Source organism: Magnolia sinica, chromosome 13 (genome assembly GCF_029962835.1).
Source record: "Magnolia sinica isolate HGM2019 chromosome 13, MsV1, whole genome shotgun sequence".
In the NCBI taxonomy this organism is placed as follows: Eukaryota; Viridiplantae; Streptophyta; class Magnoliopsida; order Magnoliales; family Magnoliaceae; genus Magnolia; species Magnolia sinica.
This window is the reverse complement of record NC_080585.1, coordinates 22,307,657-22,379,745: the sequence shown is the minus strand read 5'-3', so window position 1 is coordinate 22,379,745 and position 72,089 is coordinate 22,307,657. Positions and strand designations below refer to the sequence as shown.

Here is a 72,089-nt window from a genome sequence, read left to right as displayed (position 1 = left end):
TTAATCAGTCAACTAATGTTTGAATAGTTCAAATCATTATATCAGTGTGCTTTTAGTGATGCAATCAATAATTAAATTGTTTGGATATCATGGATGTGCCAAGTGTATAACAGATTAATAGCTTAGCAATACCATTGTGAACAGTGTGACTCTCCTACCTTTAAAAAGAAGGTATAAAAGTCCTTTCCACACCAATTACATACAACAAAACAAGATGACAGTATTCCAAAATATCTCAGAAAGTATGTTTTTATTTTGGTGGATATACCTCCACTTACCTCCTCTAACCCAATTCCAGAGTACCAAACGGGGTGTTAGCGTTTCTGTATCAAGCTGATATCATTTTCATTGGTGTGACTCATGTGACCTTTTAATCATCTTCTATATGTACGCTCCAAATAAATGCTTCTCACCTGATGCACGGAGTAAATTTTACATATATAATAAGATAGACTTAATAGAGCTTGGGACCATAATTTGGACAGTTTAATTAACATGCTTATATCACGTGGTAATTTCTAAGAAATTCATAAGTGCCAGTGTATCATACTTCACACTCGGCCAGAGTATCAAAGTTCTTCTCTTGATTTGAAATAGAAAACCCACAAACCTCACATATCCTGACGGTACAGTAATTATTAAATTACCATATATATGTCCGGGCAGTGTGGCCCACCCCTGATGACTCTCCTATCTCTAATTCCAACCTCAAAGATGCCACCATATGACTCTTCTCTCTCCCTTTCCTATATTTAAATCGAAAATGTCTCAGCAGAAGCATTTAGACTTTGAATTTCTCGTTCATTAAACAGAGAGAGAGAGAGAGAGAGAGAGAGGGAGAGAGAGAGAGCCCAATGGCTGGATTGCAAAGATCTGCAATATCATTCAGGAGGCAAGGTTCATCTGGATTGGTATGGGAAGATCGGGTCCTTGCAGAAGACCCGAATCAAACAAAGAAGAAAGAAGAAGAAGAAGGTGGGGGTGTAGAATTCAGAGAATTGAGGCCTTCTCAGAGCGTTGGATCATCTGGGATCAGAGAACGTAGCTTGCCTGCAGCGACGACGATGCAGAGAAGTCGATCGGGTGGTGCTGGCCGCACGTGGCGGAGTTTGAAGGTGTCGCCTGCGATCGATCCTCCATCTCCTAAGATGTCTGGTTGTGGGTTCTGCGTGTTTGGGAAGTCAGCTGGAGGCGCAAAGCGGTCGAAGAAGACTTCACGGAAGCGCTAGCTTCGGTGTAATATTCGGATGTGTGGTGGAATGATCGTCGGTGTAGAGTTTGTGTTTGGGGCGATCATTGGTGAATTCGGTGAGAGTTTGATGTTTGTTGCTTTAGTTTAAGATCTTTTTGTTTTAATTTATACATATATGTATTGAAATATAAAAGTAGTATGGATGCTAGCTACATCCGTTTTGGATGAGTTGGGAGATGGGAGTTCATACAACAAAAGACAACATGGATTTCCTTTTGTTGTTGGGCTTGTATTTCCAGAGAAGATTTTTGTATTTTCTTTGGGTGTATGGATTTTCATTTCGGATTGTATGTGGTGATGTTTTGATTGGGTCTCTAGCTAGGATTTTGATGAACAAGGAGACTCAGTTCGTCTCTCTCTCTCTTCTTTTGTGAATCGAAATCATTGCATTGATGATGTTTTTATCGAGTTTTATCAAGTTTCTTTCTTTCTTTCTTTCATTTTTTCTTCTTTTTTGTTAAAATCAAAGCCAGGATTAGTTTTTTTTTTTCCCTTCTTGTTCTGATGTTATGGTCTACATTCATCCACCAGACTTAGTTGCAAAAATTTCTCTCTCTCTCTCTCTCTCTCTCTCTCTCTCTCTCTCTCTCTCTCTCTCTCTCATTTGGGTGTATCGAAATTATTGAATTTTTTATTTTATTTTATATTCTATGAAGTTATAGCAAGGATTTCAATACACAAGCAAAACTCCATTAAAGCTCTCTCTCTCTCTCTCTCTCTCTCTCTCTCTCTCTCTCTCTCTCTCTCTCATGTTTTATTGAGTTCTAGCCTTCTAACCTCTCTCTCCCCCCTCTTTGGGTGTATAGAAAATCGAAATTTGTTGAATTTTTGTATGTTTCATGGAATTCTATCAAAACCCAGTTAAAGTTTTATGATGAATTTTGATCCACAAGCAAAATTCAATTGGATCTCTCTCTCTCTCTCTCTCTCTCTCTCTCTCTCTCGGTTGACGGAGTACCATTGCACCGAGTTTCTGACTTTTCTAAACATCTGGGTCCAAATCACGAGGCACATGAAACAGGGGCCCACAAATGAATCATGAAAAGGTTGGTATGATCCAACGGTTCTGATCATCTTGGTATGTAGCCAATGGCTGCAAATGAACATTTTAATAATAATCATGCCATTAGGAAACCAATTAATTTACGTAACAAGCTGTTATCATGTGTCACAATGACGTATACGGATGTCACCGACCTTTTCTTGTCTCTATTCTTCATTTCTTATCTTCTCAATCATACACCACATGACATAACTCTGCCGTCCAACTTACATATGGCCCACCACACATGCACCTCAATCTCCACCTTCCAATTACTGGCCCCACCACCCACTACCATATTCATTGAAGAGAAGGTCTCTAGTTCAACACGTTAAGGTCCACCCGGTGGATAACTTCCAACCTTTTATGTGTGTGTACCATATCCAATCCGTCCAATAGGTTGGCCCAAGCATGAGGATTTACTCATGAAAAATTCAGCCACATCTACTCATTGAATGGATCACATTTGTAATTTTCTATTTATCAATGGCCACAATATTTTTCTATTATGTGGCTCACCTGGTGGGTAAATAGGGTTGATTTTTGGTGATCCTCATTGTGGGGTCAACATATTGGAAGGGTTGGATTTCTTGTTTACTTAATAGGTTGGAGGTTATTTGCTAGATGGACCATAACTTATGGTAGCACTGGTTGGACCTGAGACTCTCTTGGTTAAATTGTTCGTTAAATTGTGATACTTCGTTGTGGCATACAGGCATGAATCCCATATGAAAAGTGGGCCCTACCACTCACTATTATGTGTTGGGCTTCAATTTAGATGTGTAGTGAATAGCTTGTTTAATTTTGATCATGGGTGAATGAATGTATGTGTGATTGGATTAGGATTAGAATTGTGAAGATTAGCTTGACAGCTATCACTTAATAAAGAATTAAACAATTTATGAAGGGGAGAGTTCTTTTGTTACAACAGCGATAGTTTTATTGTGTTCACTAACAAAATACACATTTACGCAAAAAAATAAAATTCTAAGGTCAAGTGTCCATTTTATTAAAATGAATTAAAATGCAATACAACCAATATAAAAGTATATAAAAGCGAGAGAAATTATTAATAGTAGTTTGAGTAGGTGAAGTAACCATGGTCGGTCAATAGTTCTCTACACCCTGGATGGTTAGGGAATGATCATCTTAGTTTTACTAACAGGTTGCACGTAGTATGAGAAATCACAAAGTAATGACTTAAGGATTTCGGACTTAAATATTTAGGGTCAAATGAAAAAGTCATGAATGAAAACTAAACTAATTTTAATTTATTGCATTAATGCATTGGATAAAAGTATAGAGACTAAACTAAGCTATACTAATCAATCCAACTTACTATATAGTATAGCATTGAATAGAAGTGAAGAGCTTAAACTAAATTAAGTTAAGATAGCTACCCATGTTGAATAAAAAAAATTTGATAAGTAGTGTTGAGCTGAATGAGATATTTGTTTGATTGTATTAAGAGGGCCCAATGTTATTCATTCTCTCTTACTTTTATAAACTTTGATTGGATGGTAGCCTTGCATATTATCTATTGGCTTTGGAGACCGATAGTCCGGTCAGTTTGTAGCTTTGGCTTGATACACTTTTAGTTTGAGATAAAGCTAGCCAACAATTGCGTTCACATGTATTATTGTGCTTTCATTTTTAGATGACTTTCTCTTCTTATTAGTGCATTGTTTAGTGGTTTATGGTTCCGTGTGGCCAATTAAATCTACCCATCTATCTTGGATATCATTGATTTTACGTTACATTGGGTCATGCATTTTTTTTTTCTTTTACACATGCACACGTACACACTCCATGTACCCACACTGTAGTGGAATTTCACCACCCATGGGTACACGAACCCTTGACCAGGTGTTGAAACTCCTTCGAGTCTACCATCAAAGCAAGAGTAAGGAGCTAGTCATGCATGCTCTCTAGGCCCTTTGTGTATGTGCAACTCGTATCTTTTACACGTGCCATCGAGAAAATGACTATTTTTAGAGTTTTGGTCATGTACACGTCTTTGGTTGCCATATATGGTATTCTTGGCGTGACATGAATGTGTTTCCGGCTCTCATAATCTATCTCTACGATTCATGAGCACCTTTCTTAGCTTAAACGTGAGATTTACTGTCCATTGGGTAGTCTGACTCATTTTAATCATTTAACCCAAAAACAACTATGGATCATCCAAAACTCAGGTAGGCCACACCTGAGGGATTAGTTGTGATAGAAGGCTCACCATTAGTTTTTTCAAAGTACTATTATTGTGTTTATATGCCATCTAATCCATTCATCTGATATTACTCATCAGGATGAAAGAATTATAAAAATAAAAATAAAAATTACAGTCCTCTAAAACTCAAGTGAGGTTGTGCCACTTGAATTTAAAGGTTTTAGGTAGAAATTGTTTGGCATGGCCCACCTCAGCGTTGAATCATCCTGATTTTGGGATCAATCACGACAGTGTGAATTTAGAGGTTTTAGGTAGAAATTGTTTCGAATGACCCACCTCAGTGTTGAATTATCCTGATTTTTGGGATCAATCACAACCACGTGAATTTACAGGTTTTAGGTAGAAATTGTTTGGCGTGGCCCACCTCAGTGTTGAATCATCCTGATTTTGGGATCAATCACAACAAAGGGTGATATACATGATGGACGGTGTGGATTTTATACACATTAAGTAGTCTCGCAACGCTAATGAAAGTAACCCCACAAAGATTGGCATATACATGCACACAATCTTCACCGTCCATAAAGTGGGCCCTGACATCCAATACTATTAAATTATGATAACTCATTGTGGCATACATGCATGCCAATCTTCACCGTCCCAAATCGTGGTCCCACCATGGGTTGAGCACTGGGGATGAAAGTCACACTGGTTGGATGATATTAACCCTTGGATTGTGGTAATCAAGTGGATGGTCAGGAAAAAGCCGAGCGGTCCAAATTCACATCTTAACCATTCGTTGATTGATCTGATTGGTCATCCTAGGAGATTTACTATTGCTAGTGGGGCTGGAGAACTATGTTAGTTTCACAAAAATTAAAGAACGGTGGAGATTCTTTAACGGTACACATGATGTCGTTATCTGGAAATCCAGACCATTGGAATTGCTAACCCAACCATGGATGGAACATAACCAAGATATTGCACTGATCTGATTATTCATCCTTTCTGAATTTGAACCACTCACTATTTCACTCATATTCATCCATTTGATATTAATTAAATGGTTAGGATTGCTTAACTAGCATAATCCTAGAGATATACTTTTTATTTATTATTTTTATTATTATTTTAAGAAGTTTCTATCCTTGTCTTTATTTTAGAGATGCACTCCATGTCTCCATCCATCGATGGAATCCATAATTTAAATTCTGGACGGCTGTGCATCAGCCCCATGAGAGGGCCTAGTCACCACTATCTTCCAACGAAACGAGTTGGCCGTCACTGCTATTAATGACATTTTTATATGTTATGGTTATTTTATATATTTATATAAAATATTAAAAAATATTTTTTTAACCCACTTAATCGACTGATCGAGTCCTGAGCAACTTGACCCAGTCACCGGCGCCCAAGTCAAGATCTGTCTTTTGATTACGATCTATGGGTTATATTTTAAAATAAATAAATGAACAGATGCTAGTTTGATTCAGAACATGTGTGGCCCACTTGATAAGTGGGTCAGCTTGATTTTAGCCAAGATGATCATCATGGTGGAGCCAACCTTTAAGATGGCTTGGAAGTTGTACACATTTTAGCATTTGCAGCTTCCTGTAATTTATCATCCAACTAGTTGTATTTTTTTTCCACCCCCCACCCCCCAACACTCATGCCCTAGTGGAATTTCACCACCTATGGGTACTCGAACCCTTGCCGGGGTGTTGAAACTCCCGAGAGTCTACCACCCGAGCGAGAGTAAGGACCCTCCAACTAGTTGTATTTGAATAATCCTTTCCATGTTCTAAAGTAAACGATCCTCCTTCCACTTGCTTATTATTTAAAACTCTAATAACCAGGTAATTGGGGTGAACATGGTCTTGGCTTTGAATTGAGGTTGAAGGCTCATGGGTTGGACTTGGGCACAGATCATTGAGGCCCGGTAACTAGTCAGGCTCCACCTCGGTCTGGACATGAAGGACTAACACATTGTTCGGCGGCTCAAGCCTAAGGGTGCAACTTGGGCGTGTCAACTTAGGTTGAGGATTGTTAAAAGCCTGTAACACATTAAGCTAGACTTTTTAAATCATTAGGATCGTAACAAGGGTCAACCTAAGCTCAATCTGATATCAAATTGGCTCAAGTTGTGGCCTGACACGACCTGAGACTAACCCAATTTACCAAATCCTCAACCATAACTCATCTTGGGCGTCGTCCACTTGAGTTGGGTTGGTTGGGTCAGGTCAAGTTCGTTCGAGTTGTAATTAGGGTTAGATTCTTACTTTGCACCAAAATGGGGGTGGCTCTTCAACATGATTGTATGAGAATGTGGATGATGCGGATATAATATAAGGTATGACCAAAAAAAAAAAACAAAAGTCTTTTAATATAGGGTCTGATTTGGGGTGGGCTGGCTTGCCTGAGGTCATGACCTGACCGATAATTTCCTGCCTGAGCCCAACCAGGTTTGAGCAAGACCCGAGTTACATCCCCACTTGAGTCATTTAACACTGTTGGAATTAGATGTTGAAATGGGTTGGGTTTGGGTCCAGTTAGGGGTTGGGTCAGGGTCATTCCAAGCCTGACCCACTTATTAAATGGACCAAGAAGAATTTGGGCAAGGACCCTACCTGTAATCCATTACTTTGCGCCTGACCAGACCAAGTTAAATTCACAAGCCCAACCCCAACCCCAACCCAACCCAACCCATCATGGTTGGGTCCTTCATATGAACGGTTTTGAACACTGAACCATGGGTCTCACCTGTAAAAACTGAAAACCCCAACATCACTGCTTAAACATTCAGTCCACCAGAGAATCGTATGCTTCTCTAATTAATAGAGGCATTCCAACTCCCTTAAAAATATATATATAAATTTCACAAAAAATAAAACATGCTTGGGCCCACTCTCTCACACACCCCAGACTCGTGCAGAGCACATGGCTGCTCTTGCATAAACCAAAAACAGGCTTGCAATGCCCACATCTGTACGGATTTTGATTAATCTAATGCCTTTTCAACCTTGGTTTTGAATAACAAAATTATGATTTTCTCCATAGAAAAATACAAAAAACAGCCCGTCGAGTGCGTCACAAACGACCCGAAACTTGTCCCCACAATGCAATGCCAGGCAGGCCCATACACCCTGTCGAATTCCTGAAACAGCAGGCTCAAATTAGTTGTCCACATAGAATAATTCAAATTTTAATGAGGCACAACGAATATCATCAATGGTGGAGGAATTTTTGCACTAATTAGTGATAATATCTCTAATCAAATCATCCTAACCACTCAATATGGGACCCATCATATGAACAGTTTGGATCATAAAAAAGCAGACCCAAGAACTTGTTGGGCCGAATAAGATCCAATCCGTTATCGTTGATTTCCCCACTTTCTAATGATTGTTAACGCAATTTTTAATGGTTTTTTAACTATTAATCTAAATTAACACACCCATTTCTATTGTTTTAACTTTCGCCTAACCACCAATTGGATTCCTAGGATCTCTAATCAAAACATACATTTTGCACCATGGCCCACCAATTGTATGATCCTTTGGATGGATGGCCTGCATTATCCGATCATCAGGCCACATGTGGGGATCGATGGCCTGAGACTCAAGATTTCCTTAGCAGGACAATGCCGCCCGTTGCACATGCTGGTCACATTAACTATTATTAAGTGGAATCTGTCTCTATCTTTTTTATAATTAAACAAAAATTGGATTTTTTATTTTTTATTTTATCTTTATTTTATTGTTTTTCACCTAGCTTGGATCACATGGCCCATATCATCAACCCACAAATTCAACTATATATATATATATATATATATATATATATATATAGTTGAATTTGTGGGTTGATGATATGGGCCATGTGATCCAAGCTAGGTGAAAAACAATAATATATATACACACACACGCACACACCCATACGGCCGTGTAACAAACATCACCAGGTAATGGGCCATATATCTTTATTTTAGAATAGGGTAACCTATCTACTGTTTTTCCCTACCTTTTGGTTGGGCAAACACAAGACAATGTCAAACAAGCCCACATCTTCATTTATTCATGTGTCCATTGAGAACATAAAATGTGTAAAGCATACCTCCATGTAATACATTTTTCCAATTAAGGCCACGTTTGGATGTACAACTAATTGAATTGGGAATCGCAAACGTATGGTTTAATTAGTCCTTAAAATTGTAATTACATTCCTTTCAAGTCCAACTTGAAATTGAGATATGGAGCTCAGTTTCTCAATGCTAATGCTGAGGAATGAAATTACAAGTTAATTATTCCAGTTAGTTATTCCACTTGGTAGACTAACTATTGAAATTTGATTGGATGTAGTGCATTCAAACACACCCAAAAGAAGATACTTTAAATTCTTGGATTTTATACATTTTCTAAAGCCATGATATAATTATCATAAGAGTAGTCAAATTCAATCTATAGTTTCATGAAAATGAAATGGTTAATTAAAAAAGAAGTGCAACCCATACCTTCTTCATGTTATAGGCCATGTGCTTGGAGCTAAACTTCTCTAAGCTATCGTAGGTTCGCCGAGCACATCGGAATGCATGCGCTTGCATGAAATCCGGCATATCCGACGAAACCACCTTCACATGAAGGAATGCAGCCACTGACTCCACATTTGATTCAACATGTGAAACGGACTTCCTTCCTCCTACTATGACGTGGCCCTCCATCTCCCTCTGCATGGTGCGACCTGCCATATTTCGAACTTTCGACTTCCTCGACCCTCCACCTCCATTTTGTGACATGGGTTTCGCCGGCTTCACTTCTACTGCATCGCGGGATCCCGGCATGCGCTTTCCAACACCGAAGCCATAGAAACTGATGGATCCCTTCCTTTGCTTCATTTCCATTTCTAGCCACACATGAGATGTTGGTTACATTAGGTGTGCACATGATACAGGTATATATAGAGGCCATGAAATGTTCAATTCATGAAATCATTAATAGTGGACCATTAATGTAATGCTGATTTGAATAATTAAAGGAACAAACCATGTGTTGCTGCCTTCGATTAAGGGAAATGAAATTGTGGTGATGTTTGGGAGAGATTTGATATGTTTGTTTTGTTCTCATTTGTATGAGGCTGGTATAGTCTTGTGGTGGAGACTCACCGGACTATTGCATCTTTGTCCTATGTGGTATTTGTTTCTGAAGAGCCAGCACATGTGGGACCCACTCATCCAACGGCTTTATGATTGGGTACCCCTAATGGGTTTGTGTACACGTGTCACCAGTGATCGCCGTTGGGGAGTTGGTCATGAGATGTATGGGGAAAAAATAATTTTATTTTACTTAATTTTCTTTGATTAGGCAAAAATCAAGTAAAAATCAGACCAGACCAACGGTTCTCCATCAATTTCGGTGTACTGCTCCTGATGTGTGGGCCATCACCGTTTTCTATTTGGGTGATCTTTATGGCGGGATCCATCTTTTGCTCGGCTCAGATGTTCTGAACAACTGACATTTTGGTGGGAAATGAAGGGTTGTACGTGGAAGATGGCATACGACGTTGCCTGTTGACATTTCTGTTAGGATGCATGGATCTCAGCGCCTCCACATACAACCAGATGTGCAGAGGTGGGTAGGAGCATCCAAGCAGTTAATCAGGTGGGGCCCATCGTGTAGATGATCTGGCCCAAAAAAAAGGTCGGTCCACTCATCAGGTGTGCACGAGTAAATGGACCAGCGGTTTCTCATGTCTGGGTACATACGTTGTAGGGCCATCTGATGGACGGCTTCGATCTCGCACGGAAATGTTAGATGGAGGGAGATCTAATAATACCGTGGGTCTCGATGCCCGACAGTGGTTCCATCCTTCTCTCGATCTACCATCTCGCATACTGAAACTAGAAGCGATGTTTGTGGCTGATAATAGCTCGGTGGCAGGTCAGGAGGTTGATCCGGTCCGTCCATCTAGTGGGGACCTTCCCGGATATTGCCCTTGGTTAAGATTCATATCTATTCGAGCCATCAGTCTCTATCGTATAATCCATTTTCATCTCAGCCATCCATTTGAAATTCGAAGTCCGCCATCGATGTGGCAGTGTAGAAAGCAATGGAAAACAACGTACACCCACCCAATGCCCCTAAATTATATGTGGGGGCCACCAGATGATTGGATCGCCCTCATTTTTGGGGCGTTCCTTGTTCATACTGGTGCGGCCCTGCTGGATAGGATAATACCACACGCGCGTGCGATAGTAGATCCGACATTGATATTCCAAGGATTTTGGGCGGTTATCCATTGTTCTCTATGATGTGGCCCAGATGATGGTTGATTGGGCCTGATTTTTGTAATATTCGTGTCTGATGATTGGCCAGGCCTTTTGGACGGATCGGATGGTCACAAACACACCACGGATTCGTCTCCATGGATCATTCCCCCAAATAGTTTGCCACATTTGAGGGTGGTTTCTATGTAACTATAAACATGTTGTACAATTTTGTATGCTGACCCCACCGTGGTGTGTGTGCATGACATCCAATCCGTCCATCATGTGCACGCCCCATAGGATCTTCTTATATCCCAGAAATCAGACTAATACATAATTCATGCGGGACACACCATTTAAAATCATGCATAAAGCTTCTAAAATCACATCCTGTGCCTGTGCCCTCCTGATTTTTGAAATGGCCTGGTTGTTCGGATGTCCATTCATCCTGGTGGGGCGCATTTTATGACTGGACTCGATGAAATATAAAAAAACACGGTGGGCCCCACATGCAATCTGGAAAGCTATAATGGTGGGTATACCCATATGAACTGTTCCTTGTAGTGTGGCCCACTTGTATTTTGGATCAGCCTCAGTTTTGGGATGCGAGATGAAATTTATGGGGTACACGTTATGGGCGGAATGGATTTAGCCCAAACGGACCATGAGGCCCAAAAACATGATTGAATAATGAGCTTATTCTAGGATTAGGCATGATATTGCGAATTTCCTACAAGACAAGGAGCCCGTGCAACATAAACTCTGAGGGGCCCACCGCGATGTGTGGGTGACATCCACCCTGTCTATCAGTTTCACCAGCTCATTTTATGAATGGAGCCCAAAATTTAGTTTAGTCCAAAACTCAAGTGGGCCCCACCACAGGAAACAGTAGGGATGGGGACTCTCACCATCGAAATCTTCTAGGGCACACCGTGATATTTGTACGCCATCCAACCGTTGATAAGGTGAGTCCCACCGAGACGAAGGGAATTTACAAATACTAGCCTGATTGAAAACTTTATTGGGCCATGATAAGGTCCAATGATGGACATGCCCATCACCACTATTTCCTATAGTGTGGCCCACTTGAGTCTTGAATATACATGATTTTTTGTCTCACACCCATCCATGAGCTTGCACAATGAATGGACGGAGATGATGTCACATATACGTCTCGTTGGGCCCCACAGTTTTTTGTTGCACAACTCCCTGGAACCGGTGTGTTATAGAGTTGTAGGAAATTCTTGGCCAACCGGGGATATTGAGATAAGCTAGAAATGTGGAAGGTTGGTGATTGGGCAATTAAAGAGAGAGAGAGAATCAGATGAGAAGAATGTCGCTAGCCATGGCCCATGGGGTGGGTCCCACAGTGCTCATAATCATAGATACAACATTTCACATCAGAATAGCTACCAAATAAAGTAGGGAAAATGATATCTGACCGCACCCCTGATTGTTTGTTTGCATATAAACCATTTTTCTCATCTTGGGAATTCAACTAGTAAGTATTGGGAACTGTTTTAATACATTTATGTACTGTTTCAGTTCCCAAAATAAGTACGTGTTGTATGCGAGTGTAAAGGGGTGGGTGCCAAATGCCAATAGAAGCTCTTATGGGGACGCCGATTGTGTAGTGAGGACACTCTGTGGGGCCCACTGTAATGTATGTGATTTATCCACGCCATCCATCTGTTTTCCAGGTCATTTTAGTATGGGAACCTAAAATTGAAGTGTATTCAAACTTAAGTGGACCACACCACTGAAAATAGTGTGTGGATAATGATGTCCACCATTGAAACCTTTCCAGGGCCCACAGTGATGTTTATTTGTCATCTAACCTGTTGATAAGTTCACACAGACATGGATGAAGGGAAAACACAAATATCAGCTTGATCCAAAACTTCTGTAGCCCCTAAGAAGTTTTCAAACGTTCAATTACCACTATTTACTGTGGTGTAGTCCACTTGATCGTTGGATACACTTCAATTTTTGGCTCATGCCTTAAAATGTGCTGGAAAAACAGATGAACGGCATGGATAAAAAACATACATCGCGGTGGGCACCACAGATTATCCACACCACTCTAGTTAGTTGAGTTGAGTTGGTTAAAACACATACATCATCTACCCTTCTACTACTGCCTAGTGCTTGTTAGTTGAGTTCGTTATCGTCGGTCCGGCCCACTCATTGCTCATGGGCTCATTAGGTTTAGCCTGTCATAGGTTAGGCTTGGGCCAAGCTCATAGGCTCATCATTAAGCATACACTCAAAGAAAAATTGGAAAAAATAAAATAAAAATACAGGGACACATGGATCGTAATCAGAACAGTTCATCATTAAGTCTAATCACCAAGAGGGTTGGTTCCATAGCTCAATGGTAGATAGACTCTGTTTTAACACCCAATTGTATAATCAAGTGCCCATGTGGTGTGGGTGCATGTATAACCATCTGGAGAAGTGTTGTGCCGTGCATCATTGGATTGCCCTAGCTGAAGGTATATGGCAAACCCACTTCTATATATATATATGTGTGTGTGTGTGTGTGTGTGTGTGTGTGCGACGTGTGTGCGTGCACGCGCGCTCATGTGAACTTTTTTGAGAATATATCATACGTGATGTAACTCCAAAATCTGAACGGTCCACGTGGAGGAGCACATCAAGAAACCTTTCAGGCCCAATTTTTACTCCCATCCAAAACTTTAGTGGGCCAAGAAAAATGAAAACAGTTTCATCCCTTGATTTTCATTTCTCTTTGCTATAGCCCACCAGAATTTTAGATCATGGTGAAATTTTTTTCCTTAGATTTTCATCAGATTTCGCATCACATGGAGTATCATTCAGATTAGACGGCCATGACACTGGTGCAAAGGTGAGCGTGACTCTCTCTCTCTCTCTCTCTCTCTCTCTCTCTCTCTATATATATATATATATATATATATATATATATATATATATATATATATATATATATATATATATATATATATATATATATGTTTCATTGATCATCATGAAATCATAGATTTCATAAAAAGTTAACATAATCATAGACCCAACTACATCTTCTCAAGCCCATTTATAAATTAGGTCAAATTTAAGTTTAGCATGCTTTACAAGGTTAAAGAAATAAGAATAGTGAGGTGTGGTCAGGTCGCTATCTCAGATATGCAATTGGCTTCTTTCCAATTCCCTAGAATCCACCGTACATCAAATCATGGAGCTAAGAGGCCGCACACATACGCCTAAAATATCAATTCATGCTACAATTATTGTACCTTCGGAGCTCCAAACTTCTCTCTTTCATCTTTTGCATTACTTTCCCTTTCTTTGCATGCCAATGGAATACTTTCACCAACCTTGAAAGAGTTTGGTACCAGGACTCCTTTTATAAACCGTCGTCTTTGGGTTTTATATCTAATAATAGAAACTCCTCTCTCTGGACATCTCCACGCTTAGAAACTTTCCCTGCCATGTGTATGGTCACACTTTAATGAGGCCCATTGATGCCTGTGTGTGATTTAATCCATTCATTTAGGTGGGCCTGAGCTTGTAAATACCCTTATTTGATGTGGGCTTCAACAATAGCCAACCCAAAAATGACTCAACACTAAGGTCCAAACATCCAATGGGCATAGTACTTAAACCTGGTTAGATCTGGTCCGAGTCCTTAAAAATGAGACCCAAACCTAGCAACACCCGAACTCATTCAACTCCAGTCCTAGAACTCTAAGACTCAACCTGAACCAACCCATCGACTGGTTTGAGCTTGAAGCAGGAAGGATGTGATGAGATCCATCATAGTATTCCTCAGGGATAACTACTTTGAATTCATGGAGCTCTTTGGATTCCTCACAAAGTTTCTTCAAATCCACAAGGGATAAAATAGAAATAAATTCTAATAAATTCGAAAATAAATTGATTAATGATAAAAATGTAATTACAAGCCTTTAAATAGTGAACTCAAACCTTAGACGGAGTTTTTTATTCAAAACTCCTAAAAAAACGTGACTCACTATAAATGGTAAACTTACTATTTATAGATGGTCATGATTCCTACTAGACTTCATGGCAAAAATAGTAAGTGTCCAATTTGGCCTAACCATGTTAATCTCTTAATTTTTTAAAGCCATTTTCATGGTGGGTATGACTTCTACAACTCAAAGGATCAAAAGTTATAATCAAATTAAAACTTACTATTTATAGTAAAAACTAGAGGTGTACACGAGTCAAACTTGGTACAGCTCGACTCGGCCTTGGCCACTCGCTAGCCCCAACTCGAACTTGGCTTGGCTCGGTCCTCGAGCTTGATTGGTCAGCTCGGCTCAGTTTGGTCAGCAGCTCGGGTCAGTTTGAGCCGAGTTCGAACCAAGATCGAGCCTCTACGGCATTTTCTCAAACGCATAGAGTGCATGTTCAATTTCTCACGAAATGTAAAACAACAGCATTGGTTTACAGGTATTTCCTCAAACACTCGGTAAGAAACATAAAAATCAAAAGATAAGGGTATTTGTTTCATATCCAGACCTTCCTTGCCACTAGCCGACACTTTGTTAAGTCATTTCATCAAACACTTACCGAGCAACATCAATATCAAAGTAATCGAGTCATCAAACTGGTTTGATCCGAGTTCGATTCAAGTTGGAGTTCGTTCCGAGTCGAGTTGAACTCGGGCAAGCTTGAACTCGGCTCGAAATTTTTTCAAGCTCAAAAAATCAGCTCGACTCGGCTCAAACTCAGTTTTGAACCGAGTTTAATCCAGCGGGTCGGGCGAGCTAACCAAGCTAACTCGTTTCATGTACAACTCTAGTAAAAACGGAAATAAAATGAACTTTTGGCTGTTGATACAATGGAATCTCACAAATCTGGCATGGGCAACCCGACATGGCAGGGTTGGTTGGCTAAAGTAGATTCTCCTACCCCAAATATAATCATATATATGATATGTCAAAAACGTCATTTCTGTTTGCAAGATATGACTGCTTTAAGGTTCTAACGGTCTTGATCACCTCTGCCTCTAATCAGGCCTTCTCTGGTTCATCTTGGCCATGTAAGTGTCCGCGACCCTCTCTACATCAGGGTTTGCCCATAATAATGCTATTCGTGTTACTAGTGTGTGTATTAATACCTTTTATAAATGCAGGAATTGCTCAAGAGGGCAGGCTTGGATAATCCAATCGGTCGATCTGGTCAGTCTATTAGCTAGCTTCGACATACATCTCATGGGATACAATGTGAAAATCGCAGTAGAGTGATCTGTTCTGTCCATAAGTTGGCCTTCTTTTTCTCAGACTAATCGTTTTGCAAGCGGAGGATTATGGGTAGGATTGTAAGTAAAAGCTGATTTATTTTTTATTTTTTATTTTTTATAACAAATCTCTAATAGACACCACTAAGTAGATGAATCAAATGGTTTATTAGACCTATCTTTTTCAAATTATCTTGACTGTTTATTTTAAAGGCAATTAATTGATGGTTAGAAACATCCAATTGGTAGAATGGTAGCTTGCGAAATGTGTGGTGTACCAACTTGGCAAACAAGACTAGTTTCAAGTCTCTTAATGCAACTAAGAACACCATAACTTAATACTACTCTAAAAAATAATTGGATCATTTCTATTTAAAATTTATGTTTATACAATTTGAAAAGAGAAAATGCTCACACACAACTAGCTGTATGTTTAATTAATTGAAGTGTGGGGCCCACTGTAGTTTTTACTGCACTTTCATTATCTATTAATTGAAGTATGTGTATGAATACTTGAACAATTGAACATGCATATCTACGCATGCATGTATTCAGACATATAGCATGGAAAGATCTTAGCCATCATAAGGCCATGTCCCATATCCATATGCAATCAGACCAAAGACAATCTTGGCATGGTCCCAACAGCATACATTGAAATTCTAGATAAAAATAACAAGTAGGTAATGTCACCGTTTAAACCATGAATCCCAATGAGAATAGGAATCAGATTCACCAAAGCAACAATCACACGAAAGATTGAGTTTTTGATAGAGAGAGGTGAATCACATCATGGATGAGAACTGTAGAAAAGCAATGCCATGTGCATTCCTTTCTATACATGGGAAACCAAGGAATTTCTCATGTGCCAAAGTGGTATGTGGGTAATTAGAGAAAAGAGACCAAACAGAACTTGGAGTCCAAAAATAAACGGTTGGTGATGCTTTTGGGGACCACTAAGGACCACTAAAGAAGTGGGGCATAACCATAGGTACAACTAATTCTTTTATTTCCATAATTAGACTATTGTGTATTTTGGGGAAAGAGTAGATGAGTAATTGAATTCGGGCATGAAATGTTACCCAAGTTAATGAATCCATGTTAGGAATGGGCCTGAGGTCAATCCATAGGAATACTTTCAATTGGATGGTTAGGATCATTTGAAAAGTTCTGTAGCGGAGGGCATGCCCTTGGCATGCATGACTCATTGGATAAGCAATTTTGGACGTGTAGACATGACTTAGGTCAAATTTAAGGAAAACCATGAATGGACAAGATTGAAGGAAATTAGGCCAAAAATAAGTTGGATTAAGGACACCCAAATATGTTGTTGGTAAACTATCAACAAGGTCTACGTACTGGGTGATGCCAAAAGTCATTGATTCTTGAATTATTTTTTAAAATAAGGACATTTTAGAAATTAATTTTAAATTTGAAGTTAAAATTTACTATTTTTAGTAAGTTATAAATTTTGATATCTTTAAGTGTGCTTTTAGGATTAAAAAATATTTAATTGTACTTAAAGTACTTATTTGAATAATTGGAAAGGGTTGAGTAACTTTAGAAGTTTACCATTTTTAATAAATTCACTTTAAAAATTTTAATATTTCAAAAAAGTTATAAATTTATGATTTAGGGCTTATATAAATGATCTCAATTTATTTATAGAGAGACGTTATTCAATTTTTTTGAATAATATTTTTCTTTCAAAGATTTTTTATTTTATTTTTTTGTATTTTTGTATTTTGCGAATTTTAATTTCTTCATGGATCTTATGTTTGTCTTAGAGGAAGAAGATGGGTGATCTCCTCTGTCTTTTCCACTACACATCTGCTACATGATTTACTATCAGAGTCATTGTGTCAGCTGGTAGGAGAGCTTAATTTTTTATTTTTTTAATTTTATTTTTCAAGTCGTTATGTTAAGACATGTGCCACATGTACATATTTGTGAATTTTACTAAAAAAAAATTCTCAAAAATTCTAATTTTTCTAAAGAATGCCAAGACTTTCCAAAAATGTTGAAAAAGTGTTTTTTGGTTGAAATGAAAATCAATGAATTTTGCAATAAAAATCCCTAGGTCATGACACGTTGGGTGATGACTCATTCAAGTTGAGTAGGACTTAGTTGAGTCTGATCCAGTCCAGCTCCATAAGTCATCATTGAAAATAAGCATGACTTATTTTGACTCATCTGAGTCATGGGTCGCAACTCAACTTGAGCCCAGATGAGTCAGTCCAAGTGATGAGTCTTGGATCCATGTTATGACCCAACCCATGCATCCATGGACCATCTATGCTAAGCCTACATTCCATAAATGTACAAAACATCCATTCATACTCTACAAGGGCATAACCATAGAAGATAGAATGTGAATGAGAGGAGCCTCTTTTGACTCTTGCACTAGTTTTTGTTCATTTCAAAATTTCCTCAAACCTCCTTTGACTCTTCCACTAGTTTTTGTTCATTTGAAAATTTCCTCCCTCTCTCCCTCTCTCTCTCTCTCTCTCGTGATGTGAGAAAATTGCAGAAATGGGGGTTCCTTTCAGCCCAAAACAATTCATGGGTTTCTAATCTTCTGCTTTGGACTGAAGGGAGCTCCTAATTCTGCTCTTTTCCTTGTGTTCTTCCATCAAAATCTGATGTCTGCGATAATGGTTTTCCGTACACTTGTTGGTCCACGGCCTTGATGGATTTTTTTACTAAATGGGTAAGTTTGTATGGTCTACTAAATCATATGCTTTGTGATTTTTGAAACTTTAGGTTGTTTGGGTCGTTAGATTTAGATATGTTTTGAAAGCTTTGTTAAATTCTAGTAGAGTTTTAAGATTGAAGAGGTGAATCATGGCTATCGCACCAACGTTGCGCATGTGTGCATGATCCAGGCCGTGCATCAGGTGGGTGATCAACACGAATATGCCCTATCTCGGAAGCATGCCTGGTCCACTCATCCAATGGGCCACATGTGTGTATTGAGGGCGAGCTGTGGGTGATTTTCTTTCAGACTTTCATCATGAAAATGTGGCCCACCTGATTGGTGGATTGGCCTGATTTATGGGCTAGATCATGTTCAGATCTGGTCCCACCAAATAGTTGGCCTAGATATTGCACATATGCTCGGAGATTCACGCCTTTGGAGGGGAATTGCAGTAGCATTTCTCACTAGAATTAGTCATGGCCCATGGGCTAGTCTTGGGCTTTTTAAGCCCGGATTTAAATTCTGGGCTCAAGGCCTACTTAGACTGCAATCCTCTGCAACAAGTTTGTTGGGCCCACCACATTGCACATGTAAAATCCATTACGTCCATCGGCTTCGAACCTTGATACTAGACCTCAGGGACAAAAAATCAGCCAAATCCATAACTCTGTGGAGCCACACCACAGGGAACAATAGTGGGTGTGATGATGATGATAGGTTTTCTCTTACATGGATCACCATAGTGTGTATCTTTATTCAGTAAGTGTATATGGCCAGACTAAGTAATAAAGAGTTCTTTCAGGTCATGACGTTGTAATTTCATTGGCTTATTATACATTTGTTAGACAGAACTTTCAAAAGGTTATCTGTGGTACCTGATCATGTACAACGGCAATACGATGTGGTGTCATTTCATTGGCTCGTGAGACATTTGTCAAAGAAGAGCTCACCACCTTTCAAAAGCTTGTTGGTCATGGGTGCGGATTAGGTACTAGTACGAGTGTACTACCCTCGCCTTTTCCAAGCTCGGGACAGACGGAGGCTCTGAGGGCTACTGAGGGGCCACCGTGATGTATGAATCTTATCTACACCGTCCATCTCTCTTTTCATATCATTATAATATACCGAACCAAAAATAAGGAAGATCCAAGTCTCAAGTGCACCACACCATAGGAAGCAGCAGTGCTAAGGACAGTCTATTAACTTAAAGAGTTTTAGTCGCAATTTGAGATGTTCCCATTGGTGTGGGCCATCTGATTTTTACTGGGCCAATCTTTTGTATGTACGACGGTAAACATCAGAGATATCGCCTGATGGAGGGAGTAGATTTCACATATACAGTCCCAAAGAAATCTAAAATTGGTGTTGTACACGATGATGGTTCATACGCAGACACTCAGCGAGTGTACATGAAGCAGCCACGTAGCTCAAATTCAACCGTTCTGGTCCTGGGCCAAGCCTTAGATGGGTCATAAACTAAAAAGACATACCAAACTGATCTGCAAACTGGCCTATTGATGGGCATCTTATCAACGGTTTAAATGAAAAATAGTAAAAATGTACATTTATGAGAGGAGGGAGTCGTTCAATGGATCTGATTTTGGGGTTATGATATGCATGCGAGGCATACAACAATTTTGTACGGTTAGATTTGACTTCGGGGTAGGCTGGGAGGAATTATATGTTAATGTCCTGATGCATAGCAACGTGGACGGTATCCTGTTGCTGCAAGTTGCACATGTTGGAGGATCCTGACCATTGATCCGAAGAAACTCACAATGGGTGGGAATGGGAATAAAATAGTAGTTTAGATGGATCCTAACTGTTGAATCACTATTATAAAATAAGCAGTAATTAAAGAAAAGACATTGACCGTCCAAACTGACTGTTCATAGATTGAATGGATGGGATCTGCGAAAGATTTTGTCATCCTCCATACTCACTGAGGAGAATCATATCAACGACGTCGATCACCGAACCATGGACCCCACTTCTGGATAAGGTATAAGAGACGATTCTGGACATTATAATCGATCGCCTAAGCATTGTAGGTTAAGCCCAACTACAAGAGCCGTTAGTGGGGCCTACCCTGATGTTTACATGACATTCAATCCGTCCATCATGTGAGACTGTTCATGTTATCCATGGTCCCAAAAATCAGGCCGATGCAAAGCTCAGTTGGGCCCACACTACAGGGAAGAGAAGGGATAGGATGCTGACCGTTAAAAAGATTTAAGATTGTGTGTGGGGCCCAAGTTTTCTTTTATATGACATCCCATCCATTCAGAAGATGAGACCCACAATTATAAACGGATGTCCAAAAAATAAGGCCAATCCAAAATTAAAGTGGGTCACACCATGACTCATCTCTTTATAACATTCAATTCCATGCATTGCAAAATGGATGGTTAGATGCAGCCTTAGATGCTGAGCATTTTCCAGGTCCATGTACCAGACTTGTAGGACATCTGAGCGGTGGAAAAAGGTGGGAAGCATCATAAATAGAATGCTTGGTAATTGTCAATGGTTTATATTATTTGAACCATCATCTTGTGTGCCCTACTTCTAGTATATACTTCTATAAACAATTATATTTGATCTGATGATCTTAACCTTTCAATTAATGGCTAACAAAATGAGAAGAATTCTCAAAATCATTAATGACAAAAACCATCTCATCATGTATCTAAATCATTAATCTTGTGAACCCCACCTCTTATTCCTCATTCCTCTCAAGAATTACTTTGATGTGATTATCTTTGGGCATTCTATCCATGACTGACCATATATTCTAATTTATTTATGAGAAAAATCATTAATTCATGGATGTTGGTGATCGTATGTCTTGTTCGACCATATTATTTCCTGTTTATATCAAGGATCATTTTGATCTAATGATCCTAGCTACTGGATCCATGGCTGAGTGAACGGCCCAAATTATTAATAAAAAGTATTTGATCATGTATATTAACCATTCATCATGTGGTCACTGCCTCTAATTCCAATTAGTAGCGGAAAAAAAAAATTAGTAAAAAAGTTATGAGAAAGTTTTATGGATTAGAATGTCCATCGTGTGGGCCCACCTGTAATTAAGGATTAAAGTCAGATCAAATGGACTTTGACCATCCATTATTGCTGGTAATTTATTTATCATTTCCTGCTGGAAAGAGTCATAAATAGCTAATAATTACGGAGAGTAGGTGATTGCAGTACCATTCTCCATGTGACATTGACTGATATACCTTTTGAACTCAAATGAGATAAAAATAATAATAATAATAATAATGGAGCCAATGGGACAACTTATGATATTTATATCGATCTATCAAGTGCGTTTGCATCTTGCGTGTAATAGACCTCATGTAATAATTGTCATAGTCTTATAGTATCGATTGTTAAATTTCTTTTAAACGAATCACAAAAGAAATTTGTGTATGTCTCATATCTTCTAGAACAGTCACTATTTTTTTTTTTTTTTAAGTGTAGGACTAGGGGTGTACATCGAGTCGAGCTGGCCTCAGCTGGACTCAGCTTGAACACTGGCAGACCTTAGCTTGAACTTGGCTCAGCTTGGTCCTTGAGCCTGACTGGCTAGCTCGGCTCGGTTCAGTCAACAGCTCGGGCCGAGTTCAAGCCAAGATCGAGCCGAGTTCGTCATTAAGACAATTCCACAAACACTTGAACTGTAACTTCACAATTCCACTTTTTGTAAAACAGAGGCAATGGTTTTACCAGTGTTTTATGAAACACCTTCTAAGTAACATAAAAATCAAAAAAAAAAAGAAAAAAAGAAAAAGAAAAAAGATATTTGTTTAATGTACATACATTGCTTGCCACTGCTAAACCTTTCTTGCCACTAGTCAAACCTTCCTTGCCACCGACTACATTTGGTTGAGTCATTTTATCAAATAATTGGTGAGCAACATCAATGGCAAAGTAACCAAGTTACCAAACTGATTCGATCTGAGTTCGATTCGAGTTGGATTTGATCCGAGTCAAGCTAACTGAGCTAGCTCGGTCCGTGTACACCCCAGTGCAGGACTCCTTCATGAGCTAGAACAAATATGACGAAGTATCGATAACTAGTACTAATGAATGGGATAGAATGAGTCTTACCCATGACATCCATTCCTCCAGCCCCTTCAATTTAGGGGGTGAGGCAAAAAAATTTTAAAAATGAAAGAGATGCAAAGCTCAAGTCGCCCACACCAATGGAAACATGAGAATTGTTGAAAATTTGTTGTGTTCTCTAAAAGCTTTGGAACAAGCTGATATTTGCCTTGTCCCTTTATCTATGTCTATGTGACCTTATGAATAATTTAGATGACGCACAAACATCAATGTGAGCTGTGTGGATATAAACAAATTTCAATGGAAGACATCTTTGGGACATTGTTTTTTGTGGTATGGTCCACTTAGACTTTAGATCTCCCTCATTTATTAGCCCATGTTCTAAAATATGTTGGTGAAAAGAGATGGACAGACAGATAAGTCACACACATCCCAATGGGGCCGCAAATTTAAGCAAACCTTCTTTAGATCGATTTTGGAGGAGGAAATACTCACCTCTTGCCAAATCGATATTAAAAACTATAATTGTTTACTTACTCGTATTTACAAGGTAATTTGAAAAATCAATCACCTTCTAAAAGCCATTTGGCAGCATAAAAATAGTGATAATAAAGGGTAATAATAATAATAATAATAATAATAAAGGCTTTTAGAATTAGATACGGCTGTGGTAAAACCATTTCTTAAGAGAGATAATTTTTACTGTCTTGAGGGGAAGAGATTGAGTCCTTCCCCACTGTACCAAAATGGTCTAAGCTGAGTTTCATTGTAATGTATGGGTTTTATCTATGCTATTCATTCATTTTTTCAGATAATTTTAAAGTATGAGATGAAAAATGAGATAGATCCAAGGCCCAAGTCAACTACATACTTGGAATTGAACACGCATCATTAAAACTTTCATAAGGCACACAAATTTTAAATCAAGTTGAAATTTGTATTTTCCCTTCATGCAGATCTATGTAACCTTATAAATAGGTTGGATCGCAATAAACATTACGATAGGTCAAATAAAAGTTCCAACAATGGGTGTCATTATCACCACGGCTTCTTGTGATGTGGTCCACTTGAGCATTGGATCTGCTTCTTAAGAGGAGAAATATTGAGCGCTGTATAGAAACCTTTCTGTGCACATGGTTGTATTTAGGCTCGTTGAGTTTACATCACTACTTGGATCATCCCTTGCATCCCATGTTTGTGAGAAATTCACCTTGTTCATCTGTTTTGAGAGATCATTCCAAGACATGTGACAAAAAATGAGGTGGATCCAAAACTAAAATAGGTCACACGAGGTAAAATTGGGGGGGAAAATTCTTCATGTTGAAACCTTAATAGGAATACCAAAAAGAAAAAAAATAAAAAATAAAAATTTACCTGACACAAATTTTATGGCCACAAGAATGTTTCAACGATTCACACTGAACCCCCACTGTTTCCTCTCGTGTGACCCACTTAAGTATTGGATACACACCATTTTTGGTAGCATGTCCTAAAATGAGCTCTCGAAACAGATGGTTTTCATTGAGCCGATCGGAAGAACCAGTCCAAAGCCCACTAAGCTCCTCTGGAATAGTCAGATTAAATTGGCATCATCCTCGGCAAACGTCAATGCAGTATAAATATAATGACTGTAAATAGGCCTTAGGATTTTCGGTCCCATCATAGCGATAAAGAGAGGAGTATATCCAGCGGGAGCCAGATCGTAGGAAATAGGCGGAAAGAATGAAATGATGTTGCTTCTCGCTCACGGAGGAAGATGAGGAAATGAATATATATTGAGTGGATAAAATAAATTGTTTATTGAGTAGGCTTAACCATCAGGAGGAGAAAGACCAGTGAGGAGCACCTTTAGAACCCTTATATGACCTGCAAGTCCCAAGAAAGCCTCAGTTGGGTGGGTCAAAACTTCCCGTATGGAATAAGCAAAGCGATCGACCAGTGAGACTGTCGATTTCTCACAAACATCTCAGTGGGCCCCACCCAACATCCTTGCACAAGAACTTCCTGCCAAAGGCTTTCAAGAAAGCTTATAAAGAGTGGACTGAACATGATGGACAGTCCAGATATGTTGGGACCTTCTCTCATGTACTTAGCCCCTTAGGTCATTACTCTATCAAGGGAGCCCGAAACGTACCAAAATAGCTAAAAACTTGAAAGTTCGCTGCTCTTGATGTTGACCTGAGCCGGTTCTACTCAAAGACTGACCGAATCATGGTTTTGAAAGTATCGCTTTTAGACAATCACGACGTGGTGTGGAGAAAGTATGATTATAGAAAATAAGGCCACATCAAGGATTATTTCATTTTTGTGGGTTTTGCATGATAGTTAGTGAAATGTTTCCTACATATATTGTATGCGGCCCACGTGATATATGTATAACATCCAATCCATCCAAGATATGCGCCCCATCATTATGATTGCATAAACAAAAGCTTAGCCTGATCAAATCATCATATAGGCTACACTTGAATTTGGATGTTTTGAGTGGTGTATATTATTTTTATAGACCAGCTCATTTTATAATTGGATCAACTTTATTTTTGGTTCACCTAATAATTATGTTGGTGTGCATCTTTTAGATGAGTGAGATGTACCCTCCTCACATGTGAGATCTCTCTCTCTCTCTCTCTCTCTCTCTCTCTCTCTCTCTCTCTCTGTGTGTGTCTTGGAGCCCAAGAAACGCTGACTTGGACTCGAGTTGGATTGGGCCCAAGATTAGCCCAACGAAGACACGTAGGCCCAGGGAAGTACAATGTATGAAAACCTTTCCATGCAGGTAGTTGCAGTTGGATTCGCCTGGGACCACATCACCCATCTAGACTATCCATTAGGTCCAACCCACTCGTCGCAGGCTTCCTTTAAAAAATCATACTGATCCAACCATCCAATCACTGGACAAAATCATTTGTAGAAGATAGTCCAAGCACATGTTCAGGACCCTCCAATTGCTGTTAATTTTGCAAAATAGCGAAAGAAGAGTTGTATGGACCTGATGGACAGTCTTGATAGACAATCTAGCTACCAAGAAACCCAAATTTACACTGATTAGATGATCCTATCCATCCTTGATTTGACCTTAGTTTCTATAGCCGTCCCTTTTCCAAGCAATGGATGAGATGGTTACGATTCCCTAACAAAAATAACTCTTTAGAATCATCATCAATCCATGATGGCCCCTAACAAATAAATGGATCAAATTATCTATTGGAATTATTTTGTGTAAATAAGCATGACCGTCTATATTAAAGCCCATTGATCAATTTTTGTCAGATTGGTGAGATGTTTTCACGGTTGGCCATAAAATATCCGTTGACCTAATAAACGGTCTGGATCTATGGATTGGACTAAGTGTCCCAATACATACAATGGTACCATAAAAGACATAACTTAGGCCCATATTTAATGGGCCTTTGAGGCCCTGTAGCCATTCAACTACTTGCACTCCTACTTTCTACCACTTGCATGCAGGTGTGGCCCACCTTATGAGCGAACATGGACTTTTGAAGCAGTTTGCTTTTAGGGTCAGTAGATTCTCTCCTTCACATTCAAAATCAAAGGTACTACTCCAAGAGAAGGAAATCAGAACTTGCAGCAATGGATGTCTTGTATGGAGCAAGGAATGGTATGTCCATGTTCTTATTACAACCATATGTACCCATGCATACAAGCAGTTCTTTTCTTCTACAACCCAATTTCCTACATGGGTTTTCATTCTCTTCCCATCTTGTTTTCGTGCTTGTATTGTCCATTACATGGGCCATCAAAAGAAGTAAGATGGATGGCCATCAACATTCAAAAGAGAGGCTGAAAAACAGTAACTTTTTGTATTACAAGCCAACCCTTTTCTCTTCTTTATGCCTCTCTTTGTTTTATCTCATTCTATGCATTTTCAACTGCTCTGTTTGGAATGGACATTGTTGGTCTCATGAGAAGCTTCCCACACAATTGGATTTAGTCCTTAGAACTTTTGTTTGGTTCGTGATCTCCATGTATTTGCATGTCGAGTTCTATCGCTCAAAAGAGAAGAAATTCCCTATGTTTCTAAGGGTTTGGTGGAATTTATACTTCTTCATGTGCTGTTCTTTCATTATTATAGACCTTGTTTTCTGTAGAAAACTTAGAATTCTACCGACCCATTTGTGGGTTTTGGATTTCGGGTCAGTTCTTATCGGTTCATTCCTTTGTTACGCCGGATTCTTTGGAAAGAGGGATGAAGAAGAGACCCCTCTTCTCGAAGAGCCTCTTTTGAATGGGGGAGCTTGCAAGAAGAGTGCCGAGGACGATGCAAGTCCTTATTCAAATGCCAGCTTTCTTAGCATCCTTACATTCTCTTGGGCGGGCCATATAATTTCTGCCGGTAACAAGAAAACATTGGATCTTGGTGATGTCCCCCTGCTTGCAGATGACGATCGTGTTAATGGGGTCTTCTCTGTTTTTAGAGATAAGCTTGAATGGGATAGTAGAAATTGTCATTCTGATGGAATTGGAACACTTAAATTGTCGAAAGCTTTGTTCTTATCTGTATGGAAAGAAGTACTGTGGTCGTGTTTCTTCTCTCTTCTATACACATTCACTTCTTATGTTGGTCCCTACCTGATTGACGCCTTCGTTCAACACCTAGACGGCTATCAAGAGTTCCAGCACGAAGGGTATGTGTTGGTTTCGGCATTTATTGCTGCGAAACTTGTTGAGTGCCTTGCACAAAGGCATTGGTTTTTCAGAATACAACGGGCCGGGATGCGGGGCCGAGCAGCACTGGTCGCGATGATATTCCACAAAGGTCTGTTACTGTCGAGCCAGTCAAGGCAAGGCAATAGCTGTGGGGAGATCATCAATTTAATAAGTGTCGATGCAGAAATGGTCGGGGAATTCAGTTGGTATATGATCGATCTCTGGCTGGTCCCAACACAAGTTGGGCTGGCCTTGTTGATCTTGTACAAGAATCTGGGCCCCACTTCACTTGTTGCTTTGGTGGCATCCATAGCAGTTATGCTGGCGAACATTCCTTTTGGTAAGTTGGAGGAGCGGTTCCAAACCAAGATGATGGAGGCAAAGGACATGCGGATGAAATCAATGTCTGAGATCATGCGGAACATGAGAACACTCAAGCTTCAAGGTTGGGAAATGAGATTCTTGTCCAGAATACTAGAGCTCAGGAAGGTCGAAACTGCTTGGTTGAAGAAAAAAGCATTCGCTTCAGCTGTAGCAACATTTCTTTACTATGGTGCACCTACATTCATGTCAGTGGCTGCATTCGGCGCCTGTCTGTCTTTGGGTGTCCCACTAACACCCGGAAGGATTCTGTCTGCGGTCGCAGCATTTCGGATCTTACAAGAGCCTATCTATAATCTTCCTGACACAATTTCGGTGCTTGCTCAAACCAAGGTTTCCCTTGACAGAATTGCATCCTTCCTTCGCCTCAACGAGCTTCCACCTGTTGCAGTTGAGAAGCTTCCAGAAGCTTCAGAGGTCGCAATCAAAATAAACAATGGGTGTTTTTCTTGGGATCTGTCTACAGAGAATCCTACACTGAAAGATTTGAATTTTCAAGTGTTGCATGGCATGCGGGTGGCTGTTTGTGGAGCAGTTGGTTCAGGGAAGTCAAGCTTGCTCTCTTGCATCTTGGGTGAAGTCCCAAAGATATCCGGGACTATTGAGATGATGGAGAAAAGGGCCTATGTTGCTCAGTCTCCTTGGATACAGAGCGGCACGGTACAGGACAATGTCCTGTTTGGTAAGGAAATGGATAGAGAGAGGTACGAGCGTGTCCTTGGAGCATGTTTGCTGAAGAAAGACTTGGAGATTCTACCGTTCCGGGATCAGACGATTATAGGTGAGAGAGGGATCAACTTGAGCGGTGGACAGAAACAAAGAATACAGATCGCACGTGCTTTGTACCAGGATGCTGACATTTATCTGTTCGACGATCCTTTTAGCGCTGTGGATGCTCACACAGGAACCCACCTTTTCAAGGTAACTCTTCTTTTAGCTCCTAATTTTGATGAAGTGGAAGAACTGAATTACAACTACCTTCATATTCATATTCAGAGACTAGAATCCAATTGGCATTGGTTTCACTTCCAAACTGGACTTAATAAGAATCCAACTTTGGTTGGAGGGCTACTTCATTATGAATACAAGCAAATACCATTACAGTCAGTCATTTCCTCTTGATTGAAATGAATGTTTGCAATTCAATTCAGTTGTTCATCCAAACACAACCAAATAGAATTTGCGTGCGTGTGGGTGCGTGTGTAGATAGATAGATAAGAAATGCAAATTGTTTTTGCATTTTCTCTTTCACCTAAAAAGTTTGTGGGACTATCCATGAAGCCGTAAAAGGCTTTCCCTTGTGATGCAAGAAAGAAAAACACTCCATCCTTTTCTTTCCATGCACAAAGGTTGATGAGTGATAGATCAAAGAGGGGGGAGTGCAACATTCCTCAAAAGAAAAAACACCTCAAATTACAACCTTGAAATTGATAACTGTACTAGTAGTACACAATCAAGACCAAATCTAATTACTTAGAATTTAAACTAATACAATTCGAGGTCACTGTGTTGGACTCTAGCTTCATGTGAAAGAGTGAGTTATACTCCTCAAGTCTCAAATTCTGTGAGGAGAGAGAGAGAGAGAGTTCTGTTTTACTCATTTTCTATGGAAATTTATTGGGTGTGGGTGTAGTATAGCACAAGAGAACTCATTTTCTATGGAAATTTATTGGGTGTGGGTGTAGTATACAACAAGAGAAGCATCCAAAGACAATACACTCTCACCCTATAGTATCCCATAGATAGAAACATGAGTCTCTCTCTCTCTCTCTCTAAACATGAGTCTCTCTCTCTCTCTCTCTCTCTCTCTCTCTCTCTCTCTCTCTCTCTCTCTCTCTCCAGATTCAAACCACCTAAGAGACTGTCATACTGTTATGTTGTTTTGATTATTTTCAATTATTTAAGTATTTTCATCACCAAGACCCTTAAAATTGCTAACAAAATATGTATGGCAGGAGTGTCTACTGGGCCTTTTGCGTTCAAAAACGGTGATTTTTGTAACCCATCAAGTAGAGTTTCTACCATATGCGGATCTTATCCTGGTGAGCAGTTTTCTGTTTGTTTCTTTTCAATGGTTTGATTTCCATGACCCTCGTTATGCGGATCTACAATGTATAAGAAAGACTATTTTCTATGATTTTACAGGTTATGAGAGATGGAATGATCACACAAGCAGGCAAGTACAACGACAATCTTAATTCAGGAACGGATTTTATGGAACTGGTTGGTGCACATAAGAAAGCTTTGTCAACCCTTGATTCTATGGAGACGTCCTGCAACACCCAGCAACTTACTGCTGAAAGTTCGAGTTCTCACATGAAAGATGGTTTATGTAATATAGAAAGTAGAATACAGGAATTGAGCAAAGAAGAGGAGAGAGATCAACTGAATGGAAAGACCGATGAAATAACTGGACAGAACGGACAGCTCATCCAAGAGGAAGAAAGGGAGAAAGGAAATGTTGGTCTGTCTGTCTACTGGAAATACGTTACAGAGTTACATGGGGGAGCTCTTGTACCACTGATATTGCTGGCCCAAATTCTCTTTCTGCTTCTTCAGATAGCCAGCAATTATTGGATGGCTTGGGCAGCTCCAGTGTCAGAAGATGCAGAACCGCGAGTTAGAGGTTCACTTCTCATCGTTGTCTATGTCGTTTTGGCCCTTGGGAGCTCCATTTGTGTCCTTGTAAGAGCTTTGATTCAAGCAATAGCTGGTTATAAGACAGCAACATTGCTATTTAACAAAATGCATACATGCCTCTTTAGGGCTCCAATGTCTTTCTTTGATGCCACTCCAAGTGGGCGTATACTTAACAGAGTAAGCGAACATCTCTCCTGTTTCGAAATGCAAGCCATGTCACTATTTTCAGGCATGTTTAGACATTCAATTGAGATAAACTGAAAAAATTCAATCCAATAACTGGTAAACGGGCCAGCTCTACTCCATTCATAATGAGAGATTGATCCCCCAAATTACCATTACAATCATTTCAAGTCACACTTGCAATGCTTGAAATTACAATTTGCAGTTTGGTCATGTCTTCACTTTGAATTGTTTATTCCAATTAAATAGAATTGAACATCCAAACCCACCCTTGATGATTCTAAGAGCCAATGCTGTCTGTTAATTGGGTGTCTTTTTGTTCTTGCAGGCGTCAACCGATCAAAGTGCAGTTGATGTATCGATTCCTTTTCAGATAGGATCAGTTGCCTTTTCAATAATACAACTACTGGGAATCATAGCAGTAATGTCACAGGTTGCGTGGCAGGTTTTCGTCGTTTTTATCCCCACAGTTGCTGCTTGCATTTGGTATCAGGTAATGCATATGCCTATGTTGAACATAGGAACGGTAGTTCAAAAACCAAAAAATATTTTTGGGGTTATCTTGTCAGCTACTTGATAATTAACACCATGGTTCACTCTTTGAATTTTTCAAATTGGCTATGACTAGAGCAATTGGATGGGTAATGAGATATCATATGACTTATGAAGTTGAACTACCGATTTCATTACTGCTATCCCTTTTCCCAACGATATTGTGTTTTCATGTACATTTTGGCCGTGTTTGGATTCTCAATTCAATCAAATTTGCAATAACTCAATTCAATAAAGTGGGAATCACAGAACTCTGGGCTTTGGTTATAATTGTGAGTTGCCATCCCCATTTGATCATTTTGTTTATATCATATCATAGACTGTTTAGTAGTAAGGTTACAGTTCCAAAACTACAAATTGTCAAACTAAGGATTTCAATCCACATGAATCTGCATACAACCAATCTCATTGCGCCACAGAGGTACTACATCACTGCAGCACGAGAACTCTCCCGTTTTGTTGGAGTACGCAATGCTCCTATCATACAACATTTTGCCGAATCAATATCAGGATTGACGACAATCAGGAGTTTCAACCAGGAATCAAGATTCATGAGAGAAACTCTCCATCTGATTGATGGGCATTCCCAACCTAAGTTTCATAATGCCAGTGCAATGGAATGGTTATGCTTCCGCTTGGATATGTTGTCATCTATTACATTTGCGTTCTCTTTGGTTATCATGATCTCAATGCCAATGGGAGTAATTAATCCAAGTAAGAATTTCTGAAACTTTTAAATTAAAAAAAAAAAAAAAAAAATCCAATTGTGACCGTTGATTGTAGACATGTGGCATTGGAATTTCACTTACATTGCTTTCCTACTTTCAGGCATTGCAGGCTTAGCAGTGACATATGGGCTTAATTTGAATGCACTCCAGGCATTGGTCATTTGGAATCTTAGCAATCTTGATAATAAAATCATATCCGTTGAGAGAATACTTCAGTACACATGCATCCCTAGAGAATCTCCGCTTGTGGTAGAAGCAAACAGACCAGATCGTAATTGGCCATCAGATGGACAAATTGACGTCAATGATTTGCAGGTGAGCTCAAGTTTCATTTTTATGGAAGCTTCTTGGGTATTCATATTTTCATCACTGATTATTTGATTATCAGCTGTTTTATGCCATGGTCAACCCTTTATACCGAGTGAAACAACCCATGTTGTATGATGTTATTGAAATGCATCTTAGTGTATTATCATATTAGTTCCTATCATGGTTTTTAGACTTGGTGGCTCGGATTGACTTGTTCGGTCTGTAGTAGTGTCACGACTTGCCTGAGTCAGCAGGTATATCAGCCCAATTTACCTGAGTCAGGGATGATTTTGGGGGCCAACTAATGGTGTATGTACAGACATTTTAGTGTAACAGGTTTGAATGCATCTTGCTTGCCTTTCAAAGAATAGCTCATTGCTCAGTATGTTTGTCTCTATGCTAATGGGTGCAGGTCCGCTACGCCCCACATATGCCTCTTGTTCTAAAAGGTCTCACATGCAGTTTTGCCAAAGGAATGAAGATTGGGATTGTTGGGAGAACCGGTAGTGGAAAGTCTACTCTCATACAAACACTCTTCCGTATCATAGAACCTGCAAGTGGTCAGATTCTGATTGATGGCGTTGACATCTCAACAATAGGATTGCATGATCTAAGGTCCAGATTAAGCATCATACCACAGGATCCAACTATGTTTGAGGGGACTGTGCGGAGCAACCTTGACCCACTTGAAGAGTATACAGATGAACAGATTTGGGAGGTTCATTGGTTTTACTATGCACACATCTCTAATAATATTCTCATACTTGTCGTTTGATGCTTGCGCATGATGATTTGCTAATGCAATATCTCTTTTGTTTCAGGCTCTAGTTAAGTGCCACTTGAGAGAAGTTAGTAAGAAAGAGGAAAAGCTTTATTCCGCAGGTTCTGTTCATACTTAGATTCATCACATAATTGTTAACTGGCATAGGTGGGATGGACCTCTTGGTAAGCGATGATCAGGTGGGACCCATCAAAGGGTCGTGCCTTGATTTCCCACTATCAGATTATCCTAGCTTCCATTGAAATTGGACAGTTCCAACAAATTGTCCACAGTTAACAAGAATCCAATCAGACATTTAGATCACCAGATGGAGGAGAATTTTGGGGTATTTCCATTCACAAGCCTAGTATGAACAATTTGGAATCTTGGACAACTTAAATGTGGGACCCATTTGTATAGTTTGTGAAAGCGTTTGCACGTGGCAGAAGCGGAATAAATCAAATCAAATCAAATCTATTTTAGGCATTCATGAATTAACATGAATTTAAAACCAACCGTATTGTTTATGGATTTTTGGAGAATGGAAGACGATCAGTGCCTCGCTCTCTCTCTCCTTCTTCTCTCAAACCAAACCACCTTAGCATTTTCGCTTTATGTATAGCTTTCCTGGAGCACGGAACTCTATGGGGCTTCCTTGGCTGCTCTCATGTATTTAAAAGACTTGTGAGCATTTGCCACCAAGCTCAACTTGTCATAGAGAGAGCACTCTATGGAAATTCTTATTGGTTACTTAAAGAGCAAGCAACACCCACAACATGCTTGTCTAACCACACAAGAACTTTGACCGAGTCAAACAAGTTTGGACATTTCCACATGTACACCGCATGGATGTATGTGATCACCCTATCTTATGCTTTCATACACATCCTTCTACGTGCCGCCTTAAGGCCCACTATCCCAGACCCATCGTATCCCACGGCCATAATTGATCATCCAATAACAAATTTGAACCATTGGTTTTGTAAAAAAAAAATGCATATGATGATTTTAAAATCAATTGTTTCATCAAAACAATTTAAAAAACTAATTTGGCAGGCCATGTTGATCAATCATTCCGATTCTTGATATAAGACTAAACCTATAAGAGCTGTAGATCCTATGTTGAAAATCCTAATGACCATGAGAACATGATTGATTACCCAACTCACCACTATCCACCTACAAGGCTCACATATTGGGGAATCAAAGTAATCAATTAAATCCTCACTAGGACCCTAAGTCCTCTTAACATTGAAAATGCAACTACTAGACAATTAAACTCGACTTCTTAGATCCAGTCAATGTGTATACATGCACACACCTGCACGTGGGACAATATCTCACGGTAGAAACTCATCATATGCACAACAGTTACATCACATAGAGTGGCCCATGGATTAAGTTATTTCGAGTTATCTGTTGGCCATGATAATATTCTAGGTCTGTGAAGAACAAGACAACTTAGATTTCAATGTATTTCGTATCGAACGTATCCTACTTCATTCTATTGGGATACAGAGACCTCGATGAAGTCTCCCAACAAATGCATCCCATTCATATCCATTCCATGCATACACAATAACAATAAGGAATAAACAAAGCATTAATAAAGAAAATAAACATAATTCATTGGACTAGAAGGGCATACATTCCAATAGTTCATTCTTCCAAGAAAATGACCAATTGAATTTCCTCTTCTTCTTCTTCTTCTTCTTTTCTTCTTCTTCTCCTTTTTTTTATTTTTTTATGCAGTTTGTATTATTTGATTTAATTTTGTTCTTTTAATGTGTGTTGCAGTAGCTGAAAACGGAGAGAATTGGAGTATGGGTCAGCGGCAACTGGTCTGTTTAGGTCGGGTGCTACTGAAGAAAAGCAAGGTTTTAGTGCTCGATGAAGCAACAGCATCTGTGGATACTGTGGCCGACAACCTAATTCAGAGAACATTGAAGCAGCACTTCTCTAATTCTACAGTTATTACAATAGCACATCGAATATCATCTGTTCTTGATAGCGACAAGGTCTTGCTTCTTGATAATGGTTAGTATGAATAAATGGATTTGTTCTTTCATCCAAAAATCCTTTCTAGATGCTTGATTTTGAGTTGTGTTTTGTGTTCTATCAGGGATTATTGTTGAATATGACTCTCCTACTAGATTGTTAGAGAACAAGTTGTCCGCATTTGCAAAACTGGTCACAGCATACATCATGAGATAAATTTTTAGTTCCAAAAAGTTGACGGGTGTCTGAAAGAAGAATTCTTCGACCTCTCGATTTTCACTTCGACGAAAAAGATCCAATGGTGTCAATTGCATGAGAGATCGTGTTTTAAATGTACTGTACAAGTACGTAGTCCCACTATACATGTATGCATGCATGCATGTTCATATGTATGTATCATCATCTTCACATCATCATAACCTTTTCTTCTTCCTTTGAACTTGCAGGTCTCTTATTTGATGACGAGGAAGAGACTTTCTATCCAGCACTGAGGTGAAAACTTCCCTCATTAGTCTATGAATTGTGTAAAAGCTTGATTTGGAGAGGAGAAAAAACAGAAAAAATGTGATGATGGGGGCCGAATGTGACATCATGCATGAGTTTAAGTACAGAGCTGTTGTTAGCTCATCTGTTGTTTGGAGAAGAAATATCTATGAAATGATCAGTTCACCTACTTTTACATGGTCAAATGGTCCCACTCCAGCTATTCATGGGTGAGATGATTTGGGAATTGACCAAATTCATGGATAGACGTCCCACCAATGCTTTCAAGGACCTGCTGCTGATGAAATAAGACAAATTCAGATCCCAGAAATCAGATATCCAAGTTCTTTAATCAGATGGCTAAAATGGATGTGCCCAAGGAAGAGATTAGAATAGCTTCAAGGGCTTAATCCCTTCAATTTAATCACATAGGAGTGAGAACTTCATCCGAGACTGAGCTTAGGGTCTGATGTTCCAACCCCGTCACCACAAGCAGCAGCTCCTTCAATCGCCTTTGCTACACTATCCTATGGGCCTAAGTTTCACTTAAGAATTGGTGGGCTCCACCACAATATTGAAGTGAAATCCACCTTGATTGCTTGCTAAGGTGTGTCACCCCATTTTAGACGTAGGGCTCAAAAATTAGCCTGATATGTGATTTAGGTGGGCCATATGAAGGGAAACAATTGGGAGAGGGACAGCTTGTATTGTGTTTCCAATCATATGGTCCGCCTGAATGATGGACCATGCTGATTTTTGGGCTCTCCAGCTAAAATGGAATTACACACCTGGTAATCAGGGTAGATTTTACATAAACATCACGGTGGGCCACATGTGAGAATTTTTTGACTTTTGCATGAAAATGATCTAAATTGGACTTCAAGAATTAGTGCCAATCCACCTTGATCACCAGGTGAGTCATTCCATTTTAGCCTTAGAGCCTAAAAAATCAATCCGATCCATGATTCAAGTGGGCTATACTATTTCCAATTGTATGGTCCACTTGAATCACATAACTGGCTGATTTTTGGGCCCTAAAGCTAAAATGAGTGGCACACCAGATAATTGGGGGTGGATTTCACATCATCATTATAATGGATTATATGTGAGAATTCGTAGAATCCATGCCATATGCATGGAGGAATGTGTCGAACATAAATTTTGGATTCACATGAAATACCTCTTCATAGTGCCAAACACAAATGAGGATTGCAATTCACATGAATTATATGTTAATCGTGATTTGAATTCTAATTCACATTGAATCCATATGACCAAACAATTCCTAAATAGAATGTAAGTTGTGTAACTTGATGAAAACACAATTAAATAAAATTAAGAAATGTGAGAAAATTTTATAAAAGAAAACTCCTATAATAGAAAGGGCCAGATTTTCCAACTTGTTGATCCCCCATTATAAGTTCTCCTTGACCAAGGCCTACAGGAACCGGGTTATCTACAGCTTTTAACCTTGTTTGCATAGGTTCATGCACAGATTTATATTCAATAATCCCTAGGGCCTTCAAAGGCTTTTAACCTTGTTTGCATAGGTTCATGCACAGATTTATATTCAATAATCCCTAGGGCTTTCAAAGGCTTGGATAAGCTTTTCCTAAGGAGACGGTAATTTGGTCAAAATGAAAAAAGATAAGCAGAGAAGTACCTTTCCCTTGCATGCATGATGCATCCAAGAACATGCAGTTATAGGGTGTTCTAGCTTTTTGGGCCCACCATTATTGTTTGTGTATAACTCAAAAAAATGCATACTGTCAACCACCTCATGTTCACCATACGTCTCAAGAATCTTGTTGATCCAAATTTCTGTTGGGGCAAACTACACCTGAGATTTTCTACTGTAGGCGTTAACCTTCCACCATGTCTTTCATTGTTCCCTTTGGTATGGCCCACTCAAGCTATGGATGAGGCTAGATTTTGGATTGAAGGCCTAAAATGGTTGGTTGGATCCAACGTATACATCATTTAGCGGGCCCCATGTAGCTCAAACACACCTTAGCAACATGTTTGAAGGAGTGAGTTCTCTTCCTGAATTTCCAAAGAAGAGCTCGATGAGTATGTTGAAATTCTAGAACTCAACAAAGGCCCAATCTTTAACTAAGACCATGAAATCGATGGAGGTTGGATCTTTGACAAGGATGACAAGATTTAGAAAGGCCCGACTTGTAATTGTTTCAATTATCAACATCAATATTCAAGAGAACATCGACCAAGATGCGACTGAGTTATTGTGGAATATTCACTTCTTTGTGACTCCATCTATACTAGCATGTAAGATTGAAATTTTGACAAGATTGCAATAATGTCTTCCGAATGTTCGTGTGTTGTTTATTTCATTTTGATAGTAGAGGACCGTAATCATGAGCCATCCATCTCGCATGCCGTAATTTCACATTTGATACTATGCCATGCTTATAGGATAATTAGCAAAATGGTGCTATCCCACACCTCTTTATCTCCAATGCGGGGTGTTGCATTACCTCGATAGCTGGATTTGGAGATAAAAAAGTAGAATTCATCCATTTCAGTAAGGTCCGTTTTAGCACTGTCTTGTGTAGCCACACAAAGGGAGGTAACTTGCATGAGATCCACACCATACACCAGGTGCGTTGGTTCATGTTAGCCCTGGAGACCAAATAAGGTTGAACTCAAGTGGGTCACAACATAAGGAACAATTAGGAGGTCACGCCTGCCATTAATTGCGCGTGGTATGCCATTCAATCTATTCATTTGGGATAATTGAAAAATAAAGATATTCCAAAACTGTGGTATTGGGACTTTTAAAATGTAGTGGAAAATAAAAAGTTCTTAAAATAAGATTTTAAATTTTTATAGCTTTAAAGATCACCACCCAGATGTTCTCAAGTTTCTAAAAAAAGAAAAACACAAATCCGATATGTAGGATTACCTTTATCAATACAGCTAAAAAAACGGTTGTTTTACTATGTAATTCCTTGAACTAGAGACTCTCCCTCACCTATCCCAAATGTAGAAAAGGATGAGAGCCACATGTCACTCCTTGAAATAGGGCCAAGGGTGACAAAAAGAAGCATCCACACGGGTAGAATCCCCACATTCGGCATGTGTGATGAAGAAAAAGTGAGGAAGTATTCTCTCTCTCTCTCTCTCTCTCTCTCTCTAGAGTGAGGGACATCAAAGGCTCTCTCTTGTGTGCTCCTCTCCCTTTTAGATAGGATTCAAATATAAGAGATTAGGGATGCAGGGAAACCAATTATGGTACTCTACAATGTTTCATATGCCCCATTACATATGAATCTTGTAATCATGCCTTAACCCATGTATCCAAATTGATTTAATTATTCCACTATCACGGTCATCCACTATTGATCTAATACCCATGCAAATTAAGGGGTGGAACACACCAAATCTAAACTATTATATCATCATCAAGTGCAATTAAATTTTTTTTAACGATTAAAATAAAGTTTAGCAGTTGAAAACATGTAAAACATTTTAAATGCTAGGCCTAGTGGAAAAATCATTTGGTGAACATCTGAATTTCTAAGATTTAAGCCATAAGTTTGTAGGAAACCAATGAATCCCTTGTTGGATCATGCAGCTTCAATCGGACCTTGATACATGCACCAGCTGCACCTACTTCTGTTGGCCACATGATAACCATTAAAAGCAAGCCAAAGCACATGTACTCAAGACCTCGAACTCCTCACATATCATCAGGTTATGGATTAATCAAAGCTAATATATTCTCAAGCTCATCATAGTCCAAATGTAATGAGCATCTCAATTTAAAGACTTAAACTCGACCCATTAATATAAATGCTCAACAATTCCAAAATTAACAGCATATATCCATGGCACAGTCACACTCTTACATGGGATAGGGCTAAGTCACACTGACTAATTATCATGACCAATGATGGAGACCTTTCATCTTGACTCATTATCAGTCCGTTTCACATGAGATGACCATATAATAATACTAGCAATCACAAGTTTGTCCTATAACATGCCAGGTGGCCATGGCATAACAAGGTATCCATGGCTCATAACTCTCCCTAGTCAATGACCATTGTATCCACTCTCAACCTTCAAAGGATAAGCAGATGAATCTCTGCTTTAACCCATGTCCTACACATTCCAGGCACTCCACATATTAATCATGGCATTGTAACTCGTCTGTTGACCTACAATCGCCATGATCCATAGTCAAGATCATCAATATCACATCTAGATTGATTTTCAAGGCACAACTCCAATAGGTTAGATTGTGGTGAGATTAGAAGATAATTTAGTTAGTTTTATGTTTAATTAAAATATGGCTAGAATTAAAAATGAAACAAGGTTAGGATTATATTAGGATTTATTTACATTAAGAAATATTGCATTTTTTATATGAATAATTGATTGATTTTGATATCTTAAACCTCTGTTTGGTGCCGCTTAAAAATGAGTTCATCTCGTTTTAGTTAACAGCAATTATATACTGGAAGTTAAAATAAGGATAAAAGACAATCTTGATAACCAATAATTTATATAAACCATAAGCTCTAATATACAATTACTGCTAACTAAAAAAAATGAGTTCAATGAACTATGATCTCTAATACATAATTAATATTAACTAAAAATTGAGATGAACTCATCTTTTAATTGGCACCCAAATGGGCTCTAAAAGGTTTGGTCCCTAAATTTCCAAAAATAATGTGCCCAATTTCCTGGAGGTTTGTGCCTGATCCTGCAAAGCCACTCACAGATCTCTTGTAATTGGGTTTTCGTCAATTTCTCACTAAGATGCTGGCGGGATTGCAAAGCATGCTTATCCCCACATTGCCATATAAATGGCTTTAAATCAAACTTGAGATATCCCAATGGGAAATTGAAAAGAGCAAATCCTATCTGCCCTAAAAAATGTAAACACCCAAACAGGTCATAAGTTCATTAGCAAAGCCAAGAAATGATGTGCCCTTCACTCATAACTCAAAAAATTTATTGCTTTATTTAAGCACACCTAGTTCCTAGACATCCAAAACTCGGGTTACAGTATTATCGGAATCACAAAAAAACAGAACTCTGTGAGATTTTCTACAGAATTTGTGAATCACTCCTGCCATGTATTCTCAACCCATTGTTGAGATTAATCATGAGATCTGCAGAAAAAAATAAATAATAAAGCATAAGAAAAACATCAGATATGAGGACAGGCCCAGTGTGCATCCAATATCATTTACTAAACATTATCAACCTCCTAGCGAATAGAATAAGATAGACGAATCTGCAGCTCAATCAGAACCAAATGATGGCCCACCTTGTTGATGATACAATGGTAAAAAATTGCGCCAAGTGGCTGTTCTCTGACCATTCAATCTGTGGACATTCTTTTGGGTACCACGGGTTTGTCGGATTGATACCATTTAGTAAATGTTATTGTAGATACACAAAACAGGATTTTAAACCTTCAGTTAAATAGCAAAAGATGTTGCTGATGTACTTACAGCGCAAAAGAGAAGATGTCACGGACTCACACCCATTATCATCATGATCAATCAGGTTGTATATCAACTAATGGCAGCCCAAGTATTGCCAGCCATTCATAGATTCACTAAGTTTTCAAAACTAGAGTTTGACCTTACGGTATACTCGGCAACAAGTCTTGAGAATGAAGATGATTTGTTTTCCAACAGTTTTTTGGGAGAGTCGTATTCCACAATAAGGCCTGTTCAGTAAAAGGAAAAATAAAAAATAAAAAATCAAATGCTTTGAAAAGGATAAAAAAGATGGAAGAAGAAAGCTGGGTTGTAAGTTGCCAACCATTATCAAGAAGCAAGACCATGTCGCTATCTAGAACGGATGTTATCCGATGTGCAATCGTGATGACTGTACAGCCAAAGAACTGTTGCCTTAGTGTTTGCTGAATTAGGTTGTCGGTCGCAGTATCGACTGAAGCGGTTGCTTCGTCGAGTACCAAGACCTTGCTCTTCTTCAATATCACCCGTCCCAGACACACCAGCTGCCTCTGACCCATGCTCCAGTTCTCTCCATTTTCAACCACTGCCATTCACATCAGGCATTAGACTCTGTAACACATTGTAAATAGCAGATATAATCACTGCTATAGGTTTCAAAAGGCAACCCCCCCACCCCCACATAAAAAATAAAAAATAAAAAAACCTAGTGCGTATATATCATATTCTGAAAATTAGTGGGCCAGATGAAGTAAATATCAGCCAAACAAAAAGAAACTAAACCTGTAGAGTCAAGCTTTCCTTCCTTTCTCCTTACTTCGTCCCCTAGCTGGCACCGATCTAGAGCCTAAAATAGGAAAGAATTGCACGTCAACAAATCGCTGTGCTTTGGAATCCATGGAAAAGATATTGTAAATGTGTTAGCAATGCAGATAGTAAAACAAACACACCTCCCAAATCTGTTCATCCGTATACTCTTCAAGAGGGTCAAGGTTACTTCGCACAGTCCCTTCAAACATAGTCGGGTCTTGCGGGATGATGCTCAATCTGGATCGCAGATCATGCAGTCCTATAGTAGAAATGTCAAGGCCATCTATCAGAATCTTACCGGCAACTGGATCAACAATGCGGAAGAGTGTCTGTATGAGAGTGGATTTTCCACTGCCTGTCCTCCCAACGATACCAGTCTTCATCCCGGCTGGGAAAGTGCATGTAAGACCTCTCAAAACAAGAGGCATATGTGGGGCATAACGGACCTGTATCCAATATTTTCAAATAGATGTTATGAATTATTAAAAGAGAAGGAAGAAAATTGTGTGATTATATAAGAAGATACATAAAAGCAACTATGTAGAAAAAGAGGAACCGGCCACCCACAACCCATCCATTGTCATCATCATCATCATCTAAGCCTTATCCCAACTAATTAGGGGATTACCCATAATCCCTTGCATGCTAACAATGGTTGTAGGTTAAGTTAGCCTACAATCAATTGTAGGTGATCCATCATCTTTGGGAAAAAAAAAATTATTATTAAGAAAAAAAATATTCAAAACTAAATGAATATCCTTTAGCAGTTTCCATGCATCCAACAGAATGAATTTCTTAAAAGATAAGTGTTTGTGGTATCATCGATTACAAAGAACCTTTGACAGTAAGAGACTTGAGATTACCTGCAAATCATGAATATCAACTTCTCCTTCCGCTGGCCAGTTAGGGTCCGGCCTATTGGTTTCTATGACAAGAGGGGGTTCACTAGAAATGCTCATGTATTGAAATATTCTCTCAACAGATATGATTTTGTTCTCAAGATTGCACAGATTCCATACAACCCAAGCAGCGACCATGTTTAAATTAAGTCCGTACGTTACTGCTAAGCCCGCAATGCCTGAAAAAGAAGACAGAAAGAGTAAGATTCCATTTCCACATGCCTGTCATCAATGAGAAGTCAGAGGTCATTCCACAAATATATGGATAGAGGATCCTCAATCTGAGGGTGTGTATAGTACCCTCGGGTTCCAAGTTTATACAAGTGGGGCCCACGTTTCCACGATCCAGACCATTTGCATGATGAGCACACAGTGAATGAAACAGTCCAAATCTCTTCAATGGGACAATCCTAACCTTTCCATGGGTGGCCTAAAATAGACTGTTAGGAATAGAAACCATAATGCTCCATATCCAAATGAAAATAGGCTAAAGATTGAACAACTAGGATCTTCCAATCTGGCGGTTTTAGGCAAGGCCCACCTGATCAACAGGCTAGATCACTGTATCCTGGATGCTACATATATGAACTGAAAACATGAGGATGCTACCCTCAGGTTGAGGATCATGTCATATCATGTCATTCTTCTTGAATGAAGTTATACCTGGATCTATTATACCCTTTGGCATGGTTATCAAGAAAACCAAACAAAAGGCGAATGTGATGGATGATAACATATCCAAGCGGAAGCACAGCCACTCCATTGCACCAGCAGTATGAAACTTGGGTCTTGAATACCCATCGATCAGACACAGGTTCGTATCCATGAATCTTGATTCCTGATCGAAACTCCTGATTGTCATCGATCCTGACAAAGATTCAGCAAAGTGCTGTATGTTGGGAGCCTTGCAAACTCCAACAAGACGTGCTAACTCTCGTGCTGTCGGTATGTAATATTGCTGTGGAATGACAAACATAAGCAACATCAGAGGAAGTTACCTGAAGATTTATCATGTTACAGCATCATTCTACAATGGATTGAAGTGATCCATGATCAGCTTGTGTGTGTGTGTGTGTATCTTAGAAGATTAGCAAACATTAAAAATATTTTTAAAAACTAAAAATTAGGGAACAAAAAGAAATGTCTGAAGCTGTCTGTATTTTGTATCTAGTCCTTTATTTCTTTTTAAATTCAAGAAGAAGAAGAACCAGCTACAGGCATTACCTGATACCAAATGCAGGTTGCAATAACAGGGATGAAAACGATGAGAACCTGCCACGCAACCTGAGACATTACAGCAATGATTCCCAGCAGCTGAATGAATGAAAAGGCGGTTGACCCAATTTGAAAGGGAATGCTTGTATCTACTGCACTTTGATCAGTAGATGCCTGTAAAAGAAAAAGGCAGCTTACATAAAGAGATGCATAGCCATAGTGGCCTCAAAATACCAAATAAGTCCGGTCTCATGGCTTGAATCCTGAAAAGAAGTATATAGGTCTCTTACTCTATTGAGAATTCGTCCGCTTGGAGTGGAATCAAAGAATGACATGGGAGCTCGGAATATACACATATGCATCTTATTGAACAATTGAGTCGCCGTCTTATATCCAGCTGTAACGAGAAGCAACGATCTTACAAAGACACAAATGGAGCTTCCAATGGCCAAAGCAACATAGACAAGAATGAGAACCGAGCCTTCAACTGGAGCTCTCGTATCTTTTGAGACAGGAGCCGCCCAAGCCATCCAGTAATTGCTTCCAATCTGAAGACCCTGAAAGAGAATCTGGGCCAGCAATACGAATGGTACAAGAGCTCCTCCATAAGCCGTTGTAATGTATTTCCAATAGACTGATAGGCTAACCTTGCCCTTCTCCCTTTCTTCTTCTTGAACTAGCTGCCCCTTCTGCCCGATTATTTCATCCATTTTACCATTCTGATCCTCTCTCTTCTCTGTGTCTTTGTGTGGGGATTGTTTTCTGCTTCCAGCATCGCACGAACCATCTTCCACACTATTACTTGCTTGTGAGTCAGGCTCCGTCTCCACAGCATCAAGGGCTGACAAGGCTTGCTTATGCGCACCGACAAGTTCCATAAAATCTGTTCCCGAATTGAGAATGTCATTGTATTTTCCGGCTTGTGTAATCCTCCCATCTCTCATTACCTGCCACGCCAGAGAAAGGTTTTTTTTTCTTATGCATTGGTGATGCACTTATCCGGGGTTGTGGAACCAATGCAAAGTAAAGAAACAGAGAAGTGCTCACCAGGATAAGGTCAGCGGAAGGCAAAAATTCTACTTGATGGGTAACATAGATCACTGTCTTCGATCCTAAAATCCCGAGCAGACACTCCTGCCATTCAGAGGTTGGTTACATGTATTAAAGCTCTTCAAAAATGAAAATTACCCAAATGCTCAAAGAAGCAAAACAATAAGTAGGAGTCCTTTCGGTGGGATTTAAATTTGCAACTGTAGTTCCAAAAATCGACGATTTAACTAAAAACTCAGTCTGGTCGACTCAGCACAACTGAATTTTGAGGCGTGGCCACTTTTCCAACTCAGTTTTTAAATGGGGAAAACAGGGTTTATCCTGAAAACCTTTCATAGGTATAGAGGAATGCATGTTTATTTAAATACCCGGCCGAATCTTTGAGCCAACCCAACCAATATTTAAGCCATCCCGATTCATGTGCACAATAAACCAAATTGTGGTCTCCATATTCAGTTTTTTTTTAAATAATGTTCGCAACTACTGGCTAGTTGAATAGCTTACCATGTCGTTTGTGAGCTATGATCAAACAAAATCACCTGATATTACTACAAATGAGAAGAGTTTGTTCTAAAATATATTGGACTAGTTGTTAATTTCAGGTATGTAACATGTGAAAATATAACAAAACCCAGAGGAAAAAAATAAGACATACCTTAAATAGATGGGTTCCTGTATGAGCATCAACAGCACTAAAAGGATCGTCAAATAGATAAATGTCTGCATCCTGGTATAGAGCACGTGCGATCTGTATTCTTTGCTTCTGGCCACCACTCAAGTTGATTCCTCGCTCGCCAATGACAGTCTGATCGCCAAATGATAGAATCTCCAAGTCTTTCTTCAGAGAACACGCTTCAAGAACATGCTCATACTTCTCCCTATCCATTTCCTTACCAAACAATATATTCTCTTCGATTTTCCCGCTCTGTATCCAAGGTGATTGAGCAACATAGGCCTTGGTCCCACACAATTTAATGGTCCCAGATATCTTCGGCACTTCTCCTAAGATGCAAGAAAGCAAGCTTGACTTTCCCGACCCAACTGTTCCACAAACAGCCACCCTCATCCCATGCAAAACTCGGAAATTCAAATCTTTCAAAGTAGGATTCGCAGAAGAGAGATCCCAAGAGAAATTCCCATGGCTTATTTCAACTGCAACATCAGAAGTACCTTCCGGAAGCCTCTCTACAACATCAGGCTGAAGGTCTTCAAGGCGAAGGAACGATGAAATTCTATCAAGAGAAACCTTTGTCTGCGCAACCATGGAAATCGTATCGGGGAGATTATAAATGGGCTCCTGCAATATCCTGAATGTCGCCAGAGCAGATAGAATCTTTCCCGATTCTAGCGGTATCCCCATAAGCATACAAGCTCCAAACGTAATCACAGACACGAATGTGGGTGCACCATAGAAGACAAATGTCGTCATGGCCGAGGTGTAGACATATTTCTTCAACCAGCTTGTTTCATCTTTCCTTAGCTCAACTATCTTGGACAAGAACTTCATCTCCCACCCTTGGAGCTTGAGGATCCTCATGTTCCGAAGGATCTCAGACGTCGCCTTCATCCGTACATCTTTTGATTTCATCAACTTGCCCTGGTAATTCTCTTGCAACTTCCCCAACGGAACATTCATCAACATAACAACCACAGTTGCAACAAAAGCCGCAATTGAAGCCAGCCCAAGATTCTTGTACAAGATCAGCAAAGCCAGTATAACTTGCACAGGAACCATCCATAGATCATGCATATACCAACAGAAATCCCCCACCCTCTCCGCATCGACGCTCATGAAATTTATGATCTCTCCACTGGTATGGCCCTGCCTTGACTGGCTTGACAGTGACAGGCCCTTCTTATAAATCATTGCGACCAAAGCTGCTCGGCCCTGGATTCCAGCCTGCTGCAGCTTAAAGAACCAACGCCGCTGCGAAAGGCATTCAATAATCTTCGCAATGAAGAATGTGGAAACCAAAACATACCCTTCATTCGCGAATTCACTATGGCCATTGAGGTATTGAACAAAGGCATCGATAAGGTAGGGACCCACATAAGAAGACACTGTGTATATAAGCGCGAACAAAGCTGTCCACAGCACTTCTTTCCAAACAGTGAAGAACAACGCTTTCACCAATTTTAGCGTTCCTACTCCATTACTACTATCTTCTTCTAGCTTATTTTTGAAAACAGGGAAGACCCTATTAACGCTATCGTCATCAGCAAGCTGAGGAACATCATCAATGTCTAATGTCTTCTTATAACCGACTTTCAGCAACGGACTCATCCAAGAGAAAGTAAGAAGACTAAACAGACTAGCATTTGCATATGGAGTTACATTATCCTTCTTACTCTTCTTGCGAGACCCACCAACGCTATTCCCATTCAAAAGAGGCTCTTCAAGAAGGCGCGCCTCTTCTTCTCTGTTCTTCTTTCCATATAATCCAGAGTAACAAAGGAACAAACCGACCAGAACCGACCCAAAATCCAAAACCCACATATGTGTGGGCAGAATTCCGGGTTTCTGATAGTAAACCAGGTCCAGAACGACGAAAGAACAACACATGAAGAAGTATAAGAACCACCAAATCCTCAGAACGATTGGGAATTTCTCCTCTTCCGAACTGCGGAACTTGAAATGCAAGTAGGCTGAGATCATGAACCAAGCAAGAGTTCTAAGAGCCAAATCCAATTGGGTGGAGAGATTTTCATCAGACCAACCATATTGATACCAAACAAAGTAGTTGAGAATGCAAAGAACGAGATGAAACAGAGACAGACCCAAAGAAGAGAAAAGGGCGGGTTTGTAATATAAAAAGCTACCGTCTTTCAACCTCTCTTTTGAATGTCCATGGCCACCCATGTTACATCCCTTAATGACCCATGTCATAGATAGAAGAAGAATGAAAGCAAGATGGGTGGAGGCTGAAAAGCCATGTAGAAAGATGGGATTTTGGAGAAAAGTAATGGCTTTATGCATGTAGGGAGATGGGTGTGAGAAGAGCATGAATATGCCATCGTTTCGAGCAATGAAAGTAGCCATTGATGTGGGTTTTCTCTGAGATGGGTGGCCTTGGATTTGAATATAGGAGTGAAGATGGAAACTATGTATATAAGAGGAGAGAGAGTCAAAGGCAAAGGAGGCGGCTTTCTTGGAGGGTGCAGGATAACGTGGTGCGCAAGGGAGAGAAGGGAAGGAGAAGACAAAGGGTGCTGTGAAATACAAAGGAATAGAGAGAGAGAGAGAGAGAGAGAGAGAGAGAGAGAAAGAGAGAGGTGGCGCCTTTACGAGAAGGGTGGGATACGCATGAATGAGAGCGATATGGAGATTGAGAGTTTGTCGTTTTCGGCCCTGATTACTTGCGAAGAAAGAAAGGCCCTTTTTTGACCGCATAGAGGTGGGCCCCACGGAGAAAGAATGACCGCATATTTTTATCTGCTTTATTTTTGGGACCATCCTCTACAATAAGCTGACAAAATGTATAGACGGCGAGGATATACAATGCATACATCGTGGTGGGGCCCACGGTCAGGTACCCATTCGCAGCCAAGTCACGTCCACTTCCGAATTTCATATCCGCCCATTTCTTCGGACTCCAGGTTCTTGTAACCCCTTGTTGGATGGCTGTGTGGGGCCCACCCAGATGTCCATGGTTGCATCTATTCCGTTCATAAGTTACTATATAAGTTAGTATACAATCCCAAAAAATGAGGTAGATCCAAAAGTCAAGTGGGACACACCACGATAAATCCTCTACAGCACCTATTTTAGACAGCGATTGCAACACCTAAGTTTGTGAGGCCCACCATGAATGTAAAATCCACTCCGTCCATCAGTTTGTATTCTCGATTCTTGGACGTAGGGAAAAAAATCAGCTCTATACACAATTCATAAGGGTCACACCACAGGGAACAATGGGAATAGGATGTGTGGGGGCCAGCATGAAGTTTATCTTTAATCAAACCCGTTAATCAAGGTGTAACTCACCAGGTTGAAGTCGAGATACAAGTCAGGCTGATGCAGATATAGGAGGGCAACACCATGCGAACTTGGGAGCCGATTAGGTGCGCCCACCCTCACCAAAGATTTTGGGACCATTACCATGGGCCCACCTTGATGTATTTATTCTATATCCACTCCGTCCATCCGCTTTTCCATATCACTTTAGGGTAGGAGCCTAAAAGTGAAGGAGATCCAAGTCTCAAGTAGACGGGAGACACGGATTGCCTACTGGACAGTGCTCATTGTGCCCGCAATAATATCTTTGTTATATAAACCGTCCAGTTAGTTTGTTTTAGCTCATTGTAAGCCATGAGACCAAAAATGAGAGAGATCAAAATCTAAGGTGAACCGCACCACCTGAAACAGTGGTGATTAAACACCCACCATTAAAAACTTCATAGGACCACGAAAGTTTTGGATCAAGATGATATTTTTACTTTCCTTCATCCAGTTCTCTTTCACACAATCAGCGGGTTTAGATGATAAATAAACATTGCAATGAACCTAGAAAACCTAGAAAGTTTTTTGACGGTCGAAGTTCAATTACTACTATTTTCCTATGATTGCGCCCTGAAATACTGATCTAAAATGAATGAACGGCATAGATAAAATACATAATCATTGTGGAGCCCATAGAGTACTATCTAGTAGCGACACTATCAACCTTCGTATTGTTGATGTCAAGTTCGGTTAGCCCACCCTGATGTATATATACTTTACGGTAATTTTTTACTATAGACCCGACCTTTCATCCACTTTCCTTTTTTTGACTGGAGCAAAACCTACGTATCAATCTAGACCTACCCATATGGAGAACCCAATAAAGACGAAAATATTCCTTCTTTTTTCGCTGCTTTTACATGAAAATCAGTGGTATTTTTATTGAAAAATCTACTTTCGTAACATAAGTTTTCGGCCATTCAAAAAAAAAAAAAAAAAAAAAAACCATAAAAAGGAAGCGTTTACGGGGCTAATTTTTTCTATATTTTATGAAATCGGATTGCATACTAAGTTACTCTTATTGTACTGAGTAAACTCTTTTGGGCCTATTGTGATTTTATATAGTTTATCCACACCGTCCATCCATTTTTCTGGATCATTTCAGGGGTTGATTCTAAAATTAAATCTTATCCAAAGATCAAGTGGACCATACCGTAGGAAACAGTGGAAATAATGATTTCCACTGTTGAAACATTGTTAGGCCCCACAGTGATGTTTATTTGTCATCCAAACTTCTCATAAGATCACGCAAACATGGATGAATGAAAAAAAAAATATATAAGATTGATCCAAAACGTCTATGGCCCTCAAGAAATTTTCAACGGTAGACATTCAATTCACAATGTTTTCCGTGGTTTGGTACATTTTAGCTTTCTGTATGTTTCCATTTAGCGATAAGCCTAAAATCATTTGGTAAAATGTATGGACGGATTGGATAAAATACATAAATCATAGTGGACCCGACGGAGTTTACTCAGTACGCTTTTAGGGTGTGTTTGGTCGGACCGTTCCCATGGGATTAGGAGGGATGAAATGGTTTTTAAGGTAATGATGGTGGTGTCGATGTTTGTCCGTTGATCTTATGGGTTTGCAATAGCCCATGGGATATACAACGACGTGTTTGGACCGTCACAAATGGATAGGTTTGCATACTGCTTCTTGTGGTGTGCCCCACTCACTGTTTTAAATCTGCCTCAAAACAGGTTCATGGCTGAATGTAGGCTAGTGAAAATGATATAGGGAGTGCATATTTCATTGATATCTCGGTGGGCCCCATATAGCGGTGAAAACTTGCTTTCTGGGATTGGCAGAATCCGTCTCAGATACGGGTGGTGTTTACGAGGGCGCGGTGGATGAAATACATCCTGCCATCCCAAACAGCAGACGGGATGGGATGGCGGGATGGGATGGCGCACAATAACCCTCCTAATCCCACCTAATCTCATCCCTCTTTACTGTCCAAACGGGCCAGTAGCATACTGAGTTACTACTCAGTACACAATCCCGCACCAGATTTGATCCCCTCAGTCTATACATTTGACTATATCAAGCTGAATTGGACCGCAGCCTGGGAAGTCGTCGGAATAGGAAAGCGGTTACGTCCGACATCCACTCGGACAATAAGCCATCCGACCAGCACTCATATGGGGTCCACCATGATGTATCTGGTCATCCACGCTGTCCATTTATTTTCTCATATAATATTAAGATATGAGACTAAAAATGAGGTAGATCCAACTCTTAAGTAGACCACACCAAATAACAAGCTTAAGTTGCAAATGCAAGAATCATATTTGGTGTGCTCCAATTGAATTTTGGATACGCCTCAAATTTTAGCTCATTCTTTAAACTGATCTAAGAAAATGAATAAACGGAGTGGATAAATAAATACATCATAGTGGGCCCCACAAGAGTGCTAGTTGGACAGCTAATTGTATGAGCAAGGTCAGATGCAATCGGCATCGTGGGCATAATGATTCCCATGGTTGAAACCTCTGTGTGACCTATTACTTATATTTATTTACCATCCAATTTATAGATAAAATTAAAAAACTTAAATGACAGCAAAAAAATATAAAATAATAATTTAAAAAAAAAAAAAAACGATATCAAGTTAATCCCGCAGGCAACAATTTATATGTATTGTATCCATACTGTCCATTCATTTGGGGAGATTATTTTAAAGTATAGGATGGAAAACGAGATAAATTTAAAATTAGAGTGAATTCTAAATTTATTTATTTATTTAAAAAAAAAACAACAGTAGGAAGAGTGACTTCTACTATTGAAATTTTTTAAGGTCAACCAAAATGCTTATTTAAGATTTAACCTGTACATAAGTTAACAGGGATGTTAAAGAAATAAAACACTAATATCAACTTGATCAAAAATTTCCGTGACCTTTATAAGTTTTTAATAGTAGGCATTCAAACTCTTGCTTTTTATGGCTGAGTCCAGTCCAGCTTTAGATCTAACTCATTCTTTAAATCATGTTTTAAATTCGTCTCTCCAAATGCATAAACAGTGTCGATAGAACCCATATATTATAGCGTGAGTATGCACACATAAGATTTGGATCTGCCTGAATTTAACACAGGCACACACACTCCAACACATTCACACGATAGTGGGATTTCACCGCCTATGACTAAGAGGCTACCTCCGGAGCAAGAGTAAAGATCCTATTGCTTCCCAACCTACTCAGTTACCGAGAAACTGAAGACGTGGCATATAAGAACCTCAAACTTAACTGTCCAATTTATGTGTCCTATCTCAGATGTATCATAAATAAAAATTACATTCATCCAATCGTAAAACGATGATGTTGGTGAACATTTTAATTGAACGGTTGATATGAAACTAATTCCTCGTTCCCATTTAAGAAAAAAGGGGTCCATCAATCAGAGGTTAGTATCATCTAATCTGACTTTCGGATCGTAATCTGGCTACAGTTGTTTACACAATTTAAGAGGTTTCATTTGATTTATATATGCCACGTGTACAATTTCCGTCTACTCGCCTGCGTATTAAGTATCATGCGCTAAGTTGCCATAGGATCGCATAAATGCGTGGTGGAAAATGGGAGCGGATTAGGTGTGGCCCCGAACTCACTCAAGACGGTGCGGCCTTTACCGTGGGCCCACCTTAATATATGTAATCTATATCCACACCGTCCATCCGTTTTTTCATATCAGAAAATGATCTCTAAAACCAAGCAGATTCAAATCTCAGGTGGACCTATGTGATTGAATGCCTCACCAATAAAAACTTCTTTGGGCTCCCAGTAATGTTTTGTTAATGTTTATTTTTTCAAAAAAAAAAAAAAAAAACAAATATCAGCTTGATGCAAAACTGTTTCTGGTATGGTCCATCTGGTTTCATTTTTGAGCTTATACCTTAGCGTGATCTGGAAAAACGGATGGACGGTGTGGATATAGAATAACTACATCAAGGTGGGCCCCAGCGTAAGTACCGCAACGTGAAAATAGGATGAAAGGGATTGCCCGTCACCCCGGGTACAGTGATATCTCTGTTCCCGAGGCTTTGTGGATCCACAGATATGTCCCTGATAAATCTACTCCGTTCATCTGTTTTGAAAGACTACAATAGGACTGGATTACAAAAATCAGTCAGATCCAAAGCTGAAGTAGACCACAACAAATGAAATAGTGGGAACGGAAATGTCCACCGTTGAAACCTCCCTGGAGCTGAACATGATGTTTATATACCATCCAAACCGTTCATATGGTTATTAGCACCCAGATAAACTGTAGGCGAAAATATTGTCCTGATACAAAACTTCTGTCACCCCAGGCATTCAATCCCCACCATTTCTTGTGGTATGGCCCACATGAGTTTTGGATCTTCCTGATTTTTAAATTTTCATTCTATTGTATTCTTGTAAAACAGATGGACGGAGTGGATTTGTCACGGACATCTCTCTGGGCCTCACACAGAATATCACTAAGCTGCCCGTGGTCAAAGGCAATCCGCTTCCAAATACGACGAATGTGGTGGGCCATCTTGGAGGACTTTCATGGCATCATTTGCAGTCGATTGACTCGGGTTGGCTTGACTAAAAATTCTTCAGTGTATGTACGGATGATCCAATAATAGATTCGGACTGTGTGATGGTGGGCCCTTAATTTTCCCATGCCTTGAGTTTACTTTGTTTGGTTGTTCTCAACCGTCTGGATCAACGGATCGTTAGCTGATGCATGTAGACCCGCTTATTATTTCATCACCATCCGGTCCCCGGCTCTTGATCGGATGATCCAGACCACGCAATAGACGGATCTTCGGCGATCGTTGATCCTTGCCTATGTTTTGATCTCGATGGTCCACATGCGCGTGATACATAGAATCAGAATGAGAGAGATACTCGGTCCAGGCCACGTGATTCTCCAATATCCATCATTTAATGCATCGACATAGAGCAAATTCTGCGGTGGGGAATCACCGTCACAAATCTCGATCGGATGGGATTTCTTATATCTTGACCGTTTCGTAGCTAAGATAAAATTGATTAAAAAAGTATTATAAATTAATAATTTTTTTAAAATTTCGAATATTAGATCTGTGAAAAGCATGGAAAAAGAAATAGGTTTCTTGAAAACCTCGTTCCATCTCTTGTGATAGTTTAAAACATAGGAATGCGTGGGAAGGTGCATTTCCAACCCACTCTAAATTATTTTCTCACTTTTGGATTATTTCTCCTCACTAGGTGGACAACCTCTATAAAGTATGCCTTTTATGTTGCCATATATGTGTTGAGTCCACTATCATGTCTTTAAAAAATCCACTTAGTTCATGGTATGAACTCCTTTTTTTGGGCTTCGATTCAGACACCACCACACGTGTAGTAATTGACTAAGATAGCATTGGGTATGCCAAGTCATATATAATTCAAATTGAACTGAATACCTTGTAACTCTAGGCATCAAAATATTTAAATTAAGACCAAATATATGAAAATTGGCTTGATTAACCTGCCATCAAATGATTTGTTAAAAAAAAATAAGGGTTAGCTCTTCAGATGAGTTCTTTTACCTTTAAAACGCGGATATTTTATTACCAAAGTAATAGCTCATAGCATTTATTAACAAATTAAACTTAAAGAAGTGAGAAAAAAAAATACTAAGTGTCGATTTTATCACCTTTAATAAGAAAGTCTTACAAAATTAGAAAGTCTTAAAATTGACAAATGAGTAAATAAGGTACGCAATTACTGACAAAGCCAGTAAGTGAGTGCATATGGTTGACAGTTGTTTAAACTTGGATGGTCAAAAGACCTGTGATTTCACCGGCAAGTTGTAGCTTATGAAATCACTAGAGACTTGGGAATTTAGAATCCAATTCAAGGGCCGTGGACAAAGAATTAAACCAATTTCGACTTACTATAATGATACACTACACAAAATTGAGAAGACTAAACTAAAATTATGCTAATCGATTTGAACATATTACAACATTACACTTGATAGATTAGAGATGCTTAACTTGGCTAAGCTAAAATAAGATAAGTGTTCATGTGCAACAAAAGGATTTGATAGATAATGTTGATCTAAACAAAATTAAAGTTTGTGTGTTTGAATTGGCGAGGGCCAGAAGCTCTCCCGTCTATGCCTCTTTTATAAACTTGAAATGCAGTAGTGTTGCATATAGTCCCTCAGCTTTTGCAATCAGCTAATTGACAATTGGCAGCCTCTACGTAATATGCTTCTAATTCAAGATGAGGCCAGCCATATAGCATGTTAATGTACGTGTTAGCTTATATTTTTATTTTCAATCGGTTTTCTCAACTTCATACACTGCTATCAAGTTTTGTATGTCCATGGCCAATCATTTTTAGCCATATGTCACTATATATCACTGCCTTAACATTACACTGGGGTACATGCGCTCTTCTATGTATGTGTAGCCTATATCTACCTTCTGGCCATACGTCAATAGGAGAATGACCGCATCTAGGGTTTCAATTAAATATGTCTCTAGAGTTATAACACTTGTAGCATGATACTCATCTTTGGCAGAAGTGTCTTTAGATCTTTATGATTACTCTGCGCTCTGTCATGCCTTTTTTAAGTATTCTATATAAGTGTGTCAACACATGTTGATACTCTGTATAGGTGTGTGCCTTTTTTTGGGTATTTAATATAGGTGTGTCAACACGTGGCAGTATTTTCTATAGGTGTGTGCCTTTTTTTGGTATTCTACATAGGTGTGTCAACATGTGACAATACCTTATCCACCGGAGCTGGTTGTTATAAGTTGGGCGTAAACACACTAATCCTGACTAGGCTCATCATATGAATAGATTGAATGATTTATACAAAATACTATGGGCCCCACATACCATATGCATGGTTAATTTTAATGATGTGCATTCCTATGCCAATTATTCCTTATGGTGTGACTCACTTGTGTGTTGTATCAGTCTGATTTTTTGGAATAAGAGTGAACTTGAATGGCCACACCTTATAAATGGAGTAGATGTAGATGGACCCCACACACCTTATTGTAGTATAGCTACGTTTTACAATATTTGTTGAGGAAATGTATATATGCCCTAACACCATGGCCTCATGATGGGGCACAATTTAATTAGGGGATGCTTTTATATATATATATATATATATATATATATATATATATATATATATATATATATATATATATATATATATATATATATATATATATATATATATATATATATATATATATATATATATCACAACTGAATTGATTTAGTTGCATTTCTTTCAAGGGCGTATAGCCCATTCAGATCCCACGACATCGGGTAACTGCGCCATCCAGTCCTACGTATGGAGCGTTTGTTGGCATCATGAATTGGATGCTGCGTCACGGAAAATGAACATGCACAATAGTACTGAACCCCGTCATGAAAGATGCATGTACCATCCAATCCATATGTTAGGTGAGACATCATGCACGTTGGACGCCTAAAAAATTTAGTTGATCCAACCATTGATATTGAATTTAAAGGTTTTTGGATAATTGTACATTGTTTTCTATATATGATCAGGCTCACCTAATGACAGCATACATGGGCCTGATTTGTGGGGTATCCCATGACCATGAAGGGACTTTTATTACCCTATGCCCGATTAAGCATTCCTAGCCATCCAACTAATGGCCATCAAATGGATTGTTAATGGTAAAACAGTGAGTAGTTCAAAGGAAAAATTAGATAGGTAATACTAACTTGTGATTAATATTTTTAGGTTATGCGCCATCCACAGCTGATTCAGGTTTTTGGACCGTCCAGATTGCTGTACAGCTGTGGCATGCGCATGGTTGAAGAGCCCCCACCATTTTTTAAGGTGGGCAGAGCTACAAGTCTGCCCTTACATTGTATAACAGGTTATGTCCAACTAACGAGTCTGCCCTAGTGGATCACACAACACACGCCACAGGCAGATCTAAATCTCAGGTGGACCACCTCGGACATTGTACATGCAACATACACTATCTCAATTTAAACCGTACAATCGGTTTATCTTAATTTGATTAGATAACCGTATCTATCCAATCCGTGCATCAGTTATGTCATCTCATTTTATGGCATATGACAAACAATAAGGCAGATACGAATCTCAAGTAGGCCACACAACAGGGAACAGTGGAACAGAACACCAAGCGTTGAAATATCTTGGGCCATCGTGGGCTGACTTTGAGCCTTGGATCTGACTTAGTTTTGGGGCTATGCCTTAAAATGAGGTAGAAAATCCGTTGGACAGGGTGGATTTTCACAAACATTAAGGTGGGTCCCATCTACGGTCAGGCAACCATCACCATACTTTAATGTCCGACAACCCATCTGAATAGGTTCAGTTAGCGTTAATTGCCTGCAACCACCAATGTACTTAAATATCCAATGACCTCTCTGAAGACGTCAATTAATTACACACGCTCGTTGGTGCAACTCTCACCTGAACCGTAGATCAGGCCTAACATGATGTTTGTGGCAAATCCAACCGTTCATCTGTTTTATAAGCTCATTTTAAGACATGATCCCAAAATAAAAAGTAGATCCCAAGCTCAAGCGGACCACACTAAACCAAACAGTATGAAAAGACGGCCACCATTAAAATATCTTTGGGCCCACTTTGAGCCTTGTATCTGTCTCATTTTTGGGCCATGCCCTAAAATGAGCTGCCAAAAAATATAAACAAGGTGAATTTCTCATCGACATCAAGGTGTGCCACGTGTGGTACAGGTGAGAGTTGCACCACAATCAACTCTAATAAATGGTTTACTTGACTCTCAGGGGTTTCAACTCCCGGTCAAGGGTTCGAGCACCCATAGGTGGTGAAATTAGCTGGGGTGCGTGTGCGCGTGTTAAAAAAAAAAAAAAGCGCGGTCACGACGGACGCGGGTTAGATACTGATAAGTTCAGTAGTCAAATCGCTACTGAAGTGACGTCATCAAGCTCCGTGGACTCACCATGATGCATGTGTGGTATCCATGCTGTCCAACCACATGTGGAGATCGTTTTATGGCGTTAGAAAAAGAATGAGATAGATCTAAAGTTAAAATGGACCCACCACAAAAAACCATGAGAGCAGTCACACCCACCGTTGAAACATTTGTAGGCCCACCATGATGTATTTTTGAGATCCAACATGTTCATGAGTTAAGATAGATATATATGAAGTGAAAACAAAAATATCAGCTCGATCGAGAACTACTGTGGCCCCTAAGAAGTTTTGAACGGTGGATGTCACTATCCCCACTGTTTTCAATGGTGGGGTCCACATAAACTTTATATCTATCTCATTCTTGTTCTCATGACATAAAACGATTTCTCCGAATGGATGGACGGTACGGATACAACACACACATCATGGTGAGGTCTACGGAGCTTGCCGACAACACTTCATAGCCAGATGGCTACTGACCTTGTGAGTATCTAATCCAAGACCGAAAAGTAGCACTTATTTCTCTGATAGGTTCCCGTTGCTTCTCAAGCTCTGCTTGCAAAACAAGAATAATATTATATTGTTTATGCATTTAAAATAGATCTTATATGCACAATGACCGATGGTGCTTTGAACTATCAAGTAATTAATGGGTCTGATATTGTTGGGCATTGAACTGCTGTTGCGAAATCTGATTAGTTGGATATCAACTGTTTTCCCTTTGTAACTCATTTGCTTGGAGTTTTGTTAAAAAAATTTCTCTGTTTGGTTGTGCATTTACTTGGCCTGGGTTGTACCTAATCTGCTCCCGCCCCGAAGTCAGAGCTCAGATAGGCCACGCCGTCAGAAACTGTAAAATCATGCAATTCGTTAAATCATATAGTGTGGCTCACTTGAATTATGAAATTTCCTAATTTTCGAATTATTCCTTTATCCATATGAGACCCACATAATGAACAGTGGGGATGATGTCTAAACAACATAATGAACCCCTTGTAGAAACTAATGATGGGCATCTCCTCTCCATGGTGGTGCTGTTGTTGTTTTTTTTTTTTTTTTTTTTTAATTCCATGGCATACAATAATCAATAATGCTTTTTCCTCCCCGAGCCTTACCTATAAACAATGCATTTGTTGGTTGAATTTTGACCTTTAACATTTTCTCATTTTGATTATCCACTAGAAGTCCTCCAACAAGCCAGTTAAAAGATCAAATTAGTGTGTATAACTTTAAGTTTACGAACCATCTAAACTGGGATGCACACAATTTGACTGTCCAATTTTAATTACTTGTATGTTAGGTGTACAATTCCTTGGTGCTTGCGTATGAACCGTCCAACTCTGCTAGACTATTAAAGTCTTTCTCTACCAGTAGGGTGGCAACACTGGGAGAGGCCGGCGCACCACATGTGTAACGTTACAAGGGTTGCGGATTAGGTGGTGTTTCCGGTGTTTTGATGAGCTAGGTGTTGTAGGCCCAACGTGATTAATCTTTTTTATATCCACGCAGTCTATCCATTTTTTCATCTCATTTTAAGTCATGAACCAAAAAATAAAGCAGATCTAAAGTTCAAGTGGACCACACCACATGAAACAGTGGACATAATGACAACTAGTGATTGAAACCTTTCTAGGGGCATCGTAATGTTAATTTGTCATCAAACCACCTATTGACCTGTAATTGACAGAATTTGCATATTCCTTGAGTTGTTTGATTGAAACTTTTTATAGGGCCACCTGAGCTTTGAATCCGGCGTGGGAGCCGATTAGGTGCACCCTGGGTCGAGTATTTGCGTAGCCAAACGAAAGAAGATTTCTAACGGAGCTCCAACCAAAGGAGCATTTATTGCAAAGGGAAAGATGGTTGGTATCCAACCAATTAGGTTTCGCCACGTCTAATTCACGCCTGATATGGTTCAGTTATAACCTATCAAAACGGTCGTTCCACATTTAAATCTGGGGCAAGAGCTACCGATAGTAAGTGGGGCTCACCATGTTATTTGTGAGAAATCCATCTTGTCCATCAGATTTTTCGTATCATTAAGCCAAAAATGAAGTTGATACAGAGCTCATGTGAGCCACATGAATAAAAAATTTGGGGATTCAACGTCCACTGTTGAAACATTCATGGGGCCAAAGATTTTTTAAAATTTTTTTTTTTTTTGTGACAAATTAATCATGTCCATCTGTTAACTCAGCTCATTTTAAGGCATGGGCGAGAAAATGAGGTAGATCCAAAGCTCAAGTGGCCACATGACAAGAAATAGTGGGAAAGAACGTCCGCCATTGAAATATCTTGGAGTGATCATGGGCCCACTTTGAGTTGGTTCTACCTCATTTTTTGCTCATGCCATAAAATGAGATGAAAAAACAAATAAATGAGGTGAATTCCTCACAAACATCAATGTGGGCCCTACATATGGTTGGGGTATGGTTTGGTAGTTGGCACCGAAATGAATCTAGTGGAGATTGCGAGTAGAGCTGGGCATCGAGTCGAGTCGGATTGAGTTAGGGTTGACTCAACTCGATCTACTTTAGTTAGGCCTAACTCGAACTCGATCCAACTCGATACCGATTCCAGCATGCCTGACTCGATTCAAGTTCAGTCTGGCCTGGATTGATCCAGATCGATTCTGATCCGATCAGAAGTACCGAATCGGGTCAAGTTGGCACCGAGTTAGATTGAGAGATGAGGGAGGGAATGAGTGGAGAGGAGAGAGAGGAGGAGAGGAGGAGGGTGATGGTGGTAGGTGGTTGCTGGGCTTGGAAGAGGCAGAGGAGGAGGATGAGGGAGGGAGGGAGGGAGGGAGTGGAGAGGGGAGAGGAGGAGGGTGATGGTGGTGGGTGGTTGCCAGGCTTGGAAGAGGAGGAGGATGGGGGAGGGAGAGAGAGGTTGGGATCGGGTCGGGGTGGGGTTAGAGAGTCGAGTCGAGTCGAGTTTTGAATTGAGTTGAGTCTAACCGGATCGAGTTTCGGGTCGAGTTAATGGGTAACTCGAACTCGACTCAATTTGAGTTCGGACTGGGCAAAGCTTACTCGGTTCGAACTGAGTCACCCATTCGGTTCAAGTTGAGTCGGATCGGACTGAGTTGGACGAGTAGAGTTAGCCAGATTAGGTTGTCTCGTGCCCACTTCTAATTGCGAGTGCGGTAAACTAAGATAGTTTTGTCAATTCGAAAAAAAAAAAAAAATCCCATTTCTATGAATAACTAACAGCATCCAGCTTAATGGCCAACGGTGAAAACTTTAAGTGGGTTTTAGGAAATAATTTTAAAGCGGGAGGTTTTCAGTCCAAAAATAAAATGCAGCCCCCATATGAAAATCTTCCTATTTAAAACCGGTGTAGATTCTCCTGACGTACACGCTCATAGAGTACCTGTGGTGGTACCGGGCTGCCGTAGGTTCCTCATCATATATGCTTCTGATCCACACCGTCCATCGTGTTCTCTCCCTCAAGTTCACATTTGAAACAAAAAATAAAATAAAATAAAATTAGGCCAATCAAAAACTTGGTGGGCCATGACTAAGCAAACATGTAAAATCATGCCTAAGACATCTCATTCACATTGTGTCCCTTACCTGAGGAATGGCCTGATTTTTGGTGATCCCATCATTGTAGTGGGACAAACGTCTGATGAATGGACTAGAAACAACGCAGGTGGGTGTCTTCTCCTAAGTTTTCCTTGTGGAGTGGCTCACGTAAGTTTTGGGCCAGGATGCTTTTTGGCCCCACGGTCTAAATTTGAGTGAGTCTCGAGCGAGTTAGTAGGACTGAGTTCCAATCTTAAAAACCTTCTACATGACCAAGCGGCATGTGAGAGGATGAGTCACCGCACACTAACATAGACGTCCGGTCTTCTTCCATAAAGTCATCACCACGTGACCGCTTTATTGACTAAGTAACGTGGTCCTTATATCTACCCAACATATACTGGTGTGGTTCATAATTAGATAACACTTTATTCTGAATTCTGGTCGATGATGCCTGTTTGGATGCATTCTCTAATTGAATTGCAATGATTGGTTTCAAAAAGTGGAAATTATCAATATGTAATTACCTTCTTTACCATTGTTGTCAAAATGGAAATATCAAAATACAATCATCAAATTATTTGATTTGACGTTTGTTGCTATGTGTTTATTTTGTACTTATTAAACGCAGAACTATATATATATATATATATATATATATATATATATATATGAGTTCATGGCTGTCCTAGAAGCTATGTACCTGCAACCTATTAGTAGTTTCAATTATTCCGAAAAGGGGTGATTAACGCTTTAAAGATAATGTAATCACATGCTTTAGTTTATCTTTAATATTATAATTTTTGGTTTTCTATTTTCTTTTATTTTACAATAACTATAAATTTATAATTTGAGATTAGCAAGTTGCATCAGCGAGTTCAGTCATGTGTCCCCTTCATCTGAGTGTTGAGACCTTTTGACCTCACCAGGGGTATCATCGAGCTATGGTCGACCTATGGGGTGATGACTTCATTGAAAAAGACTTTACTCCAATACTAGTCTTCACAACTAAAAATGGTAGTGACTCATCCTCAAAATTTTAAAACTCCGACTCAGTTCAATTGATTTGATCAGGCCTAAATTTATCAGGGTGTTGAGACCTTTTGACCTCGCCAGGGGTATCGTCAAGCTATGGTCGACCTATGACCGAGCTATGGCCGATCTGTGACCGATTTATGATGGATCTGTGATTGATCTATGACCGAGTTATGACCAGTTTGTGATCGATCTGTGACTGATCTATGACCGAGATATGGTCGATCCGTAATCAACACGTGGTTGATTTATAGGTGATCCATAACCGTCCTTTAGCCGACCTATAAGTTAGGTCGATATTTCAGTAACTTCTGTGAGCTTGTTAGCTCTTTGTGTGTCTTAACAATTGCATTGACCTCCTCAGAGATTGCTCTGTTTCTGGACGTAGAGGCCTTGTCGGGCTCGGGTTTCCATGGGCCCGTGCTGGCTCAGTAGAGTTGGTCCATTCCATAAGCCGACCTATGGACTTGTAGATTTTTGGTCGAGTCGCGTTGTCATTAATGCCAGGTAGGGCGGCCAGCACGGTAGTTGAAGCGTTGTCAGTCCGTAATCATGACGTGTCGTCTCATGGCTCGAGGTCACATGGGGCGTCAAGCCATCTCTTCGATGATAGACTAACGAGGTCATGACGCATGGCTTCGTACTCGATATCAGAGTCAAGGAGCAAATCGGATCGCGCCACATGTCGAGTTGGGGTAGTCGATGGGGCATTGTACGACACAGTATTGATGAGGGCCTTAAATGGTTGCCACGTGGCTCAACTATTTAAGGAGAGCCCTAATGCTTAGGGCTTCTTTCTTACGCATATAGTCTTCTTCCCTTTCATCTTCTCATTCCTCTTTGGGCGATTTTCGATGTCCATTTTTTGTCGTAGCTCAGTCGTTCCGCAAATCTCCACTCCAGTGAACCTCCCTTTCCCCTCCTCCTTTAATTTTTCAATTCGATCATCATGTCTGGCTCCATGAGCTCATGGGAGGGGGTTTCTAGTGGTGATGGCGGATGCCGCTTTTCGGTATTCGTCGTAGAGAAGAGCGTTGGAGCGACCCCCAGCGCAGAGACTGACTCCCACTACTAGCGCACTGAATCCGTCTCCCAGGCGTGAGACAACGCCCAGAGCACGGGAAGTGAACATGTTCACTCCCCAAGTATAGGGTTGTAATGTAGTAATAAACTCGGTGAGACCGAGGTCGAATCCCAAGGGACTGAAACCTATACGTAATCTAAAACTAAGTAGAACTAGAACTAGATTAAGATGAAATTTAAATCGAATGAATTTGAGTAATAATGGTGAAATATTAATCTAAAATTTAGAGAAATCAAAGGTAAGAAACTAGGGATTCAGAAGATCCACTTGTAGAGATCAGGGAGATCTTGTGTCTGCTTCAAGAATTCAACTGGACTTAGAGTCCCATCTTCATCCAGTTGAAGGGTGTACCCCTGAAAATCAAAACTAAACTTTCTTTGATCAAGTTTTCAAGAGATGAAAGGTATAAGAATTAGAATGGATTCCGTCACCAGAATGGATTCCGTCACCAAACCATGCCCAGGAGACAAAGTAAACAACAAAATTAAACTAATTAACAACCAATCAGATGATATATGAAGGTTAGGAAGGGTTCCGTCATCCAACCATGCCCAGGAGACGATGGTGAACAATAGGGCTTCCTGATGTCATCATCATAAAAAGGAAAGGAACATGCTCAAAGCTATCGCAGACCTATTGTAATTTTAGTCACAACAGACCATTAAAAACTAAAAACATTCTCTTAATTAAACTAAAATCAACATCAGTTCAGTTTAAACAAAAAACATAAGCAAAAAGTCTCCCCATCATGCTACAAGCTTCACCTCTTAGCCCTAGCTAAGAGGTTTAGCCCGCCATGAAAGGGTAAATCTCAAAGTAGAAAAAATAATAAAATAGAAAAAAAACAGAAAAGAAAAAACCAAGAAAAAATCTCTCTCCTGCTTCACGTTCCCCGCCTTCAAATTGAATCCCCCTTCTCTCTCTTGTGCGTCCTCCTCTATAGGAATTCCAGTCGGTGACTGCGTGCGTGTGTAACTGCAAACTCCAGTCGGTGATTGCGTAAGGAATTACGCAGCTGGCAGCGTCCGCAGCACCTTTTGCAGCGAAAGGCAACACAACAAAGTCCTTTTCCCTACTTTCTTTCCAAAAGATTTTCAAAGGATTAACGTCCCTTGGGACGGTTTTCGATGGCCTACACGATGGACGGTCTGGATCGTCCATACGACCACAATTAGTGGCCCATAATGTCCGAAATTTTCGGATGTTCACGAAACAGGGACCGCGTAACTCTTACGCTAGATCTTAGTGGGTTCTAATGAGAAATTCACGCCGATTCCCAGCGAAAAACCAGGAAGGAAATGTGGGTTTGTTTCAAGTTTGGCGTGTCCCATTGTACCAGATCTTCTCACCATCCGTCTTGCTTTTGGACGATAAAAAACGGATCTCCAATGGCTTTTGAAATTTCGCCACCTTGGCCTGAGTTATAGGGTCATCTTGAATCTCATGGACGGTTTGGATTGTCCATATGGACAATGGGTGGGGCCCACTAGGTAAAAACGGACGGCCAGTGTCCGTCCGCTGCTTTTACACAGAGAGAGGCGGAAGGAGACGGGCGGGGGTCGATCAAAGCAGTTTGACCGATCCCGTGGATTGCGCGGGTGCGTGTACCCATGTACACGCACTGTACATTCGGGGTCCACTGTGATGTACATGTGGAATCCGTTCCGTCCATCCGCTTTGTCCCATCCGCTTTGTCACCTCATTTAAGGGGTTGAGACAAAATTTGAAGCACATACAGATATCAGGCGGGCCCCAAATTGAGAATTTATGGGCTGATCTATCTTTTGGGCCACTTCCACAAGGATCCAATAGTTGAAATTTGATGAGTACGGTTAATTTATGGTTATCAGGCCATATATAATGTTTCAAGCCAAACGGATGGTGGGAACCCTGTGATCTTGCATTTTGGACCAATTTTGGGCCAGTTGAGCTTCAGTTTCTCGATTTTCTCGGATCTCTGGCATATTAATCCATCGATATCGGTCCCCTGGGGTCCATCCCTTGCCATGGTGACTTCAGGGCACCAAATCCACACTTTTAGTACCTATAACGCCTCGAATTCCGAGGGTTGAGTAAAGGCTTAACTCCCGAGATCCGTCGCATCACTTATGCAATATAGATAATGATGATTAAATGTTTTCCGTATTAGTACATTAAACATGAATGAGATTACACTAAATCAGCATATCATACTCTAGAGATGATTAAATTAAGCAAGCGGAAGACTGTGATAGATATATAAAGTATATAAGTGGTTATAAACCCCTAGAGTATGATCATGTTACCAGGCTAAATACATACATGTTTATTCCAAAATATACAAAATAATAGAGTGTAATGTTTAACTAATTCGTATCCCTGTAATCCCGTCGATCAGTACATGGTCTACATAGACCCGCCTGATAGCTGCATATATGAGAACTCCTCCTCATTGTCATAGAAGTCAGGCTCCGCTTCGTAAGCCTCAACATCATTTGCAGCTAAAACAGAGTCTGGTTGGTGTTTTAAAACATTGTCCTAGAGTGGGTGTGAGTGATCAACTCAGTGGAGCTATAAGGAAAAGATTAACATGTTATCAATTCAGTCAAGTAGTAATGATAAAGCAGTATAACAATCATGTCCTAAGTACTCTTGTTAATGCAGGAATGATATGCTATAATGATGCATGCCCTCGCCTACACTCCCTTAGCGACACCATCTCACGGTCGCACATGCTACTCCCATTGTATCTTCATCGCCAAAGCACATGCAATGTGGTGCATGCACATGTTAACCGAGTTCTTGATTAGGCTTATTCATACAGCAGATTTAGGAAGCTAAGGTACCTCCCTTTATATCATTTACCCAGATGATGATCTATCTAGGGTCATCAATCCTAGTTAATCACATACAATAGGCAAGTAATAGGACAACATCACCCCTGATTTGAAAAGCAGTGGATAGGCAAGTTCAGGTCGCTACGGAAGGCTCATCGCCTTAGCGTAGGCCTATTTTATACTCGAGGTTACTACGGGAAGGCTCGTCACCTTAGCATAGGCCGACAACTCGAATACAGTGTCCCATACCACCATATTTGGCTCACGAGTTTGGGTTGCTCATTGGTCACTACGGAGAGGCTTGTCACCCCGGCGTAAGCCGACAGCTCGACCACGGTATCCCATACCACCATGCCCAGTTCATGAGTCTTAGCGGATCGTGATGCCAAGGTTGAAACGGGCTTTACATTGGTAAGTGGTACCTTAGATTCAAGCAGTAGCGTCCATACATGGTAAACATATAATAGGCCAATCGGGTAGTGACGAGTTTGACTGGTATGAGCGTACGTTGAATTGATCGACATAGAGCGCCTACACACTCCTTGTGGCCTAACCACTGTTGATAATCACCGTACGACTCGGATTCACCGAACGTATCCGTTGTGGCGAGACTAGTTCGGCCACTCGATCGGGATCCATTACCGATTGCTTGGACTACGTAGTAGTCCCAATCGCGCTCAATTGCAATAGGTAATCACATGTGATAGTTATAACAACATTTAACAAACAATCCAAATACAATAATCATTTGAGCATTTTATCAAACACATAAGGCATGCTACTATACATAGGCATTTTTATACATAAATCACGTATGTGAAATTAGGGTTACATGAAAGAATTTATACACATAGATAAGGTAGTCGAGAATCCTATCTCAATACCTTTAATAATTACAATTTAACAAACAATTACTCATTTAGATATTTTATCAAACACTTAGCCTACACATTAATACACACATGCCCTAACTTAGTTATAGCATATATTATAGCAAATCCTTTCGCAAAGGAGTTGTCATACATACATCAAACATGTATTATAGATTAATAGTTATGGCAAGTACAAATCATGATAGTAATTTCATTCAAACATTTCAATAAACACATGGAATGCATTATATATTCACATAGTTCATACACATGTATAGTCTATTGAATACATCGTAACTAAGATCATATAGTAGCAATCAAGTCAGAGATAAATCATTGCTGACATTGAAAGCCTTGAAAATCATAACCTAATGGTTTTAGGTCTTGCCGTTCGTATAGAAAGTGGTTTGATCTAATTCTCCAATTTATTTAGTTTAGTACTTAATTAGTCTTCGCCTAATTTTTACAGAATTTGATCCTTAGTGATTTCTGCCTGAGGTGATACTTGGGTCTTTGTATGAATTTTTTCGACACGTTACAATCTACCCCCCTTAAAAAAAAATTTCATCCTTGAAATTAGTACCTTTTCGTACTCCTCGAGAATCTGAGGGTAGTTCTTATGGACCTCGGCTTTTGTTTCCCAAGTAGTCTCTTCCTCAGTGTGGTGAGTCCACAGTACCTTTACAAGCAGGATAACTTTACTGCGCACCACCTATCCTTTCCTGTTTAGGATATGAGTCTGTCGCAGTACATAAGTAACATCTTCACTCAATTGTACCTGCTCCCATTTGACAATGTGAGAAGGATCAGCAACGTATTTCTTCAGCATCGATACATGAAATACGTTGTGGACGCTTACGAGTGGTGTAGGCAAGGCGCGACGGTATGCCACCACACCCACTCGGTTTAGTATCTGGAATGAGCCAATGAATCTCGGCATAAGCTTCCCCTTCTTGCCAAATAGAAGGACTCTCTTCATTGGGAAAACCTTCAGGAATACATGATCCCCAACCTCAAACTCTAGCTGTCGCTGCCTCGTATCGGCGTAGCTCTTCTGTCTGCTCTGTGCCATAAGAAATCGATGCCTGATAATGTCGATCTTTTCCGAGGTCGCCTGTACTAAATCTGGGCCAATCAGACTCTTCTCACCAACTTCTGCCCAACAATGCAATGCTCGACATGGACGCCCTTACAGTGCTTCGTAGGGAGCCATGCCAATGCTCGCTTGAAAGCTGTTGTTATAAGCAAATTCTACATAAGGAAGACAGTCATCCCAACTGTCTTTGAAATTGAGCACACATGCCTACAACATGTCTTTTAACACCTGATTTACCCATTCCGTCTGCCCATCATTCTGTGGGTGAAACGCGGTACTGAACTTCAGTTTCACAGCCATTGTTTCTTGGATACGAGTCCAAAAGATAGATATGAATCGTGTGTCTCGATCTGACACGATCTCCATAGGCACTCCATGCAGCCGTACGACCCCCTTAATGTACAGCCTGACCAAATCGTCTACTGAGTTTGAAACTCTAATCGGGAGGAAATGAGCCGATTTCGTCAATCAGTCCACAATCACCCAAATGGAGTCATGTCCCTTCCTCGTCTTTGGCAACCCTGAAATGAAATCCATAGAGATGAAATTCCATTTCCATTAAGTTATAAGCATGGGTTGAAGTAAACTAGGAGGTCGACGATTTTCAGCTTTGACCTGCTGGCACCTGAGACAACGGAACACAAAGTCTGCTATGTGGGCCTTCATGTTGTCCCACCAGTACGAACACTTCATATCCCGATACATCTTTGTACTACCAGGATGCATCGCCATCTTTGAATTGTGAGCAGCTTCGAGAACTTCCCTTCTCAAGTCATAAAGGTTTGGGATGCATAGGCGGCCCCATCCGAACCAACTCTCCATTCAGAGTTTGCCTTGTCGCTCGCTCATTTTCTCAACTCTACCAACCTTTCATCTTCCCTCTGAGCCACAATGATTCGGTCATCGATAAGTGGCTGCACATGAATATGTGCGACGCTCTCAAACGGCTCCTCTACTGTAAGCTTCTGCTCGAAGTCTCGCACAAATTCTAACATATTCCATTCCTCTTTCATCAGCGGAGCTGCAAATGCTATTGTCTTCTTGTGGCTCAACGTGTCTACCACAAGGTTGGCCTTGCCAGGGTGGTAGGAAACCTCAAACTTCAAGTCTTTTAAGGTTTCCATCCATCGTCGTTGCCTCATATTCAGGTCTCTTTGCGTGAATATGTACCTGAGGCTTTTGTGGTCGCAAAAGAGCTTGAACTCCTTTCCGTAGAGGTAATGTCTCCAGAACTTTAATGCAAAGATGATGACCGCTAACTCTAGGTCGTGCGTAGGGTAGTTTTCCTCGTGTTTCCTCAACTATCGCGAAGCATAAGCAATCACCCTGTCCTTCTGCATAAGAACACAACTCAGACCAACACGAGAGACGTCGGTGTATATGGTATATCTGACTCCTTGCTCTGGTAAGATTAGCACAGGGGTGGATGTCAGCTTGTCCTTTAGTTCCTGAGAGGCTGCTTCTGCCTTCTCATTACAGGCAAACTTAAGATCCAGCTGAGTGAGTTGAGACAACAGTTTGGCTATCTTGAAAAAGTCCTTAATAAATCGACGGTAGTAGCCAGCAAGTCCCATGAAGCTCCTCACTTCAATAACAGAACCGGGCTGCTCCCAGTCCTGAACTGCGGCCCGCTTAGCAAGGTCCACAGCTATCCTTCCTTGGACACCACATGTCCCAGGAACTTGACTTCTTCTTTCCAGAAGTCGCACTTTTTATACTAGGCAAACAACTGGTTCTTCCTGGGAGTATCAAAAACTACTCGCAAGTGCTCCTTGTGATCTTCCGACTCTTGGAGTATATCAGGATGTCATCTATAAATACGATGATGAATCGGTACAAATACGGCTAAAACACTCGGTTCATCAGGTCCATGAACACGACCGGTGCGTTTGTGAGTCCAAATGACATCACAAGGAACTCGTAGTGCCCAAAGCTGATTCTGAACACTGTTTTCTACACGTCCTCATCCCTGACGCACAACTGGTGATACCCTGACTGTAAGTCAATTTTAGTGAAGTATTGTGCCCCTTTCAACTAATCGAACAGATCATCTATCCTGGGCAAATGATATTTATTCTTCACTGTCACTTGGTTCAACCTGCGATAATCAATACACAATCGCAGCGATCTGTCCTTTTTTACAAACAACACGGGTGCTCCCCAAGGAGATACACTCGGTCGTATGAAGCTTGCATTTAACAAATCATCGATTTGTCTCCTCAATTCCTCTATCTCATACGGAGGCATGCGATACGTCGGTAGAGATATAGGTGTTGCACCTAGCACAAGGTCGATGGTAAAGTCGATCTCGCGTCGAGGAGGTAATCCATGTATCTTTCTAAACATGTCCGTGAAATCCTACACTACTGGCGCATTCCCAAGTGTCAAACCATAAACCCGGAAGGGGCAACTGACCTGAACTGGGAAAGTGGAAGTTATGCCCTCAAGCCTACGAGCTGTCACCAATCTGGTTTCACAATCGATCTCAGCCTTCATTCAGTGAGCCAATCCATGTCGAGGATGACGTCGTAATGGTATATCGTGGTGACAATTAGGTCAATGCATATCATTCTGCTCCCTAAATCTATCAAGCAATCCTCATACAACTTAGTGGCATCTGTAAAAGCTCCTACTGCTGCAATAACTCTCACCCCAACCATAGGGGTCATATTCAGCCCTAAGCGCTTGACTGTAGAACATGATATCATTGAAATAATGGACCCAGTGTCCACCAACAGAAATATGGGTGTACCTTGGATGTGGGCAGTGACCTCAAAGGCTAAAGGTACTATAGCTGCTGACTCAGACGCTTCAACTGCAAGCGCATGCACTCGCGCTTGCTGAGAATGATTCAGTTGTGGTGCCATAAGTCGTTGTGGCGGCCTAAATCGAGGTGCAAGTGGCCTGTAAGATGGCTGTGCCTGTGCAGGTGGTACTGATCGGGGTGGAGTTGAGATAGCTTGTGGCATCTGACGGTTGATTTTCTGAGGAGGCGCGAAGCCGTTGTCCCTCATCCTGGTAAAGCAGTAAGTGTCAGTATGGGCCGACATCTTGCAGTAGGTGCACCACACATTTGATCACCTCAGCTGGGTCAGCGAAGCCATAAGTCTGGGAGGCGAATCTGCACATGGCCTCTTGCCGAGGAATGGTCTGTTCGGCAAATCTGATCGATGCCTTGGGCCCATGGGCACATGCGTACGAGACAATCTGTGTCCATCCTGCTCAGCTCGCAGGGACATGCTCACTAGCTCAGCATAATTAGGAATGCTAGCGTAACACATCTTCATATGTATCTTGGGTCGCAGGCCCTCTGAAAATCGCCACATCTTCATCGGCTCGTTAGCTAGTATCAGAGGAGCATATCTGGCCAGCTCCGTGAATCTGTTCTCATACTTAGCAACGGTCATACCTCCCTGTCGGAGATGAAGAAACTCTCCCTCTTTTTCATTACGGTAAGTGAGGGGAAAGTACCTCCCATGGAAGCGGGCTTAAAAGCTTCTCACGTCCATACATACCCCACAGCCACTGTTTGTAGGATGCTGTCCCACCATAAACTAGCCTTCTTCTCGAACATGTACGTAACTAGCTCAACCTACTCTACCTTAGTGCAGTGCAGTGGCTTCAGCATCTTAGAGATGCGATCAAGCCAGTATTCGGCCTCCTCGGGTCTGTGAGTACCCGCAAAAGTGGGAGGTCGGAAGTGCTAGAATCGCTCAAATAAACCGCTGGCATTCATGTTTCCAACAGGGTTCATAGGTGATGCACGCAGGGCCAGTTCATGTTATGGGCAAAAGCCCCCGCAATGGTGGTCCAAAACTGCTACTGCTGCATAAGGA

General features: G+C 40.2%; 4 protein-coding genes across 8 annotated transcripts; 2 read left to right on the top strand and 2 right to left on the bottom strand.

Moving 5' to 3' along the window:
• The first annotated feature begins 695 nt into the window (after window positions 1-695).
• Window positions 696-1,468, top strand: LOC131223216 (MAPK kinase substrate protein At1g80180-like). The gene has a single exon (XM_058218538.1). The coding sequence runs from the start codon at window positions 855-857 to the stop codon at window positions 1,227-1,229; it is 375 nt and encodes a 124-aa protein (XP_058074521.1). The 5' UTR covers window positions 696-854; the 3' UTR covers window positions 1,230-1,468.
• Window positions 1,469-7,416: 5,948 nt separating this feature from the next.
• Window positions 7,417-9,453, bottom strand: LOC131223214 (uncharacterized). Its single transcript, XM_058218537.1, has 2 exons — window positions 8,975-9,453; window positions 7,417-7,618 (listed from the first exon to the last, which is right to left on the bottom strand). The coding sequence occupies exons 1-2, from the start codon at window positions 9,359-9,361 to the stop codon at window positions 7,463-7,465; spliced, it is 543 nt and encodes a 180-aa protein (XP_058074520.1). The 5' UTR covers window positions 9,362-9,453; the 3' UTR covers window positions 7,417-7,462.
• Window positions 9,454-26,138: 16,685 nt separating this feature from the next.
• Window positions 26,139-35,557, top strand: LOC131223213 (ABC transporter C family member 3-like). 5 transcript variants are annotated; one of them, XM_058218536.1, is made up of 12 exons: window positions 26,141-26,359; window positions 27,359-28,710; window positions 29,745-29,831; window positions 29,935-30,606; window positions 30,941-31,105; window positions 31,584-31,878; window positions 31,993-32,207; window positions 32,614-32,919; window positions 33,023-33,083; window positions 34,759-34,998; window positions 35,084-35,292; window positions 35,406-35,544. In XM_058218536.1, exons 1-11 carry the CDS (start codon window positions 26,332-26,334, stop codon window positions 35,173-35,175), a joined length of 3,513 nt encoding a protein of 1,170 aa, XP_058074519.1. In that variant the 5' UTR covers window positions 26,141-26,331; the 3' UTR covers window positions 35,176-35,292; window positions 35,406-35,544. The 5 variants fall into 5 exon arrangements, with proteins under 5 accessions (XP_058074515.1, XP_058074516.1, XP_058074517.1 ...); XM_058218532.1 differs by having other exon boundaries at window positions 26,139-28,710; XM_058218533.1 differs by lacking the exon at window positions 35,084-35,292 and having other exon boundaries at window positions 26,139-28,710; window positions 35,406-35,557.
• Window positions 35,558-40,399: 4,842 nt separating this feature from the next.
• LOC131223205 (ABC transporter C family member 3-like) lies at window positions 40,400-48,128 on the bottom strand. Its single transcript, XM_058218524.1, has 11 exons — window positions 45,531-48,128; window positions 44,873-44,959; window positions 44,116-44,772; window positions 43,835-43,999; window positions 43,274-43,568; window positions 42,575-42,789; window positions 41,852-42,157; window positions 41,685-41,748; window positions 41,248-41,487; window positions 40,932-41,152; window positions 40,400-40,586 (listed from the first exon to the last, which is right to left on the bottom strand). The coding sequence occupies exons 1-10, from the start codon at window positions 47,913-47,915 to the stop codon at window positions 41,028-41,030; spliced, it is 4,539 nt and encodes a 1,512-aa protein (XP_058074507.1). The 5' UTR covers window positions 47,916-48,128; the 3' UTR covers window positions 40,400-40,586; window positions 40,932-41,027.
• Window positions 48,129-72,089: the final 23,961 nt, after the last annotated feature.

Coding starts and splice junctions, on each gene's coding strand:
- LOC131223205 (XM_058218524.1), bottom strand. CDS start 47,915: ATGGCTACTTTCATTGCTCGAAACGATGGCATATTCATGCTCTTCTCA. Junction 44,000..44,115: donor GCGGACGAATTCTCAATAGA/GTAAGAGACCTA, acceptor TTTCTTTTACAG/GCATCTACTGATCAAAGTGC. Junction 41,749..41,851: donor CGGATGAACAGATTTGGGAG/GTGTGTTTGTTT, acceptor TTCCTATTTTAG/GCTCTAGATCGGTGCCAGCT.
- LOC131223213 (XM_058218532.1), top strand. CDS start 26,332: ATGGATGTCTTGTATGGAGCAAGGAATGGTATGTCCATGTTCTTATTA. Junction 30,607..30,940: donor GTGGGCGTATACTTAACAGA/GTAAGCGAACAT, acceptor TTGTTCTTGCAG/GCGTCAACCGATCAAAGTGC. Junction 32,208..32,613: donor TTGACGTCAATGATTTGCAG/GTGAGCTCAAGT, acceptor TAATGGGTGCAG/GTCCGCTACGCCCCACATAT.
- LOC131223214 (XM_058218537.1), bottom strand. CDS start 9,361: ATGGAAATGAAGCAAAGGAAGGGATCCATCAGTTTCTATGGCTTCGGT. Junction 7,619..8,974: donor TGGCCTATAACATGAAGAAG/GTATGGGTTGCA, acceptor CTGCTGTTTCAG/GAATTCGACAGGGTGTATGG.
- LOC131223216 (XM_058218538.1), top strand. CDS start 855: ATGGCTGGATTGCAAAGATCTGCAATATCATTCAGGAGGCAAGGTTCA.